We start from the raw sequence: 72,089 nt of genomic DNA, 5'->3' as shown, positions 1-72,089 counted from the left end.
ATTATAAGAAGGATCTATTGAAGAAGTGATGATGGGTTTAGATGGACTAACTAATTAGGAGACCTAAAAAATGACCATAAATATAAATAAGAAGGAACTAATTAATTAAAGTCTAAACTATTGATTATTGAAGTGATGATGAGTTTAGAAGGACTAACTAATTAATTAGGAGACATACTAAATGACCCTAAAGATCAGAATTAGGATCTAAATCCTCACTGAAAAGACGCTTTAGTCATCTTCTGATGGCTCTTTGGACAATGGAGAGGCCTCCCCTGATCCCTCTCCTCAACGTTACTATCTTAATTTTTTTTTTTATTATTATTATTATTATTATTAGAACCCACAAATGTAGATCAGTAATAATAGTCGATTTAAGAGACAAAAATATCACATATTCAATTTAATTTGGAAGACTTCAAGTTGAAACGGGGTCATAATTATAGAAAGTTAGATTACTTCTTAATAAATAACATTATCTTCTTAATTAACAATATGATGGTGCATTTTCTATCCCATTTTGTTTTTCCGAAAATTATGCCTCATTAAAAATGTTTTTACTTCTAATATATTAAAATTTTATATAATTATAAAATTTAAATTTAAAACTCTTATAAAATATAAAATAAATAAATATATATATTAGTGATTTATATATTTAATTATATATTAAATATTGTTCGGAACATAATCATAGCGAAATCTCGGCAATAAATACAAATATCATCAAGCTCTCCGATCAACTATCGGTCAACCCATAGAAAAATTGTTTCAAACGGAACAATTCAAATTAAAAACCAAGGTAGAGTATATTTGTCATACTTAGATATCACTAATAACAAAATATAGCACAAAAACATTGGATACACTAATAATTTTAAACAAAGTTTCTTATTAAACAAGACACAAATATGTATCCCTTTAAAATTTCATTTGTACATCACAACTCTAATAAATATATTTCAAGTATGTGATTGATTCAGTTATTTATAGATGACGAATTAAATATCTTAGTTTAACTTCTAATTAGGTAATTGCGGGTTTGATCTTTTCGGGCGTGGACCTTTTTAGTTATATCTTAGTTAGTCAATGTTATTTATGTCTCAATGAGGTAGAGGTGTTTCTCATCTTCTTTTACATTGTAAAGATTAAGGATGACACTGATATTTGGAGTATTACTAGGTTATGCCGAGAACCATTGGTGCGTGTTCGAAACTTGGGAAGCGACTATATATTTGCGGGTATAAGACAATGGAGATTATATCTCTATTTTTTTTTGGTGAATAATTTGGTTGCTGAATAATTATAGAACTTTCAACAATCTCAAACGTCTGTTCGGATCATTCACAGTGCTATCATTTTGACATTATATGATGTTCGATCTATGAAACTGACCAATACAGTCGGAAATTTTATTACCCTTTTGGAAGATCTTCTCACATTAATTTTTAATATATTTGATCGGTTTTCTCTATACAAGTGTTATAATTTTATGGTTGTATGCTTAAAAGATTATTCATATAATAATATCGTTTTAGGAATCATTTTTAAAATATATATTTTTGTTAATTCATTAATTTTTTTAAAAAATATTATAGTATTTAAGAGAATGATTCCTTTCACAAGAAATAATATTAACTAACTTGTGAGTGAGGATTTTAGTGACGAGTAGTAAGTGAAAAGTCAATTCAACTATATATATCCTACTAATTAATTAGTCATTCAAGTTTTTGGTAAACTATAGGAATACTGATTATAATAAAATCATTTTCTGGTGATGTATATAATAAATAAAATAATGATGACGCAAACTCTATCCTAATCAGTTTGGTTCAATTTATATTTGATTTATTAGTTTTAGTTTATTTTGATTATTTTAATAGCAATATCAGTTAAACAATCAGCTTATTTATTTTTATATTTGTAATAATATTTAATAATTAATATTATATATATTTTTTAAAATTTTAATTTTTTTTAAATCATCCCTAATATATAATTCACTACTTAATTATATATTTGTAAATTTAAAATATTTTATTTTAAATAATTTTATTTTTTTATTAACTTGATTTTAAATACTAATAAATTAATTAAATTTTAAAATAAATTATATAAATAGATTAGTTTTTATTAAAATATCATTTTAAATAATATATATATATATATTTATTGAGATTTAAGAACAAGCCTAACCGTTCATATTCATACAAACTCTGTTTCAAATTAAATCGATTTTTAGTCTATTAAAAACCACTTTTAACACTTAAATTATCTTTGAGTTAATAAAAATATACTAAATAATAGATATAAAGTTGATATTAATATTTAATTTTTAAAAGTTCATTTTCATATAAATATTTTATTAATTTTTATAAAAAGTTACATTTAAGAACTTATTTATTCATGGTTTAGGAATGGTAAAAAAAATTAGTGAGTTATTTTGATTTTTGTTTAACTTAATTAATATAATTATATAAAAAATAGAAAGAAAAATGATAAAAAAAAATTAATTAATAAAAATTAAATAAAATTATAATAAATTAAATGAGTGTTGTTTAATCTTAACGACAAAACATTATAAAAACTTGACAGTAAGAATATTAAAAAATAACCCGACACAAAAATGTTCAACATTACCAAAAAATAAAAAAACGAGCACGGAGGTTCTCGAGAATTTTAACGAGTTATCATAATAATAGAATTATGTATTAAACAAATCGGTTGATAGTTATCACTCAACGTCCTATGATTTCTTTCAAGTCAAATAATTCATCATAAGATAAGCGGGATAAGGGTTCAACGGCTCAATTCCAACAACTAACTATATATTCCGAAATAACCCACTAAATATAAATAATTTTCCATAAAAAGTTTTAAATTGCAAAAATTTCATGATAGTATAAGAACATGTGAGACACCGACCACGCCTTTACGCCTTTATGTAAGAGCATGTGAGGCACCGACTAGGCCTTTATGTGATACAATATTTTTTACAACGAATCGCCATAACATACCATCTTTTCATGCATCTATCATCTCTCAAAATTACATTAAATACTTCATTCACAAAACTTATCATTCTTTGATAGAAACTTTCTCAACTTCTCTCATGTAAAATTGTAAAAGAATTTTCCATAATTAAATAGTAGTAATTATTAAACTTAAAATTATCACGATAGATTTAATCATGAGAATTTGTTCTAATATTTCAAACGATTGTGTATGTACTATGTAACAATGTCTTATAATTGCATTTGAGAACAAATCTTACTATATATATACATTACTTAACCTACCATAAAAACATAAAAAACCACAAGTCTTGCCTTGATAGGTGTGCACTATTGACTATAGGGATTGATCCAATAATTAAAGTTAGGTCTGGGTTTGAAAAAAAAAATAGATTCAGCTTGAATTTTTTTTGAGAAAATTATGAATGAAACATAGGTTTTGGATTTTTTTTTTATAATTAGAGAAATAAAAAATAAAATTAAAGGATTATGTAAAATTTATAAAATATTTTTTTTTATTTTACAATGCACAACTATAGAGTAGAAGAAGAATAGATGATGATGAGAACTCTACGTTAAGGTCTCGTTTTATTCGGCGTTAATAAACCGTGTATAACGTTGCGTAATAAATTGCTATAATAATTTTGCGTAATAAGCTCACGCAAAAAGTTATAATCAAATACACAATTTGGGTTTAAACTCAATTTTCTATCTACCTCCCTCCTCAGCGTTTAAGATTATAATCTCAGCGTTTTTCTCTCTCATTATTTTTAAATATTTTTTTTTCATTCTTTCTCATCTATTTCATTATTTTTTAATTATTTTATTCATTCTCTTTTATCTATTTAATATTTTGCTAATCATTTTATTTATTCTCTCATCCATTCTATATATTTATAATATTTTTATATATTTATATAAAATTATTATAATAAAAAAACATACATTTAAATATATTTTTATTTATAATATATGTATCTTAATATATAAAATAATTAAGTAAAATATGAAATATAAATACACTATAAATTTTTATTTATAATTATAGTTTCATAAATCAACTTAGCCTTAATTAATTATCAAAAAGTACCTATTACAATTAAAATGAATTAAACGTGATCGAAATGAATGATAATACGAATAGGGTGAGAGAACTCGAAAATGAAGTGACAATTAAAAGATTGGGTAGAAGAGAGAACTCGAAAATGAATTGACAATTAAAAGATTGGGTAGAATAGAAAGAGTTGAAAGGTAAAAAATATATATAATAATAATAAATTACTTTCTTTATTCCTATCATTTATTTTAAAATATATTAATTTTTAATTTAAATTATTTATTAATATTTAAAATTATATATTAACAAAAATTTATAAATATTAATATATTAATATAATTTATTTTAATATATACTATTTTTTAATTTAAATCATTTATTAATATTTAAAATTAAATTAATAAATATATATAACATTATATATATATATAATATTAATTATTAAATAATATTATAAATATAAAAAATAAATAAATTGGACGTATAAACTGAATTAAACATACCTAAACTTAACAATTAAATAAGCTGAAAGTATATTAAACATCCTTTAGAATAAACTGAATCAAACTAATTCTAAAATATTTTTTTAAATAGTCTATATATAATAATAAAAAAAATAAACATTCTATCCAACTTTAATAGAGTATGTAAAATTAGAGACACTAATAATAACTTCAAAATTAAATAGATCTGGATTATATATTGATATGAATCTGAAGCAGATAAAAATAAACACATATAATTAATGAACAACTTAACGTGTAAACGCGTAAGCTGCCTACAAACAGAGACCGTATATATAAATATAATAATAATAATAATGTAAATGAAATATCTGCATGACTTTGATTTTCATGTATTCGGTATATGTACTGTCTGATTCCATATTAATTATATCTTGACTTGACCACTCACCACTATTGTGTGTCAGTGGTAGGTTGGTTGATATTTATTATATATATAATTCAAGATGTATGGAGAAAAATCATAAATAAACTCTTAACCTTTGACAAAAATATATATATATATATATATCATTCAATCAACAAAGAACGAGAGTTCAAGTTCTAATATGGAAGGTGCACATGGCCTTGTTTGATCCAGTGGTTATTAGGTTTTTTTTTAATTTTATCAAAAAAATTCAATCATCATTTCAACTATCACTTTATCTATCTAATCACTATTTTTATTTATTAAAATATCAAAATTATTACTTATTTAATTAAAGTTTAAAATAGAAAAAGAAAAAATTAGAATATTTTTGTCATTTAACAATAAAAAAAATAATTTTAAAATTTTAATCAAATTGATTTTTTTTTAGGAAAAAAACAATAAAACCAAAGATTAGGAAGCTAAACAGAATTAAATTATCGCCAGACTCCGGTTGAATTGTAACTTGCATAAGAGTCTTCACTAAACTAGCAAGTTTATCATCTTCAGCGAGCGAAAGACGTTAATGGAATGTGATTCTCCATTCAGTGATGCGAGAAGTTAATCTATAGAAGTCAACCATTCTTACTTTCTTTTTATTAGAGATCTCATATAAGTTTCAGAATGATTCAACCAATTTCTCCATAGGATGTCACATGTCGTTTTAGAAATCAATTTTTTTTTTTCAGTTTCCCACTGAGAAGGAGAAGAGAGGGTTAAAGGTCTTCCGCGTCCTTGTAATTAATATGCTCCATATGCTACTACTCTTGTGAGATCTCACTAAAAAAAGCATTCATTCATTATCAAGAAGTCCATACTTGATAAAGACGACATTCTTTCAAAGACTGTCATCCTCATTTTTAAACCTCCATCACCATTTTCAAATGAGATAAGTGTTAAAACATATCTTTGATTCCAATATCACATTCAAAGATGCTAAATTTTGTAATGTCCCACTTGACCAGATGCGTGATCATTGTAGAGTTAATGTTACTCTAGAGAAAGTTTCTCATGATGAATTCAATTTTGTTTGTCATAAAAACTGGAATAGAGAAGAGGGACATAGTGAAAATAGAGATTGTGACAAGAGAGTTCTTCACAAGGACAAGTCTGTCGCACTTCGAGATAAGTATATTCTTTTAAAGTATCAATCTGGTCTCAATTTTCTCAATAATATGGTTTCAGATGTCCTTACAACTAATCTTGGCTCTAGGAGGAAAACTCAAGTACTTAAAAAGGAAGATGACCAGTTTTTAATCCTAAAATGTCAGTCAATGGCTCAATGCATGTGTGTTTGGGATGTCACCAATGAAAAAAACTCGGACTTGTCTCTATTAATCTTGAGTCCCGAACACGCCTTAAAAATGATGATGTTAGTTTCTTTAGTCTAAATCTTTAATCCTTAAGTCTATAATCTGTATACTCTATGTCGATAAATCGAGATAAATTGTAATTACGGAAACGTACCTGGATCTTGAATGCAGAACGGTTCATTAAGCCGTTCTTCGTTATTCTCTTCTTCTTGATCTTCTCTTGATCTTGAATCTGGACCTGAATCTGAATGTGGATCTTCATGTTCTGGATCTGGACCTGAATCGGAATGTCACCTGGATCGGAATGTCAGATGTGGGTAGGGTTTAAGTCTTCCAACCCTATATCGATAGCCTTCTTCTTTAGTGTTCTTGAGAGATGAACATAAACCTTATTGTTCGATGAGAGAAACAAATCGGTGGGCTATCTATATGGGTTGGGGACCTAGCCCTAATATACCCATTTATTATTCGGCCATCAACGAAATAATGAATGATATTTCTGCTTCTACACAAATATATCCCCATACTTATTATAGATGTCTAAATAAGCCCATAACCTTTATACTTTAATAGATCACTTTATTTGGGGCTTTAATCTTTATTATGATAACAACTAATATACAATTATTAAATAATATATGTACCCAAATATTGGAAATAATTCCAACAATCTCCCACTTGGGTCATATAATATTTCCTTCAATTGTATATTATAACCTTAAGAGCTCAAAATATTGTTATCATTACAAATACATCTATATCAATCTCGTCCATCAATTATAACAACATAGGATTAAAGCGGTTTTTGTTACATTAATTCGTAACTAAACCCTCAATAGTCACATATGTCAATACAATCAAATGACATAGATTAAACATGGGTGTGTAGTGTGGATTAACATGTAGTGTGATCTTTAACATGTCTAATACCAACTGGTCCTCCGTTATTCCTTATAGAGATCAATCTGAATAACTTTAAAATCTTGATTTTCTTTAAAAACTAAATCTTTAATTTCTTTAGAAACTAATTCTTTAATGTGCACATAAATTCCAAATTGTATCTATACAAGCATCACAATACAAACTCCCACTAAAACTGTATATCATCTAAATATGTAATATCCATATGAACAATATGTTCATGAAAGACCTCGGATAACAAATATTTAGAGAACGGATCCGTAATTTTAGAGTTTGTCCAAATATGCTCAATAGATAAATAAACATTCTGAATTCTTTATTTTCCAAATAGTTCGACTTAGTCAAACTCATATTACTATTAAAGTAAAAGAACTGCAAATTATTGTCACGAAATAACTTTAGTGGTTTTTCTATATCATCCATAATTTGCAACTTCGTGACAAAATTTTGCAGTCAAATTCTTTAATTGAATGTCACAAAACACCTAATAAATTCTGCCATCATGTCGAAATAATTCTAGTGTCTGCTTAACACTCTTACAAGAATTAATTCTTTAAACTAATAATTAAACTAAAAGTATGTGGCACGAATTTCCGACTGTTTTGGTATCCAAAAAAAAATCGAATCAAAATACCAAATGATCTTTATCCGATTCGATTTCACTATATGAGTATGTAATGTTTTGTTATTAAAATATCACATTAGTTGTTTGGTTGCTTTCTTAATGATCCAAACCAGGATCCTTCAAGTATTTGTCCAACATCATAAATATACTTAATTTCTTGATTCATATAATCTAGAACATACATCAAACTCTTGTTTAAGGAGTATTATGTATATATATATATTTTCAAGGCTAATCTTGAAGTACTTATGAGACTAAATTTATCTCTAGATCTTTCAAAATATCCAATAATTAACATCTAGAAATTCTTTAGTCTAGTTTATTTTCTTTAGACCTATAAGGCCTGACCTTAACTGGACAACCCCAAAAGAATTTACTAGTTGTTTTAGTTGAATCTTTATTCCATATATAAGTTGTAATTCTTAACTCTTCCTTCCAAATGAATCAATTACATGAAGATATTCCATAAATGTTTGTTTCCAAATAAAAAAGTATCTAAAGTAGTTCTTTATTTCTTCATCTTTAATATGAATTGTCAATGCCCACGCCGATGTTTCTTTCACCATCAATTGACTTTTGACAATTAACTCAACCGTACATCAACACATTTACTTTAGTAATACTGAAGTTACCATCAAATGTGTATGAGTACTGAAGTTAAATTACTCTTAGAACAAACAAAACAAACTATAATATGTATTCTTTTATGCACCACTTTCTTTAGTAATTTTCTTATAAGTGCAATATCTGCAATTCTTACAACTTCATTTCTTTATTATGTATTAAGGTATTTGCTAAGTGAACACTATTTATATTATTTTTGTTTCAATCTTTTATTTTTCTTACACATAATTGATGTGAGTTCATATAGAGACTATGTCTCCCTTTAGACAACTACAATTCACATCAATTAACTTAAGTGTAAATAAGAAAATCCAAATTAGATGCATGAGAATACATTATTGTAACTCTGACTTTAATGCATTACTTTTGAAACAAAATAAAACATATATTATTTATGAAATCTTTATTCTAATAATACCCTTAGCAATTTTAACAATTTTAGACATAATTCTTAAAAATACAACAAATTCTAAATATGTCTTAAAAATTATATCATATAAAATGAACTTAAGATGTTGACAAAAAAATAATCCGTATAAGCAGAAGTGTTAACTTGATTAGATAACAAAACAAATGAACAAACATACTCACAAAATTTTAATAATCACATAAATTCAAAATAATGGTACGTCTCATCATAATATACCAAACGCAACATTAATATTTAGTCTTTGGACATTAAATATTAAATTGCAAACGATACTCTTTTGTAGTAATCAAATATTAACAATAAGTCCTGTCAAATAATTGGTTATCTTTGGATATTCCAATTATTCACATGGCCCACCGAATAATTGTTACATATTTATTACCACATGTGCATAATGTTATTCTGACCAATTATTTATCTTCCTTTGGGCCGATTAAATAACCGCATGAAATACATACACACTACCTTCTTAATTTATAAAACATATTAACCTTCACAAGAGAGCCTACTTTGGTAGGATATTGCTTCAATTAATTGATTTAATAAATTAATAAATTATGTACATACTTTAAGTGTGTAACTCGACCAATTATTAAACTTCCTTTTGTCCGATTAATAATCGCATAGTTACAAACACAACCGTCTTAATCTTATAAAACAAATATGTTCTATAAATTAATAATTTGTACATTATTTAAATTTGCAATCCGACCAATTATTAATCTTCCTTTGGGCCGATTAACAACCGCATAATTACAAATTTAAGTGGGCCTAAAATTATACCAAATTTTGAATGTGTTATTAATATCGAAAATCTGAATGTTGTTTTATGTATCAAAATTGCATAAATTCCTTATGTGTTACACAAAACAAATAATTGTGATTTTACTAATCACTCAATTATTTCTTAATATCAATCAACACAATATATACAGAAAGACCGAAATATGTATATATATTCGAATGTGTAATATAACATGATTGATTATTCATCCAAATATAATAATAATAATAAACAATTAAATAATCAATTACACAGATTACCCAAAATTCTAAATTTATCAATTATTAGGTTAATTGATTTCCTTAATTCTTGATAAATAACTTAATTCTTGATAAATAACTTATTGAATTATAAATTATTATTATTAATAAAATAAGCAAATTGCTTTTCCCACCCCCTCCCATATTCCCACCCCCCGCTTAACTCCTTAATTAATTTCAAAATGACTTATTTATCCCTACCACCTTTATATATTTACACATTTCTTATTTTATTTATTTTATTTATTTTATTTTATTATTGAGTGTTTTTATTAAATATAATTAATTAATTAATTTTTAATATTTTTTTAACTCTATTTATTTAATTAAAAATACAAAATATTATTATTTTTATATTATAATTATTTAAAATATATTAAATATTGAAATATATAATAATTTAATAAAATATAAATAATTAATATTTTATTATATTAATTATATATATATATATATTAAAATACTTACAAAAATTATTTATCAAATAATAATTAATAATTAGTCTAATTATAATATTTTAATTAATAATATTATATATTAATAATTAGTCAAACATAATATTTTTAATTTTAATTAATAATATTATATATTAATAATTATTTCTAATTTTAATTAATAATATTATATATTAATAATTAGTCAAACATAATATTAATAATTATTAATATTTTTATAAATAAAATTATCTATTAAATAATAATTAATAATTAATATAATCATAATATTTTATTTAATAATATTATATATTAATAATTATTCAAACATAATATTTTTAATAATAAGTCTTAATAATATTATATATTAATAATTAGTTAACATAATATTTTTAATAATAAGTCGCTTCACGCCGCCCTAAAATAAATAAAATAAGAAATGTAAATATATAAAGGTGGCAGGGTTAAATAAGTCATTTTAGAGTTGATTGAGGAGTGAGTGAGGGGGGTGGGAATATGAGAGGGGTGGGAAAAGCAGCTCCCATAAAATAATAATCTCTTTATTCTTGTCTTTTAATTTCTGAATATATTTATATAAATTGACTTTTTCTTAATTTCTGAATATATTCCATACTCATAAATTAAATAGATGTATTCATCCGTTTTTATACTAATTCATTAAATATATTACAAACAATAATGTAATCAATATTTATAAAATATTATAAACATGATAACTATTTTTCTTTACTTAATTCTCAAATCATAACCTATATTATAGGTATATATTAAAATTCCAGAATATCATTCTATATTTTATTTATTCTGTATATAAATGTATTAATACAATAACAATTATTTCAGGAATAAATATTACTTCAATCTTTAACTAATTAAAATATTATTATTATTATTTTAATTCCTTAAATTAATTATAATAATTAATTATTATTCCAAAACTGAATTACTCAATATATATATATATATAACCGAAATATATATATCCCCACATTTATTATTATCTCTTTAATTATCTAATTAATAATAAATAGATATTAATTTGACCAATTCTTTAAAATGACTTAAATTCAGGTTATTAATTTGAATTATTATTTTCAAATTAATAATTAAATCCAATTCTTGAAATAAAAGGTTTCCATCTTCTTTATTTTTTATGATTTCTGAAAAATCGTTTAAATGTCTAGAGTCTTTAATTCTTTACTATAACATATACATCAAAATAATTTATTGTTTATAATTCAGTAAATAAAAACATATTAGATCAAGAACATTTATAAATGTTCATTCATATTCTTTAATTAATAACAATTATATAACCTCAAATCAAATATATATATATATATATATATATATATATATATATATATATATATATATATATATATATATAATAGAATTAACTTATTCTTAATTATCTCACATTTTGTTTTATACATAATATTTAGTCTTATTTGACCCTAACTATAATTATTTGACCCCTAACGTAAGTGAGAAACAAAAATAAAACAAAATTAAACATGTTCAACTTCCTTATCCTTAAAATGAACATTCAATTCAATTTATTCAATTTCCTTATTCTGAATCTGTTTATTCAATGTGAATATACAGAAAATTTAATTGTTATTCATAATCTTGTTAACCAAATTCAACAATCTATCTTTATCCTTATTAAATCTCAATAAATCGACATAGAGAGACTTTGATACCACTTGTTAGTTTCTTTAGTCTAAATCTTTAATCCTTAAGTCTATAATCTGTATACTCTATGTCGATAAATCGAGATAAATTGTAATTGCGGAAACGTACCTGGATCTTAAATGCAGAACGGTTCATTAAGCCGTTCTTCGTTATTCTCTTCTTCTTGATCTTCTCTTGATCTTGAATCTGGACCTGAATCTGAATGTGGATCTTCATGTTCTGGATCTGGACCTGGATCGGAATGTCACCTGGATCGGAATGTCAGATGTGGGTAGGGTTTAAGTCTTCCAACCCTATATCGATAGCCTTCTTCTTTAGTGTTCTTGAGAGATGAACATAAACCTTATTGTTCGATGAGAGAAACAAATCGGTGGGCTATCTATATGGGTTGGGGACCTAGCCCTAATATACCCATTTATTATTCGGCCCATCAACGAAATAATGAATGGTATTTCTGCTTCTATACAAATATGTCCCCATACTTATTATAGATGTCTAAATAAGCCCATAACCTTTATACTTTAATAGATCACTTTATTTGGGCTTTAATCTTTATTATGATAACAACTAATATACAATTATTAAATAATATATGTACCCAAATATTGGAAATAATTCCAACAGATGAACTCTGCAAAACAAGACAAAGTGTGTCATCTGCAAAAAGAAGATGAGTGATGAAGTTTGCATGTCTCGATGTTCCTAAACTTATCTATGTGAAGAGCTTTGCGGTGGCTGCCCTCTCGAAAAACTTAGATAATCCTTCCATGACGATAGTAAACAAAATGGGCAAAAAAAATTCATTGTCTAAGCCCCTCGAGCTCTTGAAAAACCCGTAAACTTTACCGTTAACGATGATAGAGAACCTGGGTTTAGAGATGCATGTTTTGATCCACTTTTCTCCGAAGCCCATCTTAGCCCATCTTTTTGAGGATAAAAAGAAGGAAGTCTCAGTTGACATGATCAAAAGTTTTCTTGATGTCTAATTTGCAAAGGTCAACCCTTTTCCTTTTTCTGATGCGAAGTCAATACACTCGTTAGTGATAAGTAAGATATCAAAGAGATCTGTCTTCCTTGAACATAAGTTATCTGATTATGGGAAATAAGGTTAGGTAAGAGAACTTTGAGCCTACTTACAATGATTTTAGTCATAATTTTGTAGAAATTAGAAACAAGGCTAATAGACCTGAAGTGTTTGATCTCTCTAGCTCAATGAATCTTTCTAATAAGAAAGATGAAACTAGAGTCCCAACTTTTTTCAAAAATGTCGTCTTGTGAAAATACTTGAACGATCTTAAGTAGTCATCTTTAATATTTTCCCAAAATTTTTTGATGAATGTAATAGTGTAACCGTCAGGCCCAAGGGTTTTATTGCCGTCATAGCTAGAAATGGCTTCCTAGTTTTCATTGATCGTGAACTCTCACTCAATAAAAACTCTTTGATCATTACAAATATGATGAAACACAATTCTCACGAGATTAGGTCTCTCACTAGCCCGTTCAATAAGGAGATCTTCGTAGAAATAGAGAATGAAGTTTGTAATGGTTGACGGATCGAAAGTCTCGACCCTGTTAACCTAAAAAATAAAGATCTGGTTGTATTTTTTACGTGAACTAGTGAAGTTATGAAAAAATCGGCTATTTGAATCCCCTTCTTGAGCCACCGACAACTCTGCCTAGCGTTATCCTCATCCCATATGTAAAAAAAATTGAATCGCTTCATTAGTGTGAATCTATTGGATGCCTCAATTTCTGAGAACACATTCTTCCTCCAACCTGTCGAAATACTCAATTTCATGACAAATGTTAGAAATGTTTGAATGGAGAGAACCAAAGTTGGTTTTCCTCCCTTCTCTTATAAATGTTTTGAGATTTTTAAGTTTGTGAAAAAGAATAAAAGATGGTCTCCCCTCGATCGTAGGATGATTAGTCCACCAATTCCCCACATCTTGCACGAAATTATGATATGAGATAATAGTGTTTTCGTAGGATGATTAGTCCACCAATTCCCCACATCTTGCACGAAATTATGATATGAGATAATAGTGTTTTCGAATATGAATGGAGGCTTTGGTTGAATGGATATTCCACGTGTAAGTATAATATGTTTGTGGTCTGAAAGACGACGTCGAGTTCTAAAGCATTGGTTGTTTAAATAGTAGAGGGTCTCCCAGTCATAGTTGTAGAGAAATATGTCGATTCGAGACATACTCCCATTATCAAAGACTTAAAATGTATTAATATATAATGATAAAATAAAAAATTAAAATAAATAATATTTTAATATTTTTGTTAATGAATTGAGTGATGCGGTAAAAAAAGAGGGAGAGTTAAATGATGTTTTTTGAATTGGGGTTATTAAAATAACCCTAAACCAAACAAGGTACTTAAGAGCTTTCATGAAATAACAAAGCTACTCCTTTTAAACAAACAATTACATCCCCCAAAAGAACAAGGAAATGTAAATATTCAACAAGTAAACATATATATACAATACATGGTGTGCCCACATCTTCATTTATTGAGAGCAAGAGAACAAACTAACATGATGAGGCCCTCTTCTCAGAGTAGTACATATTTCACTTGTCAACATGACTGCACGACTCAATTAGTCCCGGCCAGCCAAAGCTTAATTCATGGGGCCTTCTATGGCGACTGATAGCTGCAAGAGCTTATATTATATATACATACATACATGATACATAACCTAAAGCTGAAAACATAAAATCATCTTATTGAAGGAAGGACCACATCACTAGTACCTCGTCCGTGCATTAATTATATACATCATCTTCAATTTAATTTCTTCATTTAAAGAAAAATTATTCTTTCACCATGTCATGACATCCCACGACCAGATTTAGCAAGCTAGGTTAATTAATTAGTTATCGGGATCATCCTTGGAAGAATTGTCGGTTATCATCTTCATGATCATCTCGCTTGTCTCGGCCTCTGACATTCGGTCTTCTTTTCCTTGAGATCGGGAATAGGCCTCAAAGAACTCCTTGTTCTCTTTTTCAAGCTCCTTCCATACTGCAAGGCCACAAATCAAGATTCATTATATGTACAATCGATCGATTCTGTATTCGATTGACTTCTTATTTTGTGTTATTTATACAAGTATAGGTTTTAGTTGTTGAGTTCTTTTCATTATTAATTATGGGTAAGTGTTAATATTTGTTGAACTTCTAAACCACTTTGTTTAGATATCTTGTCTAAAACCTAAACTTTTAAGGGTTTGATCAAACCAAGAAATGTTTTTTTTATCTTAAAATTGTTTTTTTTTTCTTTTACTTGCATATTTTCTATTGGGTAATTAGTAAGATTAATCTTAAGTGATTATAATTCCATGAATAGAATTCCTAAAGAATAGATCGATCTTAATTGCTTGATAATGAGATAATCTTCTCTCTAGGTTCGTTCCTTTCTAAACAAGTTTTCTGCATGCATGAGACTTATGGGTATGGATAGCAAGAGAGGATATTCAACATATAAAGATAACTAATTCCAACTGATCATGATCATGCGACTTTCGCGTTACCATGTTCTACTATTCAAAAAATAAAAATAATATAAACTAATTCCAACCGAGAAGTGAGATCGATCTATTGATCGATCAAGAAGACTAACCAGTTGAAGTGATGACCGGATCTATCTTTGCATGCTTAGACAAAGCTTCAATACACTCATCTTTAGTCATATCAAAGATCAAACACTTCTCTATCAGATGCTGCACCTGAATCATGATCAAAATTGACAGAAAAAAACAAAATAAAAATTAGGCGACCAATTCTAAACGCGCCCTTGTATCGCGATTTCACTAGCATAATTATTTCATAAACCCATGTGAAATCATGTCATAAAACTGCCTAATAACTAACTAGTTTTCTTTGATAAAACTCCAAACCTAAAACAATTATATATTACCATATGAATATAGGAAGCGGAAGAATCAGCCATAAATCATATATGGGTGGTTATAAGATGGATCTTTAAGCAGATGGTAGCATATATATATATATATAATATATATGAAATTTATTTACATAAAGGTGGTGATCAAAGATCATGATCATGATCATGAGATAGATGATCTCGGTTAAATGATGAATAAAGAATTCATTCAAGCTAGGAAAGGTGGGAGTTGGGCCAGGCCGTCCCACGTGGGAGATAAATGATAATTGGTGGAGAGAAGATTGAAGGAGATTTGTAAATGACAATTTATTTGTCTTGTAATATAATAATTTTATTATTACCATTCGGGATAGGACCCCTTTCACGTGACGCCTAGGCCCCTCTCAACCCTCATTCCTGTGCATATATCAAACTAATACTCCAAAATAGAATAACACAATATGTACACGTGGCATTTTCCTACGCCTTGAATATTATCCTTTCGATGTCTAAACCAATCACAACGCGACACGTCTAGCCCCGTCAATTTGTTCAAGTTATTCCAAATGGAATCAACATGTCATGATTTGCCCTTGGACTAGTAGTATCATAAACCGCAAGCACATTTTGTTTAGCATGAATACTTAGTGCTTAGATGGCGGCCTTATGTCTCTAGGTAGGCCCTTTACTATACCTAGCTACTCATCATCTCCTTCCTTTACAACTTGACACTACTTATTTACAGTAGCAGCATAGGAATAATAAGAATAGACCCCTCCTTTGGACCACACCTTTTCAAACAAAAATACAGTGGCAGCACTAGATCAGACTCACGCGGCCTATAGAATTCCATTTGGAATATCATATTAATTTCAAGTTCATTTCATTAATCACGGAAGTCCCTCACTGGATAGCAGAATATTGAAGCATGCATGATCATTAATTAGTTACATCCTATCTTATTTGAATGAAGATATCGACTTATTAATTCCTATCTAGTGTGAAAACAAACAAAGTTACCTTGCACATTATTGCCAATCGATCATGTTTTCAATGAAACATCTTGAAATCAACTGCCACTTAGTGAGGAACAAATCCAAGTATGGGTTCATTCTTCTGCAGGACATTAGCTCAAATGAACAGAAGATTAATGCAGATAAAACTCTTTCTCAAGCTAAATTTGATTGACTACGTACCATCAAGTTCCAGCTTGAGCAGGATGTAGAATTATTGGAAGCATCTGTGAATCTTCTAGAATCCAAGTCAGGTGGTCCTTACAACCTGCAGCAGAAGAGGTTACAACATAAGAATAATATAAGCAGTTAGCATGAATTTGATTTGTTATTTTCTGTATACATAGTTTGTATATATCCAGTATCTAGAATACTCTCTTGATGTATAGAAATAAAGACAGTTGTACAGATGATGTTCGAATCCTTCAAAATCCTCTATAACAATAATACAAGTTCAATAGTAAAAAAGAAATGAGTAATACATATGGAAGTTCAATAGAACAACATAGAAAGAAAGAAAGAGAGATAAATGTTGTAGCAATCTCTTAAACATACAAGGATACAATACAACAATGAATTGCTTTCTATTATTATATATATTATATGCTTCCAGTGAACCATACATTTATTTTATTTTTGAAAAAGGGTTGTCAAAACTTATAAAAATACAACAATAAAAAAAAAACATATACATGTGCACAAACAAACAAATACACAAACAGGAGCTTATTGAATATCAATGGCTTCTGATTTTCATGGTCTCTTTGATATCAATGGCTCCAACTCTGATATAGTATCTCCAGACTCTAAGTTAGAGCATGCAAGCTCCTCGGCTCTCTCCTTAAGCATTCTCTTGAAGAAACTTGAAGTTTCTTTGGACAGTGGCTGCTGAGGGCTCCTAGGTGTCCCTGGTAAATTCTGAACCTTCTGAAGGCAGACTTGAACTGCATCGTGCACTCTCACAAAGCACCATTCTTTTCCAATCATATCAACCAGACCAGATTTCGATAGGGTAGACAGGACATCCTTGTTTGGATTGGCTATCGTCATCTGTATCATAACATGCCAAACTCATATTGGTAAATTAAATTTCAATGTGAAAAGGTTAAACTGGAAAAAAAAAGAAAAAAAAAGAAAGAGAGATTCTACCTTGATATCACGGGATTCATATTCCTGATGCAAGTCTTTCAATGCTTGGACAGCACTTGAATCTATATATGTGGCGGCTGAGAAAAGAGCGAAAAGGCAGAAGATAAATTGAAGAGGAGCAAGAATGGACACCTAGAAGACTGACTCATTGAGTGATCTTTAGATTTATCTATCTAACCTTCATGATTTCTTCAACCTTAGAATAGGTAATTGCCAAATATGAAAGTACTTGAAGTTATACAGAGTAAATGGTGAAATCTTTTAGTGTCTCTATCTATTTTGGGGGCAAATTTTCTTCTTTTTTTTTTTTTACAAGTTGTTCTATCCTATAAAGGCCTATTTAGAAACATTTTTTTTTTTTTGTATTTTTATTTGGATCTGAATCCGTATCCAAATGAGAAACCGTCAAAAAAAATTGAATCTGAGTTCAACTCAGTTTTGTTTTCGAATATGACCTCAGCCCTCAGGATCCACAATAAGAGGAAAAAATGTACATTTTTTAGAGAAATGATTGAGAGAGGGAATTTTAGAAGGAATGACGTAGTGCAATCTTCGTTGAATAAATAACAATTTTTCTAGTTCTTCTCTCTCTCCTCACTTTTTATCTTTTTTCCAACCAATGATGTGATATAGTGACACATCATTCCCTCTCCCAAATTCCCTCCCCCTATCACTCCTCTATTTTTTAATTAAGTAGAATTTAAAACTTTTAAACTTATCCAATTAACGAAACAGTTACAAAAACAAAACCATTTTTTTTCTTTTACTTCTATTTTTCATAATTCCTTTCTCTCCTTTTAGAATAAAGAATAAATTCTGAAGGACTTGACAAAAATGACATCAAAAACAAAACAAAAAAACTTACGTGCCATCTCCAAAACAACAAAATGAACACGTTCAACTTCTGGTCCACGTCTCATGGATTCATCTTCTTCCTTGCACTGAAATTCAAATTCTCTTAGCCTGACACACAATGTGGATGGATTATTCAGCATTATCAAACTTCATATATATTCAGAAAATATAATATTTCCAACAAATTAAAAGGGACTCAGACATGTTTAGAAACATGGTATGCCTTGTAAAATATTGCAAGCACCAATAAAAATTCTTACCTTTCTTTTATATAACTTATATTTGCAAAATAGATAGGGGCATCAACTCGGACAACAACAATACCATTGTATGTATATGCTTCTGGATACTGTTTAAGATTCCTATAGATGGTGGTGCCAGGAAGACGTCCCAAGACAGCTGAAGCAAAAATAATAAATAAACCACTTAACAGGTAAAAAAAGAAAGCATAATTAATTGATTGAAACAGTTAGCAATAAAACTGTTTAGTTGATATCAGTAAAGGCACTAATAAAAGGATTGGCAGTCAAGTATGTCAGGAATATTGATAACACGGTTAAAGGAGAGGAAAACTAAAGAGAACAGTCTGGGAAAAATGTCTAATTGTTTTAGATTCAGTGTGAGATGAACCTGACCAGTAAGCAAATATGCTTATTTACTTTAAACAACAAAAACTAATCAATGAAGTTACTCACCAACATTTGGATTTGCTGATTCATGGATGACAAAAGCGAGAGAAACGCCAACCTACAATGTAACATCCTTAAAATTAGATAATAATGTGTTTTATATTCCCACATTAAAAACCTAGGGTTATCCCCTCCTTGGAGTATATAATAAAGGGGTGTTGGCTACAAGCAACTTAAGATCTTTTTAGCAGCCTGTTTGGGCTTAGTTGTTATGTCATACCCTAACAGCTGACACCGACTTCGAGCATGAGCTGGAGATGGACTCGATGTGGGATGGAATATGGTTTCAATGTGACTTGTAGGACTTAGCTTGTAGTTACCAAAACAGAAAGTTTTATAGGGTTGGAAAATGGGGCAGAACAGATCCATATTTTATCAGCATGAGATTTCTCCTATGAATTGTGACGGGGTGTTTCATGCCCAAGTGAGGAAGATCACAGTGTTTCAAGTCAAAAATCTAGGGTTATCCCCTAGGATACATATAGGAGGCGTCACTTTTTTTCGAGAAAAGGATGACGGTGCCATCACTTATAGAGTTTATTAATACAGGATTTCCGGCTTTCCCTTTGAAGGACTATAGTGTCAAACTATTATGCCCTACCCTTGCAGTCAAAATTGACATGTGGAACCTAGAGCATGACATATAAACTATTTATTGAATTTTCATCTAAGATGCAATTACCAACATTCAACCACACCAGTGTGTAATTGGACCTAGCCTGACCAATTCTCTAGACACTCATTATGTAGATAAGAAATGTTTAACATAGATATGATATTTTTTAACCTTTACAATGATGCTATGCACTTACTTGTTCTTATAGAAATGGCATCACAAACTTTTATCATGAATGTTTAAGATTGTGTCCACCTAGAAGTATACTCACCCCAACAAGTACTCCAATCTCAATTCCAAGGAACAAGGTAGTTGCAGCCGTTATGCTCCAAAGAACAAAGTCTTTCTTGTCTACACGCCATAGAAATATAGCCTCGTCATAATCCACCTAAATGAAAAGGAAAAAACAAAATTGTTGCAACTGAAACTCAGAAATTTAAAATCAGTAGATACCCCATAATGAGTAAGAATTATCCATTCCCTTCACAAGGAACTATTTTACATGGCTTGCACCATCATATTGGTTAAAAGATGAAATGATAAACATGTATAAGAGGTAGATAATACTACTACTGTGTATAGCCTCCAGGAGTTAAATAGAAGAAACTAATGCAGGATGCAGAGACATAAAATGAATGCAACATAAGAACTCTTTAGATTGGACGTCTATGGGGAAATCAATTTATGCTAATAGGATCCACCCAAATTTAAGGAGGCCAACAATTCCAACAAAAAATATTTTGCTCAAACACAACAAAATAAAATAGTTTTAAGTTTCCACAAAATTAAAGTGACCTGCTATATGTAAAAGGACAACTTGTTTTTGAATAAGGGTCAAATATTTAATTAAAAAGGTTGAAAAAGGTACGTTCATTACAGGAGGAAATAAAGAAAATGGAAAAAAACAAAGAGAACACGTTTAGAAATCATCTGTTTTGTAAACAGGTAAAATTTTCATTGATAATAAAAACAGTGGGGGAATGCTAGGAGCGTTCAAATTACAACTCAGGGCGTGACAGGAATTATGATTATGCAAATGTGGATAGTGGATTTCAATTTTAATGGCAGCTTAGACCATTGTAAGATTTGCAACCTTATTGGGTGACCAGATATTTTTTTTAAATAGCTAATAATGCTCTAATTTCCCTATATATAATGGTCAAACTTCTTTTCTTCTTTTTTCAGAAAGTATCAAACTTCTTTGATATGTCCACGATACTATGTTGATCTTTAATACAGAAACATGAGCCATAACAGATAAGCATGTACAAAGTGATGATAATAAGCACATTTATTTCCAGTGCATTTGCTTCTCATATCTTGGTATAGACTTCAAAACAACAATTATGAAAACTAGATAGTCCTTGAATAATGAAGCAAAACTCTAAGACTATGCTCTTTCCAGAATTTCCAGGACACAAGTTAGATTATTCAAGAAGAAATGACAGCCAGAGATATGTGTTGAAGTTAGTATAACTCACCAATCCTATGACAGCAGAAATCACAATAGCAGCCAATGCACACTGCACAATTGGTTTAACCAGAAAGACCATGATAAGTGTCTCAAACAAAGATTTTTTTCTTAGACAAGAAGAAAAAATGACTGGACAAAAACACTTAAGGTTCAAACAATCTTCATCAGAACATAGAATTCTCTATGGCCATGGGAATTCAGTAGAAAAAGAGGTCAAATTACAAAAATGTAAATAGAAAATTGTTTCAGCAAGAAAATCACAGTTAGAAGTTCATTCATATAAAGAGAACAGGAAATGCCAACTAGAAAACAGACCTGGGGTATGTTTTCAAATAATTCAGTCAAGAACATAAGTGCACAGGCCATTATTAATCCAGTAACAATTCCAGACAAGCCAGTTTTTGCACCACTTTCATGGTTGACAGCAGACCTGGAGAAGGAGCCTATGTGGAAAAAAAGGAAGATGTCAATCAAAATAATAATAATTTACCACTTGTATTAACATAACAAGTTATCATGAGCTAAATGATTTCCAAGGACAAAGGGATAGTACATGGGCTTCATTTCTATCTAGCTGGTATCATATACTCGTGACCGTATTGAAAGATCTCACCTGTTGATGGGTATGATAGAAAAAATGAGCCTACTACATTTGCCACCCCAAGACCAAATAACTGCACATAATAAAAGAATAAATAGCTTAAAACAAAATCTTATATCTCTTCCGAGAAAATTGAACTGAATCAAGACCGGGCTTCTTCAAATGCTATATCATCTTAAGTCTTTATTTCACGGTGTAAGCAATATTATTGCTATGCAAGATACAAATAAAAGCAATACAAATTGTGACCACAAGCGCATACACATAAGCAGGCTTCCATATGTTTAATGTGGGAACAAATATTTACACATGCCTAATTTCTTTTATCAATTTATCTCATCCTATATAGGTCAAGATATAATAAAGCTCACTGGTCAGTGAGACATCATAATCAATAACTTTTCTTCAATATGAAGGATGCATTATGTTGACATCCATCTCCAGTGTTTTTCAGATCTTTGAAAATATGAGCCACGCACATGCATATCACTCAGTACTCTCAGTTTGTAACTAGCTTAAACCGGGCAAATAAAGGCCCTCTTAGTGACATTGTCAAAATAACCAAAACAATATGATGACATGAAATGTCAAAGATAGATGTTTGATTGTTCAAATGCAAAACCACTTTTTTCTTAGTCCATAATCACCTCTTGATTTGGATCCAACTCATATCCATTCTTTGCTGCCAATGCTTTAGCTATCCCCACAGACTCCTGGAGTAAAAGCAAGATAACCAAGTTAGCTAAAACCAGTACGATTCAAGCAATTCCTCCATGGTTTTTTTGCACTTACCAAGATTGCTACACTGGTGATGAGAAGAGCAGTTGGTATCAGTGATCTTATGTAGGCAAAGTCTTTAGGCACAGAAAACTTTGGGAGTCCTTGGGGGATATCTCCTACCTAAAAACACGGATCCAATGTTATTAAGATTGTATTGAAAACATTTTCTACTTTAATAGGTTTTTTACATGCAGAGCTTCTGTCACAGCACCATCTCACTCTTCAACAGAATCAGAGAAGTGCCCAAATCCAAAACACTTCCATTTCTAAAGTATATTTATGTTTGACTTGAACATTGTTATCCAAGATTTTTAGATATAGCAAGTTCCATTTCAAGATTTTAACTCATTATGATTAAGGCATTTCCCCATTACATGTTTTTTATGAGAGCAATTCCAGTTTGCATAACCGAGTTAGAAAGGGAAAAAAGGTACTACAATTATTATCCCTACTGGTTAACCTCTAATCTGTGTTAATACTAGGATAATATAAACCACCGTGTTTTTTTCATACAAAAATATGCAATCTACTATTATTAGTGCAGCCTTCAATCAAGTGTAGCATTCTTAATCCAAATGATTATTTTCCCTTTTTCATGATCATCAACACAACCATATCATGCAAAATGTTTCCACTAGACTAAGTAAAGCAAAAGCCGTGTTATTCTCACCACAGAAATAGAAGATGGATGGAATATTTTCACAAATGCTGTGCCCAAAACAACTGCTGTGAGGGGACCAGATGCTCGTAGAAATCGCAAACACTTCCTTGTTTTTCCCTACATTAAATATCCAACTTGTTACCAAGTGCTAAAAGCTAGCAAATAAACCAACATGAAACCCATCAAGAACCTTACCAAGTGCTTCATGGTCAGAAGAATACCTAGCACGATAGATCCCATGACAAAAGGTTGCCAGGCGAACTGCAAAAGGAAATTAGACTCTTGTTCAGATTAAAGCTAATAAAAAAGGCTCAAATTGGATTCCATGGGAGAATGAAGAATAAAACATAATATTTTGAAAGGGGACTCAATTTAGTTTCAACATATTATCCATTAAATATGAAGGACAAGTATATGAGTATAAGAACAATGCAACAATGAAGATATGAAGGACAAGTCTATGAGTATGAGAACAATGAAAAAATAGCTAGGAAAAATAAACAATGAAATACAGAAGTTCAATTCACCAACACTGGCAAAATAAACGATTGCACCAATGACAGGATAACATAGCATGATATATTAGCATGTTAAGATTTCATAATGTTAGTTATGAATAAGATTAGTTTTGCAATCTGTTAGCACAAATTTATTAGAAACATAAAAGTCATGTAATAGATAGGCAGAAACAGCCCCTCCACGCTTTTTCTTGTTCATTCATGTTCTTTTCAGTGATTTACTCAAACCACCTAATTTTCTTTATTTGTTTTTTTCTTGGAAATCGGCTATCCATTTTATTAAAAATCTAAAAAAAAAAGAGTTCTCAACTTGATATGGAGAGCTAAACAGGTTTTGCCTCAAACACGGCAAAAAAACTAAAGAAAAAATCAACTACAATTCAAACAAAAGCTTGACAAACCACCTAATTTTATTTCATACCATGTTTGGGATTTTTTTCATAAGAACCATGATTGGTTTATTCGTTAGTTTTCAAAGGCTTTGCTTGATTTGGGGGGATTCTCTTCTAAAAAAACCCAATTTTATCTACCTCTCTCTTGTCTCTATATTTTATTCTCAACCTCGCCAAAAAGTGAAACTTAAATATTACAGATAACAGTCTATAACTGACACCAAGACAGAACAAAATGGTTGTGGAAATCAGAAGACAATTAAAGGACTAGATGTTTCCCAGGGATACTGACAAAAGGAGGACGAAAAGTAGATTCAAGTAACCTTTAGAACTCAATTCCAGAACAAATCAAGATGTTATTGTATATTTAACTTATGCAGGAGGCTAGTTCCAACTTTACTATTCCAATGCAGAAATAAAAGTAAACAAGAATAAAAATAGAAAGCTCCAGCCGAAAGTTCAAAGGAAAAGCTATGCTTCCATGCTTCTTATGTAAGGCATACCTGGTCTAATCCAGATACAATACTCTTGATCAGTGGAATAATTTCACTGCTTCTCACAATATCATACCCCAAGAAATATTTTGCTTGAGATAAGGCAATCACAATGGCTGAAGCAGATGTAAATCCAGAAATCACAGAGTGGCTAATGAAGCGGATAATCCATCCAAGCCTAGGTTGAGAGCACAAAGTAAATTTATGGAAAGACAATTGAAGAGACAACATTGGCTATCAATACAGGGAAAAAGTAACCACTAAAAAAACATTGTTCACATAAGAACATAAATAGATTCTACCAATTGGTCACTTCTAAGGTATTCAATGTCCAGAAAAGCACAGAATATATATTTTTGTGATGTACAAACAAAAACCTTACTGATAAAGATTTCTCTAAAATTTGCTAAGGTTAAAAGCATTGATTCAATAACAGTACTGCATCAGGAAAAATGAAATAATGAAACTTGTTTCTTGTGTCTAAGGAAGATTAGTAATGTATAGGTAGTTGGAGATGTACCACATGAACGTGCAGAAAGTACCTCATCAAATGTTAAGATATGCAGTTACAAATACATTTCTGCTTATTCTTCCTAACCAAATTGCATGATTTCAAGGCTTGGGAAGAAAAACAGACAAATTTGGATATGAAAAAAGATAGAAAAAATAAAGTGACAATGAAACAGAGAAAATAAAAGTACCTTAGTAGGCCCATTGTGCATTCTAGAACCCCAACCATCAGAGCCAACAGTATAGCTAGTTCAGTGTATAATACATCAGAAGAATCCACTATGTCACCTAATATATTAGATACCAGAAGGGAGACCAAAGCAACTGGACCAACTGCAAGCTGTCGAGATGACCCAAAAATGGCATAGATAAATACTGGCATGAAACCAGAATCTGACTTGCAAAGCAAACAAAAGGTTCCAAAGGCAAGAAGTGAGCTCAAGATTCACAATGTTTGAATAAAACAGAGAATACATATCGTCATTCAGCTGAAAGTTTATTATCTAGTGCAAATTGGTGCAACTTCTTAATTTTGGAAAGAGTTCTGAAAGATGGTGGCATAGAGTGATCATATCTAGGAATAACAGCAAATAGTCAATACTCAATCTAGAAACTTCAGAAAACCGCATTAAATATGCAATTGATCCACATGATCTGTAATTAATGCTATAGATTGTAAAACACGTGAAAATATTGGTAGAAAACTTACAAAGTCCATATATTGGCGCCAATCCAGCTAACTTTGCATAGGACATTGACTGATCACATAAAGCAAACGGTCAACAACATTTATAAAGAAATCAATCAATTAATTAAAAAGATTTAAAGATTAAATACACCATATTCTCATTAAAAGAACTCATTCACCTTGAACAACCCTAAAGAGAACTCATAAAGTACCCAAAATCCCAACACATTTGTATCATTCATTATCTTTTTTTACTCATCAAATTACAAATTGATCACACATCCATTACCATATAGAGTTCAGATTAGATGGAATTATGGAAATGAAGCGTTACCGAAACAATACCTCAGCTTATTCTAAATTATATATACGATCAAAATGACGAACTACCAAAAGCTGGAAATAAACACAATTGCATATACATGATCATTTCCGAGCAATTGGAAGCAGGAAACATAAAAAATAAAGTAGAGTTGGACTATCTTATAGTGAGAGAGAGTGTGAACCTGAGGAACAATCATGACACCAACGGTGATTCCAGCCATTAGATCAACCTGTAGGTACTCGCGCCACTTGTAGGTTCTAATCCATCGAGAACAAGGGAAAATAAAATCCATCCAGTCCTTAAAGGTCATCTGTTCCACCTTCGACCTCCATGTCTCTGCTAGAGTGAAAGGCGACGAAGAAGAAGAAGGCGGTTGATCAGTAGGATAGTCAAAGGGAATGACCTTGACAGAGTGGCCTCCCAAGGTAGAGACGGAGTAGGATTTCTGGTTATCGGCGGAGGCGGCGGAGGCAAGATCAGTGGAGCTAGTGGAGGAGTAACGCGTCTTCGTATTCATCTCCGGCCGGCGAAGGGGGGAGGGAGCATATGGTGGCTATGCACTGCAACGAAACGCCAAGACCAGGAAATGTCCGCACAGTCGAGATTCGTAGACCCCACCGGACTTTCTTATAAGCCAATGGTGACCCCCGCTTCAGAATTGCGGAAACTTGTTTTTTTCGTGTGTGTGTGTGTGAGAGAGAGAGAAAGAGAAAGTGAGAGAGGGGGGAAATATGAAGAAGAAGTTGGCTTTATAAAGAAGGTGATTCATTTTTTTTATTTTATTTTATTATTTGTCAACTTAAAAAAGTGGCCTGTCATTTTAAGATTTGTTTGGTTTTATCTTCATAACATAACCAAAATTTAAATATAATCTTGTAAATTCAAATCATTTTGTGTCGATTTCATATTTTTTAAAAACTATATATATAAAAAAAATTAGAACACTTCCGCTTCTCTCCTATTTCTCTCCTATGAAGTGCGATTAAAACACACTTCTCGAACCCATAACTTCAAGAAAATTGGGAATATTTATCTCTGGTCGTGCTAAACTATAATTATATAAAATTATTTTGTATAAATGAATAAAAAATTAATATTTATACAAAATATGTAAAAAAATTATAATTATAGTATAATAAAATAATGAAACTAAAGAGAACAGAAAGCAAAATAATTTGTAATATTGTCTTGTATAATAATTTTATTTAATAAATGGTAAGTTTATAATTTAAGTTATAAATTAACTTTTCAAATTTATACTAATTTTTTATTTTACTATGTCTAATTTAATATTTAATTATTAAATTAAAATAATTAAAATACTAAACATATTAAACAGTGATGATAAACTATTAATATAATTATTTATAGATAATTGATCATTATATAAAAAAAAAAAATTAACTTCCCTTTCAAATAAAACATTACAAAATTATTAATTATCTCAAAACATTTTATACAAATTCAGTTAGTTGTCATCGGCCATATATTGTTATATTGGATAGACTTCAACTTCGATTTCAACTTTTCTTGTTTGTAATGATTATAGGTAATAAGATATAAAAGAATTTATTAAAAAATTTACCATATTTTCCGTCTATAATTAAATAATATCAAATATTTAATAGTTTTTGATTTATATTTGATGCAAATAAAATAATAAATAATAAAATTAAAGAGATTAACAACATTATAAGTTAATTAATGTAGTCTACAATATTCATAAGGTTATTTTATGAATGAATTTTAAGATGACAACTTAGCTTATATAGATAGAAAAAAAAATTAAACTAATTATGTTAAAATATAGTTTACTTTTGTTGGATATCAAATATAATATTTGCCTGTAAATAAATTGTAATGGCTTAAGCATAAAAAATAATGACAATATTACAATAAGCTAATATTAATAATTAATCATATTTTAATAAAATTTTAATTATAATTCTCAATAATAAAAAAATCAAAAATACATTTTATATTATTATCTATAAAACAATCTTCTAAAACTAGTAGAAAAAAATCATATTAATTTTAATTATGACTATATTTTAACAACCTAAGTGCTATATATATGTGTTTAAAAAAAAACTCAATATGTCATGCTTTCAGTTGTTTAGATAAATTTTATAAGAAGTCATTTTAAGGAAGGGGAGTAATCATTCAGCTAAGTTAGTATTGAATAAAATAATTGTCAACCCTTTTTGAATTTTGGGATGCAAGATTTAAATTGGGGGTAATGGTCATAAAATCAAAATATGGTTGTGAATTTAAATTATGATTTGAAAGTAATTTGAATCATAATAATGATTTTTTTTATATGTATAAAACCTCTTTAAAATCTACCTCTCGGCCAATATATAAATATATATATATATATATATATATATATATATATATAAATAATAGAATAAAAGTTTTAAATATGTTTTTTAGACTGAGCCATAATGGTTTAGAATATTAATTGATGAAAATAATGACAACTTCTATTATTCCGTATGTGGACGCAATTGTTGCCTCATTGCAGAAAGAAATGGGCCCACTAAGTTGTGCACTCCTTGTTGCACGTAATCTTTCTGTTTACAAGATTTGGTAATAGGGAATTTTCTTTATTTTTTTCTAGATAGGCTATAACTAATATTTTTATTTTTTTTATCTGGCATATGAAATAATAAAATTTATAAACTAATATTATAAATAAGGATGCAGTATAACTTTTTTTTATCAATATTATATATTATATCGAAATTTTGGTATACAAATCATACTTATCTGTATTATACAAATCATATTGATTATATAAAATATCTGCAGTTTACTGATATTTCGGTACAATATTAATATTATATAATTAATATATTTAAAAGTATCTACTTTTTAATTGAAGAAAAATTGCAGAACAACATACTATATGAAAAATTATAAAAAAGAATAAATATCTTGAGAGTTAGTGTTCAAGAAAAAAAATATATATTGACAATTAAAGTTTAAATATTTAAATAAAGAAATTAACTAGATTATATTAGAAAGAAGATAAATACATTAGAGTTAAACTTCAAATATTTTAAAATAAATAAATAAATTTGTTAATATACATAAATTTAATTCCGAAAAATAAAAATTAGGAATATGTTATTTATAATTTAATTAGTCATTATTATTTATTTATAAAGAATATATATTTTTAATATATAAATATTATTACAGAGGATCTATTTCGTCCATCCAAAATATTTATTTTTACGGTAAAAATGTAATATTAATCCTAATTTTTTTGAAATTTAAAAAAAAAATATTATTTGTTTATCTAATTATTAAAAAAAAAAATAGTAAACTTATCTTTATTCATTTGTTTTATCTAAATTTTTCATAATTATTTTTCAAACTCATCTAACTCTAAATTAATGTCTTCTTTATTTATTTATTTTTTTTCTAAAATTCAATATAATGTTTAGAGATATTTTGAGTATTTATTTTATCACATATCATATAGTCAAATTATTTGGCTACTAACAATAGGGGTTAAAATTTGGGAATAAATATTTAGCTATATATTAAAAAGTGTTGTGGATTATTGGGATAAACTAAATAAACAATCTCCAAAGTCTTTAATTAAAAAACTTGATTTTCTTTTGAAATAAAACTCATTGTATCAAAATGTCATTTAGTTAAACCACAACACCTAATAAGCAAAAGACAGATAAAAAAATGGTAATATCAAATTCTAATACAAAATAATTGAGATAGGAACAAAATCCCAATATTACCTTCTTTCCATTCAACTTTCTAAACTAATTTAATTTTTCATTCATTCACAACATAAAATTATTGTTAAAATTCACTTTCTTCTTTTTTTTTTAAATTTATTTATTTATTACATTTGAACTCATTAATATATATATATATATATTTAAATTATTAGTTTTATAAATTTGATATATTTAAATTGTTATTTGTATAAATTAAATTATTTATATTTTGATATATATTTTAAATTATTATTTATTTATTACATTTGAACTCATTAATATATATATATATTTAAATTATTATTTTTATAAATTTGATATATTTAAATGGTTATTTGTATAAATTAAATTATTTATATTTTGATATATATTTTAAATTATTATTTTTTATAAATTTAATTATTTTAATTTTAATTATTATTTCTATAATGTAATAAATATTCATTTTAATATTCTTATAAATAATTGATAAATACTAATAAATTTAAAATATCTTAAGATTCTTAACCATAACAATATAATAATTAATCATTTATAAAAATACGATTACAATTATCATTCTCTACATTATTGACGATTTTGTTCAAAGATGTCGTTGGCTACGTCTTGTATGACCTTATTGACTACGACTTCCCACAAATGATGAGTTTTTTTTTTTTTTTTTTTTGTGAGTTATTCATTTCGGTTCGAATACGCTGCATTTGACCTCGTTGATTTTTATTCTTTCTCAAATTTTTATTGAGAACAAGTTAGACTATAAACTAATAAAAATTTGTTGTCAACAGACCATAAAATAAAAATTAACTAAAATACTCATAATAAATTTGTTTGAAGAAAAAAATTTAAATTAGAATACTCATAACAAAAAAATTGTATTGATAAAATATTTATGAAAATTGATAATTTAAATATATTATTATGTTGATGGGAGTGGTCGATAACTTATTGATTTTCTTATTAAAATGTTATATAAATTAATAATTGAAATATAAATATATATATATATTAAAATATAAATAATCAAATTCATAAAAATAATAATTTAAATATATATATATATAATAATGAGTTTAAATTAAAAAAAATAAAAACTAAGTTTGAACGTTAAACTAAATTTTTGTAAGAATGAATGAATAAAGTAAGTTAATTTGAGAAGTTAACCAGATATAATGTCTTATTGGAATAAAAAAGTAAATTAGTTCAACAATGTCACGTGATGATCTACTTATGAATATGAATTCACATGGTCTTATTGGAATGAAAAAGTAAATTAGCTCAACAATGTCACATGATGATCTACTTATAAATATGAATTCACATGGAGTCACAAGTTACAAAAATGAACTCATAATCAATATGTAGAAATGTATCAAAACTTTTCATATTTATTCTGAACTAACTAGTCCATCCGAACAATATAGTTGAGTTGAATCCATTATTATCATTAAATTTGCACAGCTATAGATTTCTCTGATACAAATGTTTAGTCCAATTGGACATCGCCTCCGACCAAAAAAAAATGAAGTGATTTTATTGTCAAAGACTGTTGTTGAGTGTTTATATTTAGCAGACTAATTAGTTAAGATGCATATACTTGTCGAACATAATTTCATTAGAATCCAGACTAGACAAAAAAAAAAATAAAAATAAGAACTAACATTGTTTTCAGCTAAACTAGGAAAATTTCAAGCGAGAATAAAAACAAAATAAATTTAAAAATTATAATAATATTTATTCAATGTTTAAAATTCTTAATAAATCACAAATAATATATTAAAATAAAAATATAACGTTCTCATTTCACATTTTATTCATTTCAATAAAATAACTTATTTTCTCACATGTTTCATAACATATTTTTTCCGAATTAATCTCTAATCTCGTGACTTTACACTTTCACTTTGTCAATCAAATATTTGATTCATATTTTTTAATAATTAGCATCCTGACCTCACAATTTGGTCAATCAAATATTTGATTCATATTTGTTTAACCACTTTTAAATGATACCGGTCTATTATCTATCGGCAAACCACATCTCAATCACACTTGGTTAAATGTTGTACTTGTTTTATTAGGTTGCAAGTTCGAAACATACAAATAGTATTTTTAATTTTATTTTTAACCGTTTTATGTTTATGGGTGGGTCAACCCACAATCCGACCCAAGTATCCATTTACTCTCACATAAATATCCAAATTAATCACAGCTCTCGACCCGACAATCCAGACACTTTAAAAATTAAGCATCATTATATATATAGATTAGTTAGTTAAAAAGTTGAACTTTTATTGTTAAAATATCTCGCGTTCATCAAATTTGGTGTTAAATCTTAAATATAAAGTGTTGTTAGTCTAGTTGGTTATAGGGTTGTACTTATTTTGTTATGTTGCAAGTTCGAAACATATAAATAGCATTTTTAATTTTATTTTTAACTGTTTTAAGTTTATGGGCGGATCAAGCCACAATCCGACCCAATTATCCATTTACTCTCACATAAATATTCAAATTAATCACAGCTCTCAACCCGGCAATCCGGGCACTTTAAAAATTAATCATCATTATATATATATATATTAGTTAAAAAGTTGAATTTTTTATTATTAAAATATCTCGCATTTATCAAATTTAGTGTTGAATTTTAAATATAAAGTGTTATTAGCCTAGTTGGTTAAAGAGTTGTACTTGTTTTTGTTAGGTTGCAAGTTTGAAATATACAAATATCATTTTTAATTTTATTTTTAACCGTTTTAAGTTTATGGGTGGGTCAACCCACAATCCGACCCAAGTATCCATTTACTCTCACATAAATATCCAAATTAACCACATCTCTCGACCTGGCAATCCGGACACTTTAAAAATTAAGCATCATTATATATATATATAGATTAGTTAGTTAAAAAGTTGAACTTTTATTGTTAAAATGTCTCGCGTTCATCAAATTTGGTGTTGAATCTTAAATATAAAGTGTTGTTAGTTTAGCTGGTTAAAGGATTATACTTGTTTTGTTATGTTGTAAGTTCAAAATATACAAATAGCATTTTTAATTTTATTTTAAACCGTTTTAAATTTATGGACGGGTCAACCCACAATCCGACCCAAGTATCCATTTACTCTCACATAAATATCCAAATTAACCACAGCTCTCGACCCGATAATCCGGACACTTTAAAAATTAAGCATCATTATATATATATAGATAATGTCCATAATTGCCTTGTTTGAAAATGCCCCACTAATCCAACTATAATGGATCGCCCATAGAGATGTCTCCCAAACAAAAATTTGAAAAATGTGTGAACCACAACCCTTTTATGTAGAAAATCAAGAGTTACCAATTATTAAACCTCATACTTGTATATTGAAAAAAAAAGTAGACTTAAAAGAGACTAAAATAAAATAAAATATATTATTAAGTAAAAAAAACAATGACTTCTTTTATCTACTTTTGCAATGATTTCTAATTCAGGACAAAAGAATACATAAGTCCGAAAAAGATAAATAAATATTCAAGATATATAAGTCCTAATATAAAAGACAAATAAATAAAGTAGCATGCATCTTCGTAGTCGTTCGTTGCGTATAATATTATGACGTTTTCTAAGATTCGTTCAGGAAAATCATTAGAGTAACAAGGATTTACAAGCTCGATAACTTTTTAAGTACCATTTTTTTTTTCTTATTGTCTTTTCGTTCTACTTAAAACGATTTTTTTTCATTTTTCACTTACTTAAAAAAAATATATATTATGTACCTTGCAATTGCTCTAGGTGGGTGTTTATGGCGATCTTTGTTAAATGTTTGATTTAGTAGTGAGAGATGTGACAAAACCTCAAAATCAAACAAATCTCAAGATAGAGATGAACAGATCATGTGCGCACACTCTATTTGTAACTGTTTACCAGCCACGAGCTCATGTTCACATCAGGCTGAATCCACAAACGGATCTTGGGCTAAGCCCACCCAAACCCGAGCTCGACCACAACCGTCTCAGATTGGATAACTATATATGTTGAGGGATCCCATTGTAGGATAATTTTAAGATTTTTAGAACATAATTCCCTGTTACCCTCTGACTAACTTTTATTCTAGTGAATTTTGTGGTGTACATATCAGAATTGAGATTTATTTTTTATTTATATTTTTAAATTAAGGAGAATTAATATATATTCTGCCGTCAAATCTCCCTTCAAATTGAAAATTTATTTAAACAAAAAAATAAATTAGCAATAGAAGATAACACATTAAAGGATTTTTTTTTTTTATAATGGTGAATAAACTAACTATCAACAACAACAACAAAAAAAAAAAGATGTCTTGAAATGTAAGGATATTATATTAGTCCAATTTTGAAATGAAAAATATTACAGCAAAGATGTGTAGTGGAAATGACACATCTGAATTATTGAGTTGTGACGGATGATTCAAAATTAGGTGATCATGCAACTTATGTAAAGTATAAAATTTAATATAATTTTATGTCATTACAATTGTATTGAGCTATCTTTCATATCTTAAAAATGTGTTTCAAATGATACCTCTTGATTATAGTGTAAATTCTAACTCCATGCCTTATAGTTCCCAAAATTTCTCAAGAATCTGATTGATCTATCCAAATGTGCTACCTGTAACACGATTTATGTGAAATATAGTTTATACTTACTTGCACCACATTTTAAGCTATAAAAGGCAATATTGGTGGTGCATTAGCACCACATTCAACCATTTTATGAGATGTCAAAATAACCTTGAACAAAATGCATTACAACTTGTATTTTTAGGACCATAATGACGATTCATCGATTCATCGTCATCTATATTTATGTCCAGGCATCCGTTGGGGGATCGTGGGATGTCGCATAAGCAACTAGTCAGGCTGAATTCGGAAAATTATATATAACTTCAGTAATTTTGTATTTGATGTAGAAATTAAAATAAAAATCTACCGGGTAACTTAAGTAGTTTGAATCTCATTTAGAACTAACTAAAATTTAAGTAATTAGGGTAGAGTTATGCTAAATTATTAAATTAAAAAATATATATATAAACAAAGTTAATAGGATAAAATAATAATATTACTTAACAAATGTAGAGATTATTTCAACTTATGTGTCTTGCTGGATATTGTTTGACCAATCAAAATTTAAAATACCTTAATATTTTTTTCTGAAACATTTTTTTTTATGTATGTTTATATCCCTAATATTTTATCTAAATAACCCCTATAATCTAATTTAAATAACATACCAATATCACCATAATCTAAATAACATATATAGTGGCTGTTTATTGCATCCAAAATGTAGCTACAACTATCAAGCTTATCTGAACATTTTAAAGTTGCAACAAAATGGACCAAATATATTTTATTTGTATATTTAGACAGTCACATCTACTAAAATTTTAAAATTAAGATCTTTAAATATCTTATATCAAAATTTGATTAAAAATCCAAAATAAAAATTCAAATTAAACCTAGTTACATAGTACATTCTCTTAAATTAAAATTTCAAACAAGTATATTAAATACATTTTTTTTTTGAATTATGAAGAAGTAAAATGACCCCTATCTTTAGGTTTTTTAAAAATTAATTCGAAATCAAATTTACAATCAATCACTCCTTAACAATCACATCACTCATTTCATTAACCAAAATGCTAAAATACCCTTTATTTTAAATTTTTATTTTTTTATTTTATTTATATATATCAATACTTTTTAAGTTTTTTTATCAAAAAATAATCATCACCTCCTCAAAATTATCAACCATCATTACTTTTTTCCCTCTTTAAGTTTTTTAAATCCGAACAAGACTTTAGGTAGACAATTTTTCACACTTTAGGCCACTTTGGTGAGTAAATATTTATTTACATATTTTACAAAATTTGGTCAGTTATATAGAAAAACCTATACAAATTTGACTTTTAAAATATTTTTGATTAATTTTTTTTTATCGAAATGTATTAATAATAGTCAAAAGATTAAAAGTTGAAAAAAGAAAAAGAAAAGGTGTGAGTATTTACTATATAGTAGTAATTGTGAGGGTTGGTAAATGGTAATTTGGTGAGGTAAGAAACATTTTTAACTGAGAAAGACTGCTGTATCTCTTTTTCCAGGTTTCGCTCTCTCTCTCTCTCTGTTCACATTCCCCACACTCGGCGTCGTCAGTCTTCATCTTCTTCTTCATCTTGTTCTTCTACTGTCTCACTCTCTCATCTGGTCATCATCGTATCGTGTTCATTTGGTGAGTCGGAACTGTTTTATTATTCATCTTCTGTATTATGTGTTTCTGCGGCCAACAACGTTAATTTTCACGATTCACCGTTGTTTGTATGTATATTTGATAACGCCCGCTTTACTAATATGGATACCTACTTATTACCTCTTTATATTACTTGATCTGATTATATCTTATGCTACTATTTTCAGTTTTAGGGGTTTTGCGTTCTTAACTGTCTAGGTTTTCCCTTTATAGTGTTCTAGATTTGTGATTTTGATTCACTTATGTGTTACCAATTGGATTCTCAGGTGAAACTATGGAGTGTGGATCTTGTATTTCTTCTTCTGGTTAAAAAATAGGGATATTTTGATTTCTGAGATTGAACTGTTAACTTCAAACATTAGGGATTTGAACTGGGATGTCGGATAAAGAAGGTTCTATCTCGGGAGAGGTTAGTAACGTTGCCTCTCAGGAGCCTTGCCATCTGCCAGAGACCCGAAGGATGTTTTGGCGTTCAGCATCTTGGTCATCTTCTAGGTCTATGTTGCCGCCATTGAATACCGACTGCGATAAGGATATTGGAGATCCTAATGGGAGTAATGGAGGTCAAGTCAGGCGTTTGCCCTTAACCCCAAGATCCAAGGGTAGGTCATGCTTGCCACCTCTTCAGCCGTTGTCAATATCTCGTCGAAGTTTAGACGAGTGGCCTAAGGCAGGTTCTGATGATGTTGGAGAATGGCCGGTTCCTACAACGCCGAGTGGGAGGACGACTGGAGAGAGATTGAAGCTTGACTTGTCAACTATCCAGAGAAGCTCGGACAAGAACGGAGGACTTGTGAAGAGAGAAAAAATTGCGTTTTTCGACAAGGAGTGCTCCAAGGTTGCGGACCATGTATATCTCGGTGGCGATGCAGTTGCAAAAGATAAGGATATACTTAAAAAGAATGGGATCACCCATATTCTAAATTGTGTAGGGTTCGCCTGCCCCGAGTATTTCAAGGCTAATTTCACGTATAGAACCTTGTGGCTGCAAGATAGTCCCTCTGAAGATATTACTAGTATATTGTATGATGTATTTGATTACTTTGAAGATGTCAGGGAGCTAGGAGGAAAGGTTTTTGTTCATTGCTGTCAGGGGGTATCAAGGTCCACATCTTTGGTAATTGCGTATCTTATGTGGAGAGAAGGGCAAAGCTTTGATGATGCATTTCAATATGTGAAAGCAGCTCGAGGTATTGCTGATCCAAACATGGGATTTGCTTGCCAGTTGCTACAGTGTCAGAAACGGGTCCATGCTATTCCTCTCAGCCCAAGTTCCCTTCTGAGGCTGTATAGAATTGCCCCACATTCACCATATGATCCTTTGCATCTTGTCCCTAAACTTCTCAATGACCCTACACCATCTGCATTAGATTCTAGAGGTGCATTTATTATTCATGTTCCATCTGCTATCTATGTTTGGATTGGTGATAAATGTGAAACCATCCTGGAAAGGGATGCCAGGGGAGCTGTTTGCCAAATTGTTCGATACGAAAAAGTTCAGGGACCTGTACAAATGATTAAGGAAGGGGAAGAACCTCCATACTTTTGGGATGCCTTTTCAAGTCTTTTACCCATGATGAACAAGTCCTGCAATGGAGATGACATCAAATCAAAAAGTAAAATTTGTCCTGGAGAGAGGAAAGTGGATTCCTACGATTTGGACTTTGAGATATTTCGCAAGGCAATTATGGGGGGTTTTGTTCCTCCTTTTTCTTCATATGAAACAGAAGGGGAAACTCATCTTCCTGCAAGGGAAAACAGCTGGAGCACACTAAGGAGGAGGTTTGCTTTTGGAAATATGAAGGACTTTGTCTCAGCCTCGAAGTTATCTGTCTTGAGAATTTACCCAGAAGCTATCACAACAGCTGGTGTAGATAATTCAACAGCAAAATCAGCGTCTTCTTCTGCACATGAATCACCTTCATCTATATCATTGTCATCATCTAGCTCATCCACATCCTCCTCCTCCCCATACCTTTCTCCAGACTCCATCTCTTCTGATTCAAGTGTTAGTTCAAAGTCTCTAATGAATTCCCCTGCTATGTCTACAACAACACTGCCTTGCTCTAGTCCCCAATTTTCAATCTTACCTGGTTTGTCTAATTTGTCCCTCGCCTCTTCCAAAATCTCCCCAAAATCTATAACTAAGACTTCAGACTTCATTGATGTTAACTTTATGTCAGTCCCTCGCTCACACTCAATATCCTCATCAACTAAAAGGTCTCCACTGTCCATTGCGCAGCGTAGGGGTAGCTTATCAAAATGTCTCACTCTGCCAACCCGACCTGAAGACATTGTAAACAATAATTTTGGTTCCAGTTTTCTTTCCAGTGAAGAAGACTCTGTCAACGAAATTGGCTCTGATTGCACTTATAGTTTTGAGATTCATAAAACAGAAAATCACATGTCCAAAGGCGAATTGTGCTTAAGTGAAAGCTTCAAGTTAGACGGAGACACAGGTAAAATATGTGGCGTTCATCCATGTGATGAGCCAAAATTAGTGAGTGAAAACAGTGATGGTGGATGCAGAGACATTCCTCTGAGAAATTTTTCAATAGGATCTAACGAAACAATGGCCAATAGTTTAGCAATTTGTAATGCAATGCATGTAAGTGCATACCGTTGGCCCAACTTGGAGAAGATTGTGGGATTTAGGGCTGGTTGTTTGGATTCTGACTCGTTGTTCGTTTTCATTTGGTTGAGCTCGAGTTCATCAGTAACAGATGATAGGATTGTGTATATCTGGATAGGGAGATCTTTTGACTATAGTAAATACGAGGTCCAATTAGGTAGCAACAGAGAGTTCACTGACATAAATGAGTTTGACTTGAAGCAAGTTGCTTCTCATGTTCTGACCCAACTGGGTCTGCCAGAAGATACACAGATTCAGGTAATTTTTTCTTTTTATACTCTTGCAAGGTCTTATGCGTTAATGGAATTATGAGGTTAACATTCATCTTAGGCTTTGTTTGATGACCAAAATATACCCCTTATCCCATTATCAATGACTTCACAATCAAAATCATCAACTAAACTATTAAAATACCCTAAGTTTATTTTTTCATCACATTTTAAAATATTAAATTGTAAAGATATTGTAGTCATTTAACTCAAATAACCTAAACTAATTCATTTTCATCAAACAAGGTTTTCTTTTCTTTCATTTTTAAAAATAAATATGATTTATTTTTAAAAAATAAAACATACATTAAACAAGTTCTTACTGCTAGCTTGATCAGGATTCCATACTATTCCCCCTTCATATAAAGGGGAATCTGGATGAATGTCGTTGACGTGTGTACTGGTACTATAGAATTTGAAAGTTTGATTGTACATCATTTTGTTTAACAGATGGTTAAGCAAGATGAAGAACCTGAGAATTTCACCGCCATGCTAAGTTTGTTGTAGATGAAGTCATGAAGAGTGGATTCACTTGTAACTCGGATTTCCCCAATTCTTTAGCATGCAAAAGTTTCCTGCCGAGAACTGTTATTGAGGTAATGATTTAGCACAACACTGGATAATTTTTTTCCTCTTTAGTTGTTTTTAGCATTTGACTTTAATTTAGTGGTGTAATTTTCATTGGGTGAACAAGTACTCATGGATTGGAGCAATCCCATGTTTGATTACGATAATTATAGGCCTTGTTTGATGTGGGTTATTTGGATTAAATCCAAAGAATCTAACATCTCATCATCAACCAATTTTTTCTATCAAATCAACTAAAATGTCAAAAACATCTTTACTTAATTCTTTATTTTGGTCAATTGATCCAAATGATCCACTTTTCCATCAAGCAAGATTTTGTTTTAAAAAAAAAAGTCAGATTGTTTTGAAATAACCCCAGATCAAACAAGCTCATAGTTGAGATATATATTGCATGATAGACGATGGGCATTTAAAGAATAATCCATTATATACCTGTGACTTCCTAGTAGCCTGTTGTGCACATTGAAAACATCTGTTGTCCATGGTTGTGGGCTTTTTGGATGAATGCTTTGAGTGATAGTGCTCATCTACTTTATTGGTGTAAGTTTTTGCATCTCTATTGATGGGCATACACTATGGTCAAGCCATGTTAAGTGGTGTGTGTCTCCTTTACAAGTGAGATTATTATGTAATATATATTGATGTGTTTCTCCTTCAAAAGCATGCCGATTTCCCCTTTTGTTACATGTTCGTTTACACGCGAATGAACAACTTGTTACTATTTGTTATGAGGTGGAGATTAGAAGCTAAACTTACTTTATTTGAATCACTACCTAATTGACAAATAGGAATTTGCATATGATGAGATTTTTTGAGTTGATTGGAATCTAACTTTTCCTCCTTTATTCATTTTCCGCTTTTTTTGTTTTCCAGGTGATAGTAAAAAGAACGTTCTTCGTATTCATAAACCTTTTTATATGCAAAATTGACTTATTCAAAAAAACAAGAAATTCCTTACCCTAACTGACATTAAAAAATTGCCATTATGTGTATACTTACAGTTACAGAGAATATTAAGTAGGAAAAAAAATGACATACATTCCACACCAAGTTGATAAGTGATAGCCAAACTTACTGTAGCATGGATGAAAGACATCTGCTACATACATGCTCAGCTTTCTGAGATAAAATTGTGATTAGTTAGAGAGGCGTAAAATCTGAATTTGTCATACAGGAGAAGTGTGATGCTGGAGATCTACTGCATTGGGTTATTTTCCGTCACTATGATAACACTATTTACTTGATTAAGATTGTGTTACTAAATCTATTTGGTTTTAGGATTTGTCCAATAATCTGACAATCTTTGATTGGATATATGATTCAGAAGGAGAACTGTGTGATAATCATAAGTAGTATTAACCCCCCCCCTCCCCCCCCCCCCCCCCCCCTTAATATGTTATAAATCCGTTTATTTTATTAATGTTGCTTTTTGTGCGTTTCAATGGGGATCGAACTTAGCATCATCTGCGTTTATTGCTTCTTCAGGAGGATGTCTTCGCATGCTGCTGATGAGGTGGCAATTATGAAGTTGTATAGAACAATGACACCTTTTGTTTTTTTTGTAACATTGAAGAAACTGACTCAAAACAAAACTCTTTGTACATCTTCCATGATTAGATGTCAGAACTGTATACCAAAGCAACCTTACTTTGTCTCTGTCTTGTTTCTTGATTTCATTTCGTTTAGAGCAATTTGTAATCTCAATTTCATGTGCATGCATTCATTCTCTGTGGTTATAATGCATGAAAATTAGGTCAATTAATGTTTTATAATACTTGCAGATATGGGTGTTTGTTAGATCACCGGATTTTCCAGAAACATATATGTAGTCATATTTAGTATCTCTCATATGTTAAAATCAGTCTTTTCTTTTTGCTCAGATTAATGTTAGATTATATAATTGTTTTTGTTATTATATTTAATAATCCTATTGAAGGTATGCTTGGACTAAAATAATAATAGGTCATCTTCTCTTATGATATATTCTGGTGGCTGATATCTTTTGACCATAGTAGGTAGACCTATGAAATTGATTCATTCTGTTATTACGAAGTTTATAATAGTAGATAAGGTTGTTTGACTCTTTTTTTTTTTTTACTTTCCTAAATTTTCATAGATTTATATTATATGATATAAATAGTCTCTTTTTTCTATTTGTTAATTTATTTAAATTTAATCACATTTATTTTTCTTCAAGATAAAGTTCAAAATTAATCTAATTACATTAATGATCTGAAAAAAATAAGGAAAGTAATGTAAGTTGTAAAAAAAAATATATATAAAACCTAATGAACGTTATATATACACCAATATAAAATTTACTTATTTGGCTAATTGTAAACTTTAAAAATAGAAAGATCACTAAAAATCTAAAAATTACTTTACATGAATATTAATCATATAATATTATTATTATTTTTATATAAATAATTAAGTTTTTACACTCATAAATAAATGATAATATAAAGTAATATTAATTTAGCTATTTAAATAAATAATAAATATATTTTTAATTTATAAATATAATAAATTCACTTTTTTTTTGGGTAAAATGTTATAAAATCAAAATTATTTATAACCTCATAAAATATCTTAATAGTGTAAATTTAAAATTGTAAAAATTTAACTAATTACCTAAATTAGGAGTTCTGAATCTCTATAATAATAAAAAAGATTGGAATTTTCAAATAATAATCAAACATACTTATAACAAGGAGCAAGGCAATTGCAGTTGATAAAGAAAAACCATCTAAAGGTTTAACATTTATAAGAAATTACTTACCAATCCAAAATTATTAACTTGTTTCTAAACAAGTAAAATCTAATAATCCTCCATTTTCAACAGTCAATGCTACACAAAAAAAAAATTATATACACTGAAGCTGTATATTATTTGTCAAGACTAGTTTTACAACAGAAATTTACATAACAAGGCAATAATAAACCATCCTCCAACATAAAATTTGGAAAAAAAAGAAGAAGAAAAGAGATCAATCAAGGTAACAACAGAGATAACGAAGTTTACAAAACTGAATGAACTGTAAACTATATTCAAAACTATGATAGGAAAACCGGAACATGCCTTATAAATGCAGGCATGCACCTCGACGTTGATTGCTGCTCCTGGTGAGGGAAGCTCCAAAGTAGTTTTAAATAGACTGAATTGGAATAAAAATTGAATTGATGGCTTCCTGTATACATAAAAGAAACATCCATCATCATCCATCTACTAATCAAAAAATCAAGATAGCAAAGTATTCTCTCTTCCAAGTGCTGTGTCAAAACAGTTGCATGATTCTAGCAAAATTAATGTAAGCAAGCAAAGCAGCATGTTATTCATGAATTGGCGCCACAATTTTTTTTATTTTGTATTCCATAGCATTTGAAGTAAGTCCACAAAAGCATTGTCCCAAGTCATTTATGTTGTAATTAGGATAAAAACTGAACCTGATTTCATGAGTTAATTAATATTTTTATTAAAGAAAAATTTAAAATATAGAGGGATGGTGCATAATTACCTGAAGTTGGAAAACAGGAAGCCTGTCCTTATCATGGATATTGGCCCAAGATAAGTTTTCAAATCTCTACTTCCTCCAGAAGGGCAGTCCGCGTCCGAGTCTTGATTCACAGGTTAATTCTTCAATTTACAAAGTACAAGTTCTGTTGGGTATTTTGCTTCCATCCCAAATATCTCCTAGGTTACATGCAGGAAATTTCTTTAAAGCACATTTAGTCAGTTACCATAGAGAAGCAACAGAGTAAATATCTGATGCTACCCTGTGCGGGCTTATTATCTGGCACTGTAATATTGTCATCCAACACAGAGAAAGTCATTGATATGATTCAACCGTTTCAAGGGTATCAGCAATAACAAATATTCAACTTCTTGAAAGCTGCTGGCAAACTAAAAACTGGCCAGATAATTCACTCGTTATTCATTTGACAGTTGAAGTATGCCATGCATCTGAAGATATGGATTCTCCAGAAGCTTTTCATTGTTACTCTGCATAAAAGACACAGCCAATTAACTCAGTTAAAGAGAAAAAAGGCAAGGATCCAGCCACATTCTTTTTATTTATATTAAAAAGGAATCCGCTAATAAACTACTACCCAGACACCAGTCATAGAAATACTACCAGTATATCATAAACCCATAAAGAAAACTGTAATTGCTCAAATAACATGTTATAAAACTGGTTGGTTGGGAAAAAAAGGTTATATATTATAACAAGATCAACAAATATTAGGAAAATAGGAATGAGAACTTTTATGAAATAAACAAAGAAATCCTTTGTAATCTGTGAGGATTGTCGTTCCCCCAGAACGTATAATATAACACTAAAGCCGAGTATCTGTGCTAACCATGAATAAATTTCTTTTCTACTTCCAGTGCAGATAGGTTACTAGTTCAGTCTCTTTGGATTTGATATTCCATTTGGAAACACTTATTGTTTCAATATCTTGATCCTTTTCCAGATTCAAATATATATTTTTTTAATATGGAAGTGTTTCCAAATGGGCCCTTATTTCATAAGTGTTTCTAAGACACTTTCATTTGTTTGTTAGCTGTTCTAGGTCTTACCCAGTGACATATATCATGTTATTTTAATCTTGGTCTGATACTTAACTTGGCATTTTTTACCGCAATCCATTTTATCAATCAAACAAAGAAAGGGAAAAGAGAATATACAATCTAGCACTTGAAAATATAAAAAACAATATATAGAGGAAGCGTCAACAGTCAATAGAACCTGAATATAAAAGTTAGCAGTTGTTTGGGCTATATTCAAACAGAGACAAAAAAAAATCAACAAGTTTGACCCATAAAGACACTAAGATAGTTAAGAGAAAGTTGCACCTGTTGCGCTTTGTAAACAAGACTTTGAAGCATCCGCTGGTAATTTTCAGGTTCTTCTGTCATCATTCTCTACAATACGAAACTCAATCAGTTCATAAGTATGTAACAAACAGAAGTTTCAATAACTTATTTAACAAAATTTAGACTTCTTGCCTTCAAAAGAAATGTTGAAGAATAATATGCTACCCTGGAGTCTGTATCATCTAGAAGCTCTCTGCAATAGAATAAATTGTAGTAAAGGTTGTCTGACTGTATATTAATGAATGTGATCTCATAAACAAGTGTATCATATTTTTGGCTAACCTGAAGAACTCTGTCCGACCAACTTCTTGAAATGCTGCAGGATCTGCAGTGCATTTCCCAATTAAAAGCAACAAAAGAGTAGCTCTAATATCTGAAGTGGCACCTGGTAAATTTCCCCTTCCTTTGCTCCCAACAGAAACACCCAATGCAATGTTATCAGTAGCAGCACCAGCAAGTTGAATCAAAGGCCAATAAAATAATGCAGCTGGAACACGAGCAATCAACTGCATTGGAACAATAGCTTGTCCTCTGAGAAGCAATGCAGCCATTGAGGCTGTCCCGCATACTGTAACATCATTTTGGACAAATTTGCACTTCATATCTTCCATTGGTTCTTCCCATGAGCTATTACCCATATGGGGTGCTCGTTCCATGGTGTCCCTTCTAATTCCATCTGTTCTGCCCAAAGCCTTATCTTCATGTATTGCACCTTTATAAGATGACGGTGTTGCAGGAAGAACTTTTAGGCACAATTGGGAGAACAAGATATCACACATCTGCTTAGATACAAATTAGGTACAAGTCAAAGGAAATGTGCTTAGTTTATGGCTGATCTCTGATAGGCAAGTATAATAACTTATTTGAGAAAAAGAATGATCAAGATGAAAATCAGGCCAGAACAAATAGGTAGATAGTATTCAAGATGATATTCAAGTTAAAAAAATTGGAAAGATTGGACCCTTGGCATCCACAAGGTCGCGCTATTAAACCAAACCAAAACAGAAAGAAACTCTAGTTTGACTATTATTGGTTATTAGATTTATTTCAACTTCACCTTCATATAATTGGAAGAAATAATGAAATCTTGTCATCCACTACCATAAGGTATCTGATGAATGCCAAAATCTTGGTAAACTAGATATTCTACATTGATGTATCCAATTCCACAAATATAAATGCAATCAATTGATATATAGTGTTCCTATCAGCCTTTTGCTATATCAGACTTCACATGTATGTAGTTTAGTTATGTTTTCCACATGGGGCTACACTAGATATCGTCAGTATCAATGTTTATTTCTCAATACTTTCAGTAGTTTGAAATTTCACAACAACAGATTTGTTGTGTTTGGTAAGGCAGACTAGTGTTGTCAGAAAGCATTGAGGTTATGATATTGAAATGAGGTTAATCACCTGTGGGGTTGCTAGGAACTGCATGAAACAAGAAGCACAATGGAACATTGATCATGGAAGATTATGTGACGAAAAATATATGCATCAAAATTAATGATGCAAGTCCAATCAAAGTGGTTATTATAGAATTTATATTTACAAATGACATACCTTCAATATGTTAATACGGTCTGTCTCATTTATTTGGGCCACCAAAGACAAAGCAGTGCTCATAATATCTATTACTGCATTGGCTTTCTGAAGACGAATATTGTTTTGGTCTATAGCAGCATCACTGCGAGATGAATGTGGTAGCTCGCTCTCATCTAACAAAAATTTGCAGCGCATAAGCAGCCTTTCTAGAACAAACAGAAAGCCCCATCTGATGACACTGCTTTTCGATTTCAATAGCCCACACATGAGCCAAACTGGTAGAGGAACATCTGAGTCATCTGAATAGTCATTAATACCAGCAAGGGCAATGTTCTGCTGCAAGTTTCTAATATTTGAAAAAAATGTTGCATCTCTTTCTTCACTTATTTCAGCCATCAGTATGTCCCCCAACCACACATAACCATGCTGGCGACAAACAAGTCTTTCTGAATGAAGAAGAGAGTGCAATGTTGCCCAAGACAGCTTCAATCTCATACCAATACTGTGTCCTAGTGGACCATCTTCAATGCTTAGCATGGACTTGTAAGATTTAGTTATTTGTATCATCTCCGTGAATTCTTTGTCCAAATGTGTGAATGAAGTAATATATGCATCAAATTTATCAGTAACCTTCTCCAAAAGCTGCAGGAACAAGGTGGAACTTTTAGCTATAAAGCAACTGCAAAAAGTTTTAATGAAAGTACAGATATTTGCGTGCAAGTGAAAATAATACAACAGAACAACTAAAAATGCAGCAAATTCCTATCAAACAAAATAACACCACGACATAAGCATACTGAGATTAGAAATCAGAAGGCAGACAAAATGCATGTAATGGGTAGAAAGAAAAAGAAAAGAGGATGACAATGAGTGTCAAGAACTTCCTTTGGTATCTTTACTTGGTTAATAGAACATCATCAAGATTGACCAGCAACTGAAGTTTCCAACCCATTTGGGCAGCCATGGAACCTGAGTTTCATGATTCATACATTATGGTTGCCTTTTTATCACATGGTCTCTTTTAACTTCTTTTTTTGCTTAAAGTACAAAACAATAATGTTCTTAACTGCTGAGGTTGAGAAGCCTAGATAATTCAGATCTCATCGTATGTTTTTTTCTTTCTAAAAGTGAATTATAAATGTAAGGGTCATTGTGGAAAGACCGGTATTAGCTAAGGATAAACAGAAACCATACTAGACAAATAACCAAGTTGAAAATTGCATAGTGATTCAGTGCAAAATATGCTGTAGATACTTGCATTAGATGTGGTAACATATTAGTGTGGTTTGGAAACAAACAATTCCATTGCTGTCAATAGCAAGAAGCCCATCCTGTTGTTGCTTCTGTTTAAATTTTTTGCTTTCCCCCTTCCCCATTTTTGTAAAATTTGAACGCTTCTCACGCTCTTTGTTTTTAATGAAAAGTTTACCTTCAAAAACAGCAAATAGAAGCAGTGAAGAGGCAAATGAAAACTGAAATTAAACTAAACATAACCAAGCTTACTGCAAAATTAATTGGGTATGAATTCTATACCTAATTGAGCTTAAATCATTTCCTTCACAACAGAACTTTTGTACATATGGATACCAGACTCAAGATCATATTTAATACAAGTAGTCATGGTGTGGACTCTAGAAAGCCTAAGATGAATGTATTGGGAACGTAACTTTTTTAAGGATAAACTTCATTAGAGAATGAATTGGCAAAACAATTTCAGTTCTGGTATTTGATTGTAAATTGCATGTGAAAAAGTAATGCATGAAGAATAAGTGAAATAAGAGGTAACAACATAATATATCAAGAGCAAGCATGAAATAAGAACAAATTATAAAAATCTATACATTCAGTTGAAAGTACACAAATATAGGTAAAATAGCCAAGTACCATGTTCAACCGCTCACTGTTAGGATATGTGGACAATGACGCAGAGACAGACCGTCTTAAAAGCTGACCAATTCCTTCAACACCAAGCTTGACAGATATATAAAAAGCTTCAGGTGCATCTACAAGTGTAAGCAAAGTAGCGATAGAAAGGATCTCCTCGTCTGTGTAGTCTGATATGCCAGCAGCTATGCATGTTGCATTAATTAGATGCAAAACATAGTCAAAAAGCACCACATAGAGGTTCCTCCTTTCATCCAATGAATTTGAAAGCATCAACTGCATTATGAAAATGCTGACAGTTACAACAAATATGGATATGATATGAGGTGCATCAAATTTCACAAGGAAAACAGAAAAGCCTGGTTTACAAGCTGTAAAGTGCATAGTTTGAAAATCCTTTTTCAGCCTTTTATGGATCATATATAGCTATGTATGAGCCAGTAACGCAGGCAGCTTCAGTTTAATACTTTGCCAGGCCATTCAAGCATTATGTTGAAGACTGGTTCATTCAGATATCAGCAAACCTACAAGTGAGTGCTTACATTTACATCTAGAAGTAAACTGTAATGCACCGATTCCTCTTCATATGGAAGTTAGGAACACAACAATTTAGAAGATCCAACAACAGTTTCCACAGAGGAGAGAGATGATTCTTTTGGTATTAATGTTTTGGGTTAACTACTAGCTTATTCCTCATAATAGTGGCTGTACCAACTGGTACAGTTTGGCTACCTAAAAGATTAACTCATGCAAAGTCTAACTTCAAGACGTGCACATACACAGCTTTTTGGTGCATGAACAATTTTAGTACATGAATAACAATGATCATTCAATCAATTAACAAGTTGACTCTCTCTTTCCTCCCCACCCCACTTTTTCTTTCTCTTTTTTCTTTTTCCCTTCCAAATGAAGGCACAAATAGAATCATAAAAAATGTATCATCAACATTACATGAATTAGATAAGTGGAATCATGGGCAGATATCATATATGCAAAATGAATTGTTTTGCCAAGAGGCTGTTGCCATACCTCAAGAAAGACAAATTCAATTCCTCCAATCAAATCAACCTGCTCCACAATAAACTTTGGTGTTGTTGACGAAGCTTCATAAAACATATTTGCTAGTATGCCAATAAGTTTGCTGCGGACTAAATCTGCCCAGGAATATCTTCTACTGAGTTCTATCAGCACCTTAACCACCTTCAGGAAGAGTTTGAATAGATGATGAAGTTATTTATAGTATCAGGATTTGGCAGTACTAAACCAACAGTCTAATATTAGCCCCTTTACCAGGTTTCTTGATGCAAAACAGAAGAAGTACCAGCAAGAAACAAGATCAGACATCAAGATTTAGTTTTTGTAAGAAATCATAGTTCACGTAGGATAAGGGATATCTTAATAAACTGACAATATACTCCTAAAATATTCCAAAATACAATGTGAAAGGAACACCCAGCTGAGACTGGTAGTTATCTTTGTAACAATTCAAGAAACAAATTTCAAACACTAGTAATCCACAAGATCACAACACTGACATGGAAAACCAAGTAGCTTAAGTTTGAATCAAAACAATAGTAGAGCACTATAACCAATTTCACCTTTTGTCCCATATCTAACAGCATCTATTTCAAATCAGATTCAGAAATTACTATATCAATCAGCCAGACAAGACATGATCAGAATTGTTTTCATCCATCTAAAGCTGTATCGCAAACTTGCTCCATCAGGCAATATGAACAAGACAAAACAGATAAAATATCTCTCTTTTCTAACATCCATACAAGAAGATTCACTTACTCTTATGTCAAGACCTTCTAATTTCTTCCTCTTGATTTTGCCTCTGTCACAAACAAAATAAAGCAAACAACTCAAGGCAGATGCCCAAACAGATTCTTCCTTCTCTTGTCTCTGACAATAAAATCAAAGCAGCAACCATCATTATTAAGAAACAAGGAGACCAACCATGAAAAACACTATCATAAGAAAAAACTGTTATAAATCACAATAAAAAATTATATGCTCAATTTCAAAGACAGACATTTTATGGTGCACCCAATACATGTAGTAGTTATTTCTGAAGATGGGAGGCCAAGATTAAAATACAATACAAGTGGGTCCTCCAAAACACACTCCCATATACCTGTTCACAAAGTTTTGCTCTACATCATGAGTATGAGGACTCAAATTGTATTCATAGAGAAACAATGTATGCCCAGTAAGTAAGCAATGAAATGAGTAGTCAAAGTCCCCAAGTAAATCTTGAGAAAGTCATATTCAACTGTGTGATCTCAGAATTTTCAACATTGCACTGTGTAAGGAAACTTGTGTTTATATGTCTATCTGAACTATTAAGATACTGTATGCTTACAATACTCAAGAGAGAGAATAGATAAAAACTTCTAATTTATTTTATTTTTTTATATTTTGAAAAAGGTCAACTTTTCACTAAAAAGAATGCAAATTGCATTCATACGTTACAAAAAGATGGGTGGAGGGAGAGAAGAAAGAAGAAACAAAATACATATGGAAGCAGTTTAAATGCCAATAAAATCGAAAATTTCTCATTCCATACAACCCTTTTCCGGATTGAAGCGAACGCGACATGAATCCTTTGAGACGATCAAACTTATAGCATTTCCAGTCGAAGACTCTTCTATTTCTTTCTTTCTAGATCGTCCACCACATGATGAGAGGGATTGGTTCAGTCATCTGCAATGTTGTTGCAAAACCCTAGTCAATCCATTTGACCCAAAAATCTACTACATTTCGTGGAGTATCCCATTGGAAATGAAGGATGTTCTGCTTCTCTTGGCAAGGTTGCAATGTAGAAGTATGTGGTCAATGAATTCTTCACTCTTCAAACAAATGACGCACCTGCTAACCAAATGAAATTCCTTTTCAGTTTGGTAGATGTCAAGACTTCTCCGTGCATAGCTTCTCATCCATAGAACGAGTTCCACACCTCCTTCCAAGGAAACAGGGATGAAATCCATTGGAGGGGCGCATGAAAGATGTAGCTAGTCTTGAATTCGGGAGAGTCGGTCAGAGTAAAATTATTGTCCATGAGGCGCGCCAGTCTCTTCTCCTCGCCTAGGGAAAGTCGTCTATTTAAGGGTAACTTCTCTTATTTATTTAATCTTGAATAAATTACATAATGAAGTATGCCTTGAAAGAGACACAAAAGACTTAAGATAGAGTTTTCCCAAAAAAAAAGACTTAAGATAGAAACAGATATTAAGGAAACTCTAAGAATTCCAATTGATCATAAAAAATATTATGTCTATTTAAGAAAGGGATTTAGGTAATAATAGATAATTTTCCTATAATTAGGGATAGAATAGCCTAGATTGATTTTCTACAGTCCCTCAACCATAGGTAATATATGATTTCCAATTCTAGTCCATTATCCATGAGGGCAACGAGACATTGAAGTGTGTGGAATGGTTTTTTTGAGAAACTCGTGAGAGAAATGAGCATGTGAAGTCCACCCAATTTAAGAATAACCTTGGGAAAGGTTGTGTGAATGGCCTGTTATTAATGTGTAACAAAGTAACTAGAAATCTAGGATTACGAAGAGAGAAGTCATTAAATGTGAGAAGAGAAGAAATCCATTAAGATGTTTTAGTTAGGATTTACATATTTTTACTCGCATCAGTGTTAATGCTTTAATTGTTGTAATTAAACAATGCCCTAAATTAACATCTAAACATACGTACAATTTTGTTTTCTCTAAAAAAACATCCATTACGAGAGAAACAAAATTACATTCAACATATTCAATCCATTACAAATGAAACTTAGGTCACTATTTATACTAAAAAAAAGGTCACTATGTATACTACCACTAAACCAACTAACAATATTAACTTAGGCCCACTAATCAATATCAACTCAACCCAAACAAGTCTCATAATGATTCTGGGAGCGATGACCTGTGTAACGAGGGAGGGCCCAATTGAAATAAATGCTCATCACTAAGAGGGTTAAGCCTGTGAGACCAAGGACGGTTGAGAGCAAGTCTGTGAGTGAGATTGGCTTGTTGTGTTGGAGCCTTAGACTCAGATAGGCTGAGTTTCTTTGACACTATGGGAGCAATAGTGTGTGGAGTGATTAGAGACAGAATCGACCTTGCGCGTGAGATGGGAGTTCCGCAAAATGGGCGTTACATGAGCAACAATGTGAGAGATAGAAGGAGACAGAGTATGAGGTTTGTTGAATGAGAAATATTGGCACTGAGGGAGCAACAACGCGACCGGAGAGAACAAGGAGACGAAGGCAACATGAATTTCGGTGTGGACGTAGCACCAACTCGAGAAAAACCCGTTTGAGTTGTGTATTGTTAGAGTGTCGAGAGGAGAAAGACATTGCCTTTTTGGAGGACAAAATGGGTAAGGAAAATTTGATACAATTTGACTTTTCAAAACCAGAAGCCTCTTACACCAGCCATTGGCGAAGGCAGAACCAACGACGCCCTCCACCAGTAGCTACACTGGCCATTAGCGAGGAAGCGAAAGACCCTCAAATTGTAACATGAAGCTTTGATACCATGTAGGATTATGAGATTCAAGAGTCTTTTATAATTTTTTAAAGAATTACATAATGAAGTTATGCCTTAAATAAGCACACAAATGACTCAGTAGGGACTAATTGATCATACCAAATATTATATCTATTTAAGGGAATTAGGAAAACAAGGGGTATATATAATTTTTCTATAATTAGGTATACCCTCGCCTAGAGTGATTTTCCACATAAACTAATGATCAGTTATGCATGAACAGATATTAATGCAGCAAAAGTAGAGAGCAGACATTTTATACCTGTTATTCTCAATTAGAGATATTCTTTTTCAGGCTAGGTTTCAGCTGATGCAAGATACAAGAAGCAACAAATAGGATGTGTGTGCCTCTATTTCAAACCATGTAATCATATTTTTTATTCTTCAAATAAGAAACCTTTACAGTGCATTTGGCCTCTATTCAAGCCATTAAAATACCACATCATCTAATTTCATAAATGAAAAACTTGATAAGTTTGTACCTGGATTAGATGAAGAAGAATCTCATACAGAATGCCCAAGATCCAAATCTCAAATTTTGAAATAGCCAAAGAAGCCTCAATATTAGAATACTCTGGTGCTCTGTTTCCCTGATCAGTCTGTTGAGTTGTATCTTCATAATAAGATTCTTGAGAATACTCTTCCTCAATGGTATTATTATCATCAAGTATCATTGGCTCCAAGAGATGCGCATGAACCCCAAGATTTAAGATCAAATCAAAAGCACGACACCTTGATGATGGTTTAGGAGAGGTAAGCATTTCCTGAGAAAAGTTGTATTATGTATGTAAAGCTAATCAAATTACAATGCCTTACCAGCATATCAAAGAAAATAAAGCAACAAGAAAAATGTGAAGTGAGAAATCATGGATACAAAACCTCAAGCATGGATAAAGTAAGCGGAGCAGCAGTAGCAGAATCCAATACATACCTACAAATTGGAATTTCAAATTTTAACTCCAATAATAATGGTTGGAGGTCCAGTATGTAAAGAGAGAGAGCAAGACTTTAAAGGCAAATGCTAAGTTCTCACGTCTAGAAACATAGTTAGGTTATGTCAGCAATGTTGTTGTCAATGATGTATAAGCATAGAGGCAAAGGTTGTGTTATATATGCCATGCCTATCAGAACATCCAGATGAGCATTACAGACAAACAATGGTGTGAGAACATACATGTCAATCACAAGTTTGATGAGAACGCTCACTGCCACATCCATTGATGGCTTTCCACTGTTTTTACTTAATTTAGATGAGACCGTTGTAGCCCTGGGATTTGGAGGTTGTGTCTCAGCAGAAACAACAGCAATTAGCTCGCACACTTCAGCCGGATTTAATCGCAAAGGTTGTTGCTGGCTGGTAAATGAACAAGCATACCATGAGAGGAAAGCAACAGTAAATCACAATTTTTATTATGATATATACATAAATAACAACAATATGCTTGAGATATGAGAAATGGATGCAACATGACAGGAACAAAACTTCAACTACTTTTCAATTGACATCGAGGCAGAATAACCAAATAGAAACTCATGAAAATCTAGGAAAATGTTTCACTAATGCAGAACCTTCAGTTATTTATATAACTAATAAAGAAGGAATCCAAAAATGGAGAAGGAATGAGCAAAAGTTGAATGAGATTTTCGTGAATTTTGAATTGTCTTTTAGAATAACATGATCATTTATTGGAGGAAATTATAAAAGGTATAAAATAGTTACTTATAATTGATTTATTAATAAAAATAGAAAGCCCAGAAAAAGAGGGAGCAAAAGTTGAATGAGATTTTTCAAGAATAACTGTAAATGATAATGTAGAGGGAGCAAAAGTTGAATAAGATTTTTCAAGAATAACTGTAAATGATAATGTAGATAACAAATAATTTTACACATTACCGCGCAGTACGCGTATAGAACCTAGCTGTTAGTAAAATAAACTCAGAACTTTCTGCAAGATATACAGCCAATATCTAATTTCCTCCAGGCAACGAAGCGGGTTTTTAAACATTTTCACGATGTTTGTTGCTTGCACGTACCCAAATAAATTACTTCTATGATCAGCATGTGTGTAATAAGAACAATACTTCATATAACCATAAATCAATCTCTCATTCATGTGTACCTGTAGTGACGATACTGGAAAAGTGGTCGAGCCCTTGGACGAAATGTGTTCAAAGGGGGTGAATCTTCCCTGATAAATGAAATAAACGATGGTCACAACAATATTTTCTTAAACAATGTAAATATGCCTTGCAATATTAAATTTAATGCCTTGATCCAGATATAGAATAATATAATGCCTTTTCCTCTTTCGATGAGTAATATTTATAGTCATTCAGGAACTGTTAAATCTGGTAGAGATTAAATTTCTAAACAGCTTATTTATAAAAAGAAAACTACAATTCCCAAAACATAAAATTAACAACAATCAGGCACATTCCCAGATAACAGTTATATAAAGAGAGAACAAACATAATCTAATCCTGAACAGAGATTGCCCCAACCCATTCTTAACCAAATAAATTAGCTCCAAATATATTTCTTCCACCTGCAGTTGACCACAATTCATTTTTCGCAAGGAACAAGAAAAAATCCTAAGATAGAGAATATTGCTAAGGTACATTCATTGACTTTATTCTATTTGTGTTTTCATCCCCAAATTATATCAATATAAGAGTAACCAGATTAACAGACTATTTCTCTTCAAATTACTTTAGCATATTTCAACTTGTTTTAACAAAGTCAGCATTTTGAATCTAATGTTTTATATACTTGGTTTTCATTGGATTGTGTAAAAAATACAACTCAATTACACACTCTAGCATAGAGGAAACACAAATTTCAACTCAATCAAATGATCTAGCATGAGAAGACATAAATTTCAACATGGCAGACAAATTCACAAACTGATAGTCCTAATGTAGTGCAATAATAGACTCAAATTAGAGCTCTTAAATCCCCCTTCTTGATCTGTTTCCTATAACTTGAAAAGGTCTTAAGAACTTTTTTCCAAAAAAGGCAGTTCAGCAAGGAAGAATTAACAATGAGTATCTACCATATAAAGGAAACACATACATAGTATCACACAATCATATAAAATTTGTCCCTATAGAATGACAGTGTTGCCAACAGAATGATTTGATTAATTTCAAAGAAATAGAATAACGAACACATACCATATCTGATTAGGGCCTGACTTAGTGCGTTTAAATGCTGTTATTGCTCTCAAATGGGCACGGGCAGAAGCAGAGTTAGTAACTGTAGTAAGCAATGAAGGCTGCAATAGTTGATCTAGGTAAGGCATATCAGTAGTTCCAAAATTCTTCCACGGTTGACCCTTCATTTTTGCTTCCATATCACCAACCAGAAGAGCTGCTGCACCTAGTTCTGGGAAATTGTGCAAGGTTGCCTCTTGAGAACTTAAAACATGATCACTGCAAATTCACAAATGTTAAGCAATGATAGATGATTTCCCAAACTTTTGACAATATTTTACTAGACAAATGGGAAGATTTTGAATTCAAATGTATTACCCTTCAGATGAGATCAAGGATGATTCTTGGTTACTACACAATCTCCATTTCAGAACATCAATGGCTATAAACTCGATACCTTCAGTTTCGTCAACTTCTTCAGCAATAGGCGTCTTTGAAACAGATAGTGATGATGTTTCTTTGGTCTCAGAGGTTTCTTTATTGTTTACAGGATTTAATTGTGAGTTAAAAGATTTGCTCAACAAAGAAGACAAAGATGGAAGTGATTGCCTTGATGGTGCTCCAGCAAATGCTGCTGGTTGAAATGACCGCTTTGGGACATGCTGAGCCACTAGAGAACGAACATAATTTAGTGACTTTACAAATGCAGTCCCAGGAGAAAAACTTGATACAGGCAAATGAGTTGAAGTTATAGATGGTATTGTTGCCCCATTTTCTTGTGTTGCATATCGAGATGATCTTCTGTATGAGCTATTATTACATTCTGCAACTATACTCATACAAAAGCGGTCAATTTGTATTAACGTCTCTTCACTGGGTTTATACCTACAACATAAGACATAATGTTTCAAATCTGAGGTATTGATTTCAAATGAAAAATAAATGGGGCAACTAGAGTTAAGTACTTCTCTTCTTTCTTTGGAATAAATAATTTCTGAATCACAACAAAGAGAACTACCCATTTTGTTTTAGGAACAAAATGAACAATCATAGTTAGTTACTACCAACATCAGTTACCATTTTATCACCAAATAAATGTTAAAAAGTGAGGGAGAAGTTATCCATGGAAAATAGAATTCGCGAGCAAACAAAAACTATCAAATGTCACAGGAGAATAATCATAAGCAGATTCTTCATCATTTAATATACAAGATAGAATGTGAGTAATCTATGATTGCAACATTTTTTATAAGTACAAGATAAGGAAATGGAATTTCATAACTCTATGGCCAGACAATTATTTATGAAAAGTTTAGCAAAAAACATACGAAGCAGTTTGTATGAATGTGTTTTAGTACAAAACGATGGAGAAGAGAACCATCTAAGAGTGATGATCCATCTCCAACCCTATGCATACAAAACCTGTATACAAGGATAAGGGACATGGGTAGCAATTGCAAACTATTAGATAATAATTTCACGTAAGCAGACCAATAATTCCATTTTTCCAAAAAAATAATAATAATAAATTCAAAGTTGAAACAGAATACAAATATCAAGTATTTTACTCCCAAAGCAGGAAACAGAAATGAAACAGAAGATGACCCAAAGAAAGTGTGCATACAGGACCTTGAGGGAGATAGAGATCAATAGACTTGGAAAAAGTTGTATATTGCAGCTAAAGGAAAAATATGTTTTTCCTTTAATTGATAGTAAGGATGGGTACTCATCGCCATCCCTAAATTTGATATCATAAAGATAGCAACTTTTCAAATCAAAATGGAACTAAATCTTCTTTTTTTTAACTTTCTTCATGCTATAAAGGACTGAACTCATCAACAGAAGGGAGGGAGCACAGCATAAAACATTTTTCTAAGCAATAAAATCTTACCCCTCAACACATTTTAGTGTTAGAACATTATTACCATGCAAAAAATATCATCCAAGCCCAATTGGCATACATTGTAATCACATTAAAAGTAATAAGTGGATTGTATATTATATTCAAATCTCTTAAGCAATAAATCTATTACTTTCAAATAAAAGCAATTCCGTTAAACATGAAACCGAACAAACCAATTTCGGTTGAAGAGGAACCTACCTCAAAAGATATCTTTTCAAAAGAGCAATGCATCGTGCAACAACGGCTGGGCTGGTAGATACAAAAGTTGCATTGGTGAGAAATCATTGAAAAAAATATGCAAGAATATAAAAGGTTCACAAACAGGAAAAGATTTGAAAGATTTGCACATGAAAATGCATAATGATAAAATGAAAGTAATCACAGAGAAAATGAACAAACTTGTCCACCACTCAAATTAAAAGACTGTCCGTCCAACTCACACTTCATCGAGAGAGAAATGCCTAACAACATGAGCTTTGGATGTAAATATTTTCTTTTTACATACTCATTGACTGCTAGAATAAAGATCAGTGCGGCACAAAACTCAGTGCTGCTGGAATGATATGACATTATATAAACGTTTGAAGAGCATATAAAAAACTAGGGAAGTAACATGTGTATCAGTTATCAGCACAAAAGTTCATCCACAACCGGAAAGAATGTATACACAGATAAAACACAAGGATGAAATTACTTATGAAACGATTATTATTTATGTTCACTTCTCAAGGATTTTTTTTCTTTATTAAGCTCACTTTTGTCTACAACCAATGAAAACTAGTTGCATTAAAATGTCTGGAAAGTCAAACATGCTCATATAATATGGGAAAAGGGAGTACTTTTTTTTTCTTTCTCGAGAAAAAGGGAGTATTGTAAGTGCCCTTCATGCATTATATCAACTCAATCCAATTAAGTGTTGTTGACTCACCTTATATCACCACCAAACAGAATACAAGCATTTCTTATAATAAAAAAATTGTAATTAATCAAATACAAGGGGAAAGGGTTAAGGCTAATGTCCTATAGTTGAAGCATACATGAACCAGTATTTAATTTGAATCTAAAGAGTAGCTGCATTTCATTTTGAACCAGTTTATGCTTGATTTTCACATATGTATGTGAGTAAAAGCAAAAACAATAGAGCATTAACAAAAAAAAAGCTACTACCAACTTCCAGATGAGGCAATTATTCAATGGATCGTCAATATTGAAGGAAAGACAAAAGGATGGACATGACCATTAATATTAAAACAATACAAAAAATGTATATATCAAATTTATTTATACATAACCTACTAAATAGTTCCATGACTGTTGTTGTAAGTAACAAACATTATGTAAGAATGAGACAGAGATATTCTGTTAGAGTAACATATCCGAATAGGATTAGCTTAGAATTACGATTTTAATAAATTTGGATAATTAGGTTTTCCTAGTTAAATGGAGTAATTATTCATATTTTACGATAAGATAACTACTCCATGTTTTTAGAGAGTAAGAAGTATCTAAATAGGAACTTATGTGTAGTCAATTTAAAGGGAACTACCTTTGGAATAAAGATAACAGATTACCATTCCAAATTATGTGTGGTATCAGAGCCTTGTGAGTCTCAGAAGAAATTCGATTCATCTTCGAAAATCCCTAACCCTACCAACAGGAGGGTGTTGTCCTACAACCAAGAACATCATTTGAAAACTTAAAGTGGAGCAACTTTCAAAGGGTCGTATTCAGAGATCATATCATAAACAGCTATCACCTTAGGTGATACTTTTGATTCTTCACCAATGTCTATCACCTCCTACAAACTAAATAGGACCAACTACCTACAATGGTCACAATCATTCCTCCTTATGTGACTGGAAAAGGGGAGGACCGACTATCTCAGAGACTAGATAACAATTCCATCAAGGGAGATTCATCCAACAAAGAATGGAGGATCAACAACCACACAATTATATCTTGGTCGATCAACTCATTCAAAAGTAAAATAGGCGGAAACTTACCCATATATGGAACAACAAAGGAAATCTAGGATGCATCAAGAAAGCACATTCAATTAGAAATACAACTGAGATGTTTCAAGTTGAAGCAACTTCGCATGATATGAGACAGGGAGACCTTTTTGTACTACAATACTTCTCCCTCCTAATAGGCACTTTGAACTCGAACAAAGTTGAAGAAGTGACCGCCTATAAGGAGATTGAACATAAACAACTCTACAAATCTTTTCTTGTCTTGAATAAAAACTAGACGTGGTAAAAGGAAGAGTCGTGGCCATCAAACCTCTTCCCAATATCGTAGAAGTGTTCCAGTGGTCAAAGAAAGAAGAAAGTAACAAGAAAATCATCGATGGAAACCAAACTGAAGGCTCAATCCTAACATCACAAGTACCAAGCTAGGTAATCAAAAAGAAGTGCATGGAAAGTTGTGGTGTGATCACTGTCGAGATGGGAATTTTGAAAGAGTGCAAGAAGATTCATGGAAAACAACAATCATTAAAAATAAGGTACCTGCGTTCTTTCTCAGCAAGTGTGTGTTCCAGGATTACGCTGTAGGCCAAATCAATCGTTGCCTGAGCTGCAAGATAGTCCTGTCATTATATGTTGATGGTCAGACGCCATTTCGCCACTCTATAATCTAAAATATGCTGAGTATACTAGGACAAACATTTGATGGAGTTGCATACTCATTGCCAAGGAATTTGAGACAAAGCAAACCAAATAGTCAATTTATATATCTAAAACCCTAAATTCAAGAAGATTATGTGGAGTCAATCCCATAACATTATTCAAAGTGGAGAACATTGATTTGGCGTGACAAAAGCTTTTGCATGTGAAGGGATCATGAGTAAAAGTAGTGTAAACATCTACGCAAGCAAAAGAAATGTTATAAAAATCCCCCTCAAGAATACATATTATAACCCAAATGTGTGAAACCTCTGTACAGTGGTCGTTGCAAAATCAACCAAATTTCCTCAAATTTGACTACTTATAATTATATACCCTGTCTCTCTCCACCTAGCCCTCTACCCGATCATGTTCAGAGCATAAAATGTCATTACCAGATGAGATTCGTACAGTGAACCCTAGATTCCATTGGTAAGCTCGGAAAAGAAAAAAGAAAAAGAAAAAGAGGACCCAGAAAAAAACAGTGACGGATCTGGAGAAAAAGAAGGAAATTGAAGAGAATTAAGACAAGATTGCTGCAAACCCGGAGAGTTCTGGAAGCTTCAGAGGCAACGGCTGAGGGGCCACCGTGATGAGAAGGAGCTGAAGGAGAAAGACAATCGGCGACAGCGCGGCGGAGAGGCTCAGGCGGCTTCTTCAAGGAGGAAGATCTCAGCCTAGAGACGTTGCCCAACTGCAACCTGGAACTAGCAGGGCTCCGCGAAGGGCTAAACGATGTCGTCGTCGTCGACATGGATGTAAACGTTGCGTGCGTGCGGCTTTCTTTCACAATCAGTGCATAGAGAGATGATGGGTATACATAGACATAGACATTGTTGTGTGTGTATTCGATAGTACAGATTTTTCTGAAGCTGTCGCTTTTAGACCTTCTCTAGGCATTCAGAACAATCATCTCCAAATGAACTGTTTCTTGTCTGATGGAGAGAGAGAGAGAAAGAAAGAGAAAAAAGAGATTAATTATAATTCTAAAGAGAAGAAGTGGGCATTAGCTGTAAGTAGCATCTTATATATGCCCATTTATTTATTTATTATTATTTATAAAAAGCTATTAATAGCTGTCAACACCACTTCTCAATACTTTTCAAAAATTAAAACACTATTTTGACTAGTTTCTAATGAAAAAAGCAATTTTATTTATTTATATTTATTCATTTGTTTTTTATAACAAAATTCTTACAAATTAGGAAAAATTTTAAAAACACTGCCAATAAAAAAAAACATAGAAGATCAATTGAAATAAGGATATAAAAAAATGAAATAGAAAAAAAAATTATAACAACACTCGAAAATATAGCGAGAACTACGTACAACAAATATACGACGACAAAACTAATAATTACAAGACGAGAGATCGAGTAAAACGACAAAAATAAAATACACAACAAAATCAGTTGCCTACAAGATAAAAGATCGAGAAAAACGACAAAATAAAGCACACGACAAAATCAACGGCTACAAGATAAGAGATAAAAAAAATGACAAAAATAAAACACACGACAAAACCTGCTACAAGATAAGAGATCGATGAAAACGACAAAATCAACAATTACGAGATAAGATCGAATAAAACGATAAAATGAATTGCTATAAGATAAGAGATCGACAAAAACGACAAAAAATAATTCACATGACAAAATCAACCGTTACAAAATAAGATATAGAGAAAATAAAAATAAACCACTTAAAAAATACTGACAAAATTAAACTCTCCACAAAATTATACTAACCATATATCCAACCCTATATTTTATTTTTTTAAATAATGTTTTTAGGTTATAAACTAATTTGATTTGTGAGGCTTTTGTTATTCCTATTTGTTAGAGTTTATTTAATTTATTTATTATATCTTTTTAACAATTACATTACTCAATTTAATCATTAAAATATTAAAATATATTTATTTTATTCTTATAACTTTAAAATTTAAATAAAAAAATATTATAATAATTTAACCCATTAAAAATCAAATAACCTATTTTTTCATAAAATACTATTTTCTTTAAAAATCCAATAAAATCACAAATAATTCAACATCAAACGAGCTCTAATTATATAGATCTAACTATTTTAGTTTTTATCTTTCTATTTTTTATATTTTATCTTTATTTTTAGTGTTATTTATTTAATAGTTTTTTCCTTATGTTAGTATGGAAAATCTATTATTGAGTAGGATAAGTCTCAATCTTTTCCACCCATTGAAGATATATATATATTAGGATTCCTTAAATGAGAAGTTAATGTCCCATTCACTAAAATGAAAGTTTGACAAACTTTATGCCATGTGACTATATGTTTCTCTTGAATTTAAAGTGGAAATATTTAAACACCCATGGCCAAAATAGAAAATGCAGTAATATTTATGAATCTTCAATTGAGATCTTAAGTTTCAATTTTAAATAAAATTTAACATGTTTGGATGAAAATTCAAATCTACTTATTTATTATGTGATTGTAAAACAATCTTGTGATGATTTTTTAAAAGTGATAAATTAAAATAAATAAATGCTAAGTTATGGTAAGCGCTTTTAGAATATCAATTATACAATGAACTGAATTACATTCTAAACAGTGTCATTTATAATAATAAAAAATATATAATAAGTTCAAAGGAATTTGGAGAGTGATTAAGAAAACAAATTTAAAAAATTAGAATTCTTTTGGATTTTTTAATATTGTTTTATAAAAAATGAATTATTTGAGATTTATTTAGAATGTGTTTTTTATTTGAAATTTTAGTTTAATAAAAAATATCAATATTTTGATATTTTTTTTATTAAAAATAAGTTATTTAATAATTAGAATAATAATAATAAAATGATAAGAATATAATATTTAAAAAAACAATAAAAAAAACTCAATATTAGTCAAACTGACAAAGTCAAAAGTTGATTTTTAGTAATTAATATCAAACCTTCCGTTAAAGTGATACATTAAATAATCTATAAAAAGAAACCAATAAAAAAAAGGTAAAGATCAAAATCTTTTTTTTATTTAGGTTAGCTTGAATATAAAAAAGTTAGGTTGTGTAAAAGTTTTTTTTTTAAAAAAAAAACTGATAAAAAAAACAATAATAATAAATTTAATTAAAAGAAACAACCAAAAATAATTTTGAAATATTTTCAATTAACTCAATTGTGATTATATAATAATGAAAAAAAAAAGGTTTACACTTATAAGTATTATAAGTAAGTACTAATAAAAAAATATAAAATATCATTTAATTTTAATTACTAAAAAATAAGTTTATTTAGTATAGGTTTGTTTTATGGAGGTAAATAAAGTTAATTTTTATTTTTTAATTTTTAATTTATATATTTATTAATATTTATTAATTAAATATTAATATACTTTATTTATTTATTTTTTTTTTCATAAATTTCTTATTATTTGTATGTGAAAATTTATTATTTATTATTTTAATTATATATATATATATATAAATATTTATATTAATTATTTTTTTTAATTTTTTTTATAACTTTTTCCTTTATATTAATATTAATTATTAATTATTTTAAAATTATTTTATCTCAATAGTTGAATTTAAAATTGACTTATTCCTTTAACAACAAAAATCTTTCAAGATAAAAATAAATAAATTAATAATAAAGAATAATAATAACAACTTATTCATTAAACAACCAAATATTAATAATTAAATAAAATAATATTTCTTACTATTATTATAAACTATAAATAAAAAATTAAATAAAAATTTATTAAATTTATTTTTATTCATATTAAATTAAATAAGAAAAAAATTCTTTATAAAAATATTACAATAAAACAAATTTCATAAATAAGTTATAAAATAAGAATTTGAGGATTAAAAAATTATGATTTAAATAAATTTAAATATTTAATTAATGAAAAAAATATTAATATTTAATTAATAAATATACAAATTAAAAATTAAATCTGTTTATTAATTAGGCTTTAAGTAAACTATTTTTTATTAATAAAAATTTTAAATATATAAATAAAAATAATTGTGATATATAAAATTGTAAATAATCCGATAGAAAATAACTAAAATAATAAATTAAAATACAACATTAAATATTAAAAATGAATAATATCCATTCTAATTTATGTTTAACCTAAAAATGAAGTTCATAATTTGGATACCACTGTGATCGCATCTTCAGCTGACAGTTCGATTTCAATGGCGGACAGCAGATCGGCGAACAAAACGCATCGAATCTCACCGTAAACAACTCCGTCCCACCTTCTCCTTACCAATTCCTTCCCCAACTCTACACCAGCATCCACCGTCTCTTCCGCGTTTCCATGAACCGAGTCAACGATTCCCATATTGGCTGCAGCCACCGCCGTCAGTTTAACCGCCTTCATCACCACCGCGCGAGGACCTATCCCCGAACCTAATTTGCATTTCATCAATACACCTAACCAAGCCGGGACCTTAAACCCTATATCGAGTTCACTCATATAGAGTAACCCTCGGTCTTTCCGCATCAGGACATAGTCGTGGCAGAGCACCAACACCAATCCTCCGGCAACGGCGTGGCCGGTGACGGCGGCGATAGTTGGAAGAGGTAAGGAAATCAGGTCGCGGACTAGAGATCGGAACTTGATGGAGATTTGACGGAGGCGATCGGCGAAAGTGGTTGTATGATCTGTGTTTCTTCTGGCCCAATCGAGATCGAGACCGTTGGAGAAGAATTTGCCGGTGGCTTTTGTGATTAAGGCTGAAGAAGAACCGGAAGATTCGGAGCGGACACGAGCTAAAGCGGCTCTAATAGAGTCGATTAAGCTAGGGTTTAGCCTGTGCTCTCCGTCGCCGGTAAGAGTGAGGATGAAAACGCCGCCTCGCTTCTCTAGCGTGCACATATCTACACTCCGCCACAAGATTCACATATCCGTATAATTAATCCAAACCAGGCCGGCCGGCCAATTATTATTACTGTATTTAAAAATAATTAATGTTTAAAAATATTATTAATTTTATTCCACCTTGAGATTATGTTAAATATATATTATAAGGTTTAATCTTGAAATAATAGAAATAAAGACAACACAATACAATATTCTCCTATATGAAACATATTGAATCTCAAGTCTTCATATTAAAGTGTTAGAAATGGTTCTTCTATATTATCAAGGAAATAGTATCTTTAAAAGAATAAGAACAAACTTTTTTCACATAAAACACATATAGTTCAAACAAACTCACGACAGAAGGCTAAAGTTTTTTTTTTTCATGAAATTATTTTTATTTTACAGTGGATGGTGGTAGCAGATGATGAACCCTAATGAATGGGCAGAGGTATGCTTTCTTCATTGACATAAAAATGCCAAGCAAATTTTAACAGAGCAGGCCATCATCACCGGTCTGTCTTCTTCTTTCACATCATTTCTTGTGACTTCCTCACACAACGACTCACTTTCTTCCTGAATTCATCCCTTCTATCTCTCCAATCTTTCTGCAATTCCACAAAACTCAATACAGATTATTCCTACATTCAGTAGTAGCAGCAAATTACATGAACTCAGCATGAAAAATATGATATCCTCTCTTTGTAGTAGTATTAGTAGAGTAGTTAAGTTGCATAAAAGATGGAAGTTCTAAGATTGTATCCATCGTGAATAGCAAAATCCTTTTTGGTTATTGTTTTAAGTATAAATTAGGAGAATCCAATTACTTACAGCAGCTTCTACATTTGCAGGAGACTCATCATTAGGACTTGAAAGCATTGATATGATGCTAAGAACTATGCTCTCAACCTGCAAGTTCAATAATCATAAACACGAATCAGATAAAAAAAATGAGTTCAAATTCTTAAGGCTTACCTAAAATGAGACATGGGGTGTAGTATAATGCTAACACCAATAATACAAAGAAATACATGTTAGACAGATTCTAAATTCCTTAAAAACAGTCTAAAATGTATTTCCTCGATCTGTTCCTACACTTGTTTGTTTCATTCGTTCATTCTTTCTTAGCTACCTTATAAACCCCGTTTGGTAGGAATAACAAGTTGAATAGACGTATAAGTTATATATCTACAAGCTAGAGTTATATATATATATATACCCATTATGAAATCAATTACTGTAAAATCTTTATGTGTTCTACTCAAATTACAGAAATCACACTAGCCCAAAGGGCACTAACTCTAGCTTATAGATATAGGAAGGAGCACACTTTCTATTAACGACCATGTATGACCAAATAATATAAAATGAACTATCAAAAGGTTGAAATAGCAGTCATTAGGATACCGTATGAACTGGAGACCAACGCTCACTTGCAAGCTCATACCCATTCGGGTCATCACCAGGGGGATGAAGGATGGAGATGCAAACTTTTCCATCAGCATACACTGTAGATGAATGGGATCATATCAATCATTTAACTGAAGAAAGGGCAACAAAGGATAAGCATCCAATATACAAGAATAAATGACAAACCATTTGGATGCCATATTTCTGAGATAAATTTCACTGTTGGTGCACTGTTTGGGTAATTCGGAGGAAAGGTCATAATAGCATTAAAGAATCCTCCTTCACTGCATGAGGCAAAGATACTTGGTCAATTAATGTACAAAAATATTCAGCAGATGATGTTTTCCACTTAAATAGTTCCAAATTACAAAACAGTATGAAGGAAATCAATATCAAATACAAAACAAACTATATAGAATTATATCCAATCTCAATAGACAAAAGCAAAGAAGGAAACAAACTCAAGAGTCCATTCTAAATATATAAAAGTACCTCACAGAAAAAGAGAAGAAAACAATAGGCAACCCTGCAAATATTGCATCAAACTTGAGCAATTCATGACATAATTATCATATAGATACAACAAAGTGGAGAAGAAACATATAGATAAATGCTTCCTAAGAATTCCAATAGGTCGGTAGGTCTGTCTTTTACATATATAACTACTTACTAAATTTACAATTATGATTTGACCATAAACCTCTTAGATGATTCAATATCATATTTTGTCTAGGAAAACCCTAAGCCAAACACTAAGTGCCCTTTAATCTCAATTTCATGATTCTGAAAACTACACCATATCCAAGATTAAAGAAAAATATGTTCCATACCACATGAGGATTAGCTTAGCATTTTTTTCCAAACTGAATCATTGAATTAAAGCTACTGTTTCCACATCATAGTTTGGATTCCAAGAATACGAAGAGCTACAAAACTCCTTTCTTCTATATGAAAACATCTCAAAAGAGAGACAGACGGATTCTCCATAGCACAACAACAACACAACACACTTAAGCCTTCTACAAATTGAAATAAAATACAACGATGAAGATAAGAGAGAGAGAGGGAGAACAACTTTGCACTTACTATAAGGTATCTGGAGGACCAATAATAGTGACGCTCCATTCAAACAGGTTGCTTTCATCAACCAAACCGGCGGAAAATCCATCAACGGGATGTTTACAGAGATCTGGCAATGAAAACAATGAAAACGTCGTACGGTTAATGAAACAATAAAGCCCTAAGACTAGATCGATCGAAGAGACAAGAAAGCAAAAAGAGGAGGAATTGAGTATAAAACCTTTGAGCTGTTTTTGTAGAAGAAGACTGCCTTGAGATGGAGAAGCCATTGATTGGTACAGAGAAGAAAGTAAGAATTTACCGAGACGAAAGCGGAGGATGATGATGATGATAGGAAGAAAGGCTTGTCTGAATGGTTGGGTTAGAAGAGAAGAAGAGAAATAAAATACCTTTATTTAGGGTTACACTCTCTCACTTTTAAGTTTGTTAATTGTTATCGCTTTACGATCATTACACGTTAAACATCTACCGGACCTTAAATTACAATTTAAATCTCAGGCCTATTTCTATTGGACCTATTTTAAATTATATATTTTTTAATAAATGTTTGTGTCAAAAAATGTGAATTAATTTATTTTCCTAAAACTTTATGTATAAGAATTTTCTCTAACACTTGGCAAGTAAAGTCCTTGTCAAAGTGGGTTGGAGATGCAAAACATAATATAAAACGTGTAATATTTTAATGTCAAAATTAATAAAATTAATTCAGTTTAGTTAATTAATTATTTTAATTATTATTTATTGCTATAGTGAAGGTTTAAATCTTGAGAACATATTTATAATTTTTTTTTTGTAGTACTTATAAAAATTAATAGATTGCATTAATTTAGGGTAATCCTAAGCACAATCCTAAGCACTTATCTACGTTAAAGTTAGATTGAACTTAATCAACCCGATCCAGATTCAGATTTGAGTTTTGAAAAAAAAAAATAATTACATTTAAAAATATATTATTATGATATTTTTATAATGTAAAATGTTTTATAATATGTTATATATATATATTTATGTTGTAGTATTGGAGCAAGACCATTGAATAAATCAAAGTACTATTCTTGTAGTTTTGAAATCTGAAATGCTGGGCATTAGCATCAGAGCTAGCTCCTAACTAAATTCTTGAGTCTCGAACCAACGAACGGATTAACTGTTTCGAATCTGCACGATGCACCGACTTTATTTGAAGGAAGTAATTCGTTCGCTATGATTTTAGCGAACACTCGAATTGCTTCCAAACAGGAAATTAGACCCCTAGAGAATTTATAGCTATCGACATTATTTGTATCTGAAGAAATATAATAAATTAATAAGAAAATATGAAAACGTCTTATTCCACAAATACATGCATCAAAAGTGCCTTATTTCACAATATTTGTAAGACTTCAAACCAGGTCTTAACACAGAAAATTAATACAATGCAAGGAAACATATAAAAAGTGCCTTATTCCACACATAACCCAAAAGGATTCCGATGGCGATGACCACGGAATCATTATTCAACAACACAACGAGAAAAACACAACGAGGAAATATGCTTAGATCAAGATCAGACGTTCTAAGAGTAGATCGAAATCAGATGTTCTATGAGCGCCAAGAACAATTTTCCAATTGCTGCATGATTTCCTAGTATCGTTCCTAGGACGAACTTGAGCAAAGGCACCCCCACTTTCTTCCAAGGAATACCAGTTTTCTTCTCCAATTGCTCGGCCAGGTTCGCGAGATCCACATTCTCCAACCTTTTCATCTTCGCCTCATCCAACCGACCTTCTTTCCAAATTTGAACAATCAGTTCCATCACACAATCCACATGAAGACTGTATTTCTTATTATCAGTCGATACGTAAGCCCATCCCCGGGCGTTCCCGCCAGCTTTCTTGCAGCACAAACATTTGGCGTTTGAGTTTTCTTGGATGAGGAATTTCATGCCTAACGGATTCCACTCTTTTTTGACATCACTACAAAGAGGATGAAGATAAACACTTTTCCCATGTGCATCCGGCCGGGCGGACTTGAGGATAAACCCACATACATTCCTTCCACACGGAGAGCACACCTGACCCGGGTAGTTACCCGGGTGTTGGGCAATGAATTGGAACTCTTTTCCGGGGAAATTTTCATTTTTGGCGGTTGGCGGACGAGCCGAGGACTTGAACTTCTCTAGGAGATGAAAGCACTCATGATGGAGCCTATAATAACAAGACTCACATTTGAATCGGATTCCAACCCCAATTTCTCTGCACCCATGGCACCAAAAGGGCGTAGGGGCATCTCTGGTCAAGTACACATGACCACCTCCAGGTCTCGAGGGGCATTTCATCTCTTTCCTTGCGTTGTAGCAACTGCCGTGGAGCCTATAATTGCAATGCATGCATTTGTGTCTTTTCGCGCTTCCTTCTAGGCCACATAAGTCGCACCAAAAGTGCTCACTTGCGGTACCATCTCTCACCATGAACTCGTGTTCTCCCTTCACGGGACATCTGGTTAGAAACATGTCCGCATTGATCGAGGAAGATGCCATTACTATTCAAAATAAAATAAAATAAAATAATCAACCATTAAACCAATCATGCATGTAATGAGATATTAATGCTAAAAGAAAGTCTATAATTGTTGTGTGCTAACTATATACCTCGTCAAGGAAGTAGAGTGACTTGCAATTATCTAGCCAAAATAAGTGAGAGTTAATAATGTAACTTGTGAGATTGAATTGGTGGTAGGCTAACCATTTATATAGTCTTATTTGGAACTTAATTTTTTTTAAAAAAAAATAGAGTAGTGTGGTGATGAAGGGGGTAGAGCATAAAGTCAATGTATTAATTTATATAAGCACATGATAATATTATGCTAAAAAACCAGTAAAACTCCCATATAAATAATTTAATTTTTAAACCACATTCTAACTAGTTATTATATAATTAATTAACTACCACTTCATTGTCCTTTCTCTAAAAAATTTATAATAATATTTTTTATTATCAACTTTAGTATAGCATTTTATTTTATTTTATTTTATTTTTATTTTTTATATAAACAAATAACAATATAATATCTTAAATTATAAATATTCTCTAATAGATCATTTTATTTTCAGTGATTGTACATGTATTTTAGGATTTTCATATATATATATATATATATATATATATATATATTCATATTTTGGTGCTATTTGTGTTTATAAGGACTGACTACAATTCTTTGACACATCTTTTAGATCGTGTGATTTAATTGGCGTTTATTTTTTTTTAAGATTTCAACCTTTTTTATTATTATTATGAAAAGTTTGGTGAAAAGATTTAATCTTGAAAGTTTTAAACAACTTTTTATATAAATAATATTTATTTTAGTATTTTAGTTGAATTAGTTTATTAGAAAAGTAATAATTATTTTAAAAATCATTAAAAAAAAAACTAAGAAAATATCATAGACAATTTATTTAATTATGTGATGCTAGAGATTCTAATAAAGAATTGTTTTTGTGTTCTACTAAAAATGTTCTAACTCTTCTAAAGTTATTCAATATATTTTCTTATAATTTAAAAATAAAAGTCGATATTTGATTAAATATTCGAATGATTTTCATAGATTTGAAACTCGTCTTTAGAGTAAAACATAAAATTTCGAATGTATGGTTAACTATATATAATCTTAGAATTTTTATAATTATAGTGCATTATCTTTTAATTTGCTTAAATAATTCATATGTCCTGCAATAGTCTTTATTTCATTTATTTATTCATTCATGTAAACTAACAATATATTGTGATTGAATATATATTTTTTAAATTGAATACACAAAGTTACATATTTATTCATTTTTTTTTTAAAATTTAAAAGATATAAATGAGAGTAGTTTAAACCGAAAAATAAAAACAGTAAAAAA

The 72,089-nt window shown here is 30.7% G+C and overlaps 6 protein-coding genes across 7 annotated transcripts; 1 reads left to right on the top strand and 5 right to left on the bottom strand.

Annotated features, from left to right (window-relative positions):
* Positions 1–14,972: 14,972 nt before the first annotated feature.
* On the bottom strand, positions 14,973–16,183 carry LOC124932238. Its single transcript, XM_047472855.1, has 3 exons — positions 16,039–16,183; positions 15,742–15,847; positions 14,973–15,144 (listed from the first exon to the last, which is right to left on the bottom strand). Exons 1-3 carry the CDS (start codon positions 16,069–16,071, stop codon positions 14,993–14,995), a joined length of 291 nt encoding a protein of 96 aa, XP_047328811.1. The 5' UTR covers positions 16,072–16,183; the 3' UTR covers positions 14,973–14,992.
* A 1,398-nt stretch (positions 16,184–17,581) lies between these two features.
* On the bottom strand, positions 17,582–27,464 carry LOC124929542 (sulfate transporter 4.1, chloroplastic-like). 2 transcript variants are annotated; one of them, XM_047469933.1, is made up of 17 exons: positions 26,952–27,463; positions 26,467–26,515; positions 25,949–26,150; positions 25,257–25,425; positions 24,039–24,104; positions 23,853–23,960; positions 23,195–23,302; positions 23,050–23,115; positions 22,415–22,475; positions 22,117–22,244; positions 21,809–21,850; positions 20,599–20,715; positions 19,718–19,769; positions 19,283–19,421; positions 19,033–19,130; positions 18,168–18,244; positions 17,582–18,068 (listed from the first exon to the last, which is right to left on the bottom strand). In XM_047469933.1, the coding sequence occupies exons 1-17, from the start codon at positions 27,285–27,287 to the stop codon at positions 17,772–17,774; spliced, it is 2,115 nt and encodes a 704-aa protein (XP_047325889.1). In that variant the 5' UTR covers positions 27,288–27,463; the 3' UTR covers positions 17,582–17,771. The 2 variants fall into 2 exon arrangements, with proteins under 2 accessions (XP_047325889.1, XP_047325890.1); XM_047469934.1 differs by lacking the exon at positions 23,195–23,302 and having other exon boundaries at positions 26,952–27,464.
* A 9,155-nt stretch (positions 27,465–36,619) lies between these two features.
* On the top strand, positions 36,620–41,986 carry LOC124928889 (protein-tyrosine-phosphatase MKP1). The gene is made up of 4 exons (XM_047469139.1): positions 36,620–36,764; positions 37,049–39,672; positions 40,134–40,279; positions 41,757–41,986. Exons 2-3 carry the CDS (start codon positions 37,159–37,161, stop codon positions 40,188–40,190), a joined length of 2,571 nt encoding a protein of 856 aa, XP_047325095.1. The 5' UTR covers positions 36,620–36,764; positions 37,049–37,158; the 3' UTR covers positions 40,191–40,279; positions 41,757–41,986.
* A 1,142-nt stretch (positions 41,987–43,128) lies between these two features.
* LOC124931310 lies at positions 43,129–61,882 on the bottom strand. Its single transcript, XM_047471745.1, has 18 exons — positions 61,407–61,882; positions 60,707–60,786; positions 58,395–58,445; positions 56,672–57,178; positions 56,315–56,572; positions 55,261–55,329; positions 54,315–54,494; positions 54,020–54,071; positions 53,623–53,904; positions 50,380–50,490; positions 49,612–49,782; positions 48,583–48,858; positions 46,717–47,340; positions 45,433–45,929; positions 45,283–45,343; positions 45,130–45,198; positions 43,790–44,274; positions 43,129–43,462 (listed from the first exon to the last, which is right to left on the bottom strand). Exons 1-17 carry the CDS (start codon positions 61,614–61,616, stop codon positions 44,203–44,205), a joined length of 3,570 nt encoding a protein of 1,189 aa, XP_047327701.1. The 5' UTR covers positions 61,617–61,882; the 3' UTR covers positions 43,129–43,462; positions 43,790–44,202.
* A 3,012-nt stretch (positions 61,883–64,894) lies between these two features.
* On the bottom strand, positions 64,895–65,785 carry LOC124931846 (enoyl-CoA delta isomerase 1, peroxisomal-like). Its single transcript, XM_047472420.1, has one exon. It carries the CDS (start codon positions 65,732–65,734, stop codon positions 64,997–64,999), a length of 738 nt encoding a protein of 245 aa, XP_047328376.1. The 5' UTR covers positions 65,735–65,785; the 3' UTR covers positions 64,895–64,996.
* A 195-nt stretch (positions 65,786–65,980) lies between these two features.
* On the bottom strand, positions 65,981–68,593 carry LOC124931248 (ubiquitin-conjugating enzyme E2 7-like). The gene is made up of 6 exons (XM_047471673.1): positions 68,430–68,593; positions 68,216–68,318; positions 67,316–67,413; positions 67,127–67,227; positions 66,551–66,628; positions 65,981–66,327 (listed from the first exon to the last, which is right to left on the bottom strand). The coding sequence occupies exons 1-6, from the start codon at positions 68,476–68,478 to the stop codon at positions 66,250–66,252; spliced, it is 507 nt and encodes a 168-aa protein (XP_047327629.1). The 5' UTR covers positions 68,479–68,593; the 3' UTR covers positions 65,981–66,249.
* Between the last annotated feature and the right edge of the window lie 3,496 nt (positions 68,594–72,089).

Source organism: Impatiens glandulifera, chromosome 3, assembly GCF_907164915.1.
Source record: "Impatiens glandulifera chromosome 3, dImpGla2.1, whole genome shotgun sequence".
In the NCBI taxonomy this organism is placed as follows: Eukaryota; Viridiplantae; Streptophyta; class Magnoliopsida; order Ericales; family Balsaminaceae; genus Impatiens; species Impatiens glandulifera.
The sequence above is the reverse complement of the archived record's forward strand: the minus strand, read 5'-3'. Positions and strand labels throughout refer to the sequence as shown.

What these genes read in the sequence shown, in the direction of transcription:
- LOC124932238 (XM_047472855.1), bottom strand. Translation starts at nt 16,071, where the DNA reads ATGGCTGATTCTTCCGCTTCCTATATTCATATG. An exon ending in CCGCTTCCTATATTCATATG is followed by an intron (nt 15,848 to 16,038) that starts GTAATATATAAT and finishes ATCATGATTCAG; the next exon opens with GTGCAGCATCTGATAGAGAA. An exon ending in TCCGGTCATCACTTCAACTG is followed by an intron (nt 15,145 to 15,741) that starts GTTAGTCTTCTT and finishes GTGGCCTTGCAG; the next exon opens with TATGGAAGGAGCTTGAAAAA.
- LOC124929542 (XM_047469933.1), bottom strand. Translation starts at nt 27,287, where the DNA reads ATGAATACGAAGACGCGTTACTCCTCCACTAGCTCCACTGATCTTGCC. An exon ending in GGCGCCAATATATGGACTTT is followed by an intron (nt 26,151 to 26,466) that starts GTAAGTTTTCTA and finishes TTTGCAAGTCAG; the next exon opens with ATTCTGGTTTCATGCCAGTA. An exon ending in ATAAGTTATATAAAAGAAAG is followed by an intron (nt 19,131 to 19,282) that starts GTAAGAATTTTT and finishes ATTGTGTGTCAG; the next exon opens with GCTAAGAGAATTTGAATTTC.
- LOC124928889 (XM_047469139.1), top strand. Translation starts at nt 37,159, where the DNA reads ATGTCGGATAAAGAAGGTTCTATCTCGGGAGAGGTTAGTAACGTTGCC. An exon ending in CAGAAGATACACAGATTCAG is followed by an intron (nt 39,673 to 40,133) that starts GTAATTTTTTCT and finishes TTTGTTTAACAG; the next exon opens with ATGGTTAAGCAAGATGAAGA.
- LOC124931310 (XM_047471745.1), bottom strand. Translation starts at nt 61,616, where the DNA reads ATGTCGACGACGACGACATCGTTTAGCCCTTCGCGGAGCCCTGCTAGT. An exon ending in ATCAAACTTGTGATTGACAT is followed by an intron (nt 54,072 to 54,314) that starts GTATGTTCTCAC and finishes TCCAATTTGTAG; the next exon opens with GTATGTATTGGATTCTGCTA. An exon ending in TTACTTTATCCATGCTTGAG is followed by an intron (nt 53,905 to 54,019) that starts GTTTTGTATCCA and finishes AACTTTTCTCAG; the next exon opens with GAAATGCTTACCTCTCCTAA.
- LOC124931846 (XM_047472420.1), bottom strand. Translation starts at nt 65,734, where the DNA reads ATGTGCACGCTAGAGAAGCGAGGCGGCGTTTTCATCCTCACTCTTACC.
- LOC124931248 (XM_047471673.1), bottom strand. Translation starts at nt 68,478, where the DNA reads ATGGCTTCTCCATCTCAAGGCAGTCTTCTTCTACAAAAACAGCTCAAA. An exon ending in AGAAATATGGCATCCAAATG is followed by an intron (nt 67,228 to 67,315) that starts GTTTGTCATTTA and finishes ATTCATCTACAG; the next exon opens with TGTATGCTGATGGAAAAGTT. An exon ending in CTGCAAATGTAGAAGCTGCT is followed by an intron (nt 66,328 to 66,550) that starts GTAAGTAATTGG and finishes GTGGAATTGCAG; the next exon opens with AAAGATTGGAGAGATAGAAG.